We start from the raw sequence: 61,549 nt of genomic DNA, 5'->3' as shown, positions 1-61,549 counted from the left end.
CCTCGGGCAGAGCCGACTGCGCATGCCCGGGCCACAAGAAAATGGACGCTTACACCAGCTTACTGTGTAAGCAGCCATTTTCTTGTAGCCCGGGCAATGCACAGTTAGCTTTTCCCGAGGCTCAAGGCCTAGAAGATTGAAACCCAGGACAGAAGAAGACGAGTGAAGAGGTCCTTCTAGAGGAAGATGGAGGTGGCACTGGAGAGTTCCCTCGCAGTATTTGGGACGCCCCCAGTGCTGTTTGAGCGCTGAGCATCGCCCCCCAGTGCTGTGAGAGAACTCATTTGCATACCAAAGAAAACCCGGATTTCTAACGAACAGCGGCGCAGAGAAGACATCTAAAGGTAGGAGAAGAATAGCCTTTCTTAACACTATTCCTACGTGTTAGGGAGAAAAAAAGGGTATCCAATGATAGGATCCCTTTAAAGCTGGTTTACTGCTTTCCACGAAATCCTGTGGTCAGCCAAAAGTCATATCCTCCAGAGAAGAAAAAAGGTCATGGATCACGTTGGAATGGAAGCTTTATTGGCCGTGTGGTTTATGACTTTTATGTAGTGGGCGGCATCCTTACAATTACACGGCACACTGACGGCTTCATCTTTGACGCAATTTAAATGGTTGCTGACACCTGATGTACTGTATGGATATGGTATATGGTAAATATTTTATACATCTTGCACTACTAAAGATCTGCACTACTAAAGATGTGTAGTAATGTATATAATACAGTGAGCCAAACTGTAATAAATAATTTACTGTACATAGGACACGGTAACCTTAAACTAAAGTAACCAGAAGACACTGACTCTCGGGGGATTAAAGTGGTTATTTATAATACAATGAGGTCATAGATACAGTTCTTTTGTTAGCATTGAGACAATACAAGGGATCTCCTTCCCACCATTGCTGGATTCATAATCCATTGCCACCATGTGGTTCACACGGATTAGGATCTGCATTAATTCTAGTCTATTTCCATGTTCTTGCAACATTTTACACAGAGATTGTATAAACCAGGAACCATCAACAGAGTTTCTCCATGCAAAATACCCTAAAATAAAAAAAATACATTCTGTAAGTAAAATAAAAACCAAAGAAGCTCCACACTGATGGTAGTGAAACCTATGAGTCAACCCCCTGAAAGTGCAGAGAAAAATGCTCCAACTGACCATTATTTCTAAGCCAAGTACTAGTTCAAATAAGGGCTAGTTCACACGTGAGTATAAGGGGAGGTTTTTGACAGCGGATTTCGCGTCCAAAACCTCCCCTTATAATGGTGGTCTATGGAGACCGCCGGGCTTCTGTTCTCCGCTAGCGGCGAGCTGCTGCTAGCGGAGAAAAGAAAGGACATGTCCTTTCTTCAGGCGGAAGCCGCGCTGTCTCAGTCGCGCGGCTTCCGCCCCCCGCAGCTCCCTCCTATGTCGGCTCATTCATTTGAGCCGACAGCAGAGGGTTAAGCCGCGACAGCGATGGTCGCGGCGGGCGGGTTTTGACAAGAGAGAGACGCGGCTCGCCGCGTCTCTCTCTGTGTCAAAACCCGCGCTGGCAGTTCACGTGTGAACTAGCCCTAAAGGACATGATAGTACCCCCAAGGCTCTGATACTATGACATTTGTATGCATTAGTTGGAACAAGCCCATCAATTCAGGAAGAGACCTGGTGGGGAAAAAAAAGTGCTATGACACAAATGTTATTAAAGGGATTCTATCATTAAAATCACATTTTTTTCTCGATCACATGAAGGAATAGGCTTAAGAAAGGTTATACTTCTCCTACCTTTAGATGTCTTCTCCGCGCCGCCGTTTGGTAAAAATCCCGGTTTTCGTCTGTATGCAAATGAGTTCTCTCGCAGCACTGGGGACGGTTCACAGTGCTCAAACAGCAGTGGGGGCGTCCCCAATGCTGTGAGAGAACTCTCCAGCACGCCTCCATCTTCTTCAGGAACGGCCTCTCTGCCCGTCTTCTTCCAGAGCTGGGTTCAAACTTCTAGGCCTCGGGCAGAGCAGAGTGCCCATGCCCGCGGCCACAAAAAAAATGACTGCTTACACAGCTTACTTTCTTACTTACAGCCATTTTCTTGTGGCCACTTACATAGTAAGCTGGTGTAAGCAGCCATTTTCTTGTGGCCTGTGGGCATGCACAGTCGGCTCTGCCTGAGGTCTAGAAGTTTGAACCCAGCTCCAGAAGAAGACGCGCAGAGAGGCCGTTCCTAAAGAAGATGGAGGTGGCGCTGAAGATTTCTCTCACAGCATTGGGGACGCCCCCAGTGCTGCGAGAGAACTCATTTGCATACCGAAGAAAACCGGGATTTCAACCGAACGGTGGCGCGGAGAAGACCTCTAAAGCTAGGAGAAGAATAGCCTTTCTTAAGGCTATTCCTACGTGTGATTGAGAAAAAATGTGATTTTAATGATAGAATCCCTTTAACGTTTTCTTCAGATTGGAGGAGGGGGGTTGTACAAGTGTTGAATCCCCTAAATATGGCCTCACAGGTCAATAACATGCAGTCACTACACCTTACACATCTGGTTTTAAAACTGCAAAAACATTTACCGTATTTTTCGGACTATAAGACGCACTTTTTTTCCTTCCAATATGAGAGGAAAATGTGTGTGCGTCTTATAGTCTGAATGCAGCGTGCGCAGCGTCTGTGTCTCGTCTGTGCGAATCAAAAGGAGAGCAGCACGGTGCCTGCCTGGTCTGCCCCTCCTTCCCTGTCTGTGTCGCGTCATACCAGGAGCGAGATCTGAGAGGCAGGGAAGTAAGGGCGGGCCAGACAGGTGAAGGAGGCGTGGTTTCAAGCTTGCCGAGAAAACCACGCCTCCTTCTCCCGTCTGGCCCGCCCCTCCTTCACTGCCTCTCAGATCTGGATCCTGCAATGAAGCCACACAGACAGGGAAGGAGGGGCGGGCCAGACGGGAGGAGGCGTGGTTTTCTCGGCAAGCTTGAAACCACGCCTTCTTCACCCGTCTGGCCTGCCCCTACTTCTCTGCCTGTGTGGCTTCATTGCAGGAGCAAGATCTGAGAGGCAGTGAAGGAGGGACGAGCCAGACGGGTGAAAGAGGCGTGTTTTCAAGTTTGCTTAGAAAACCACACCTCCTTCACCCGTCTGGCCCGCCCCTTTTTCTCTTCTTGCATAGCTTCACTGCAGGGTGTCTCTTTCCATCCATGGATGGCAAACCTGTGCACAAAGTGCATGAAACAATTTCAATTAAAACATATATCTATATCTATCTATCTATCTATCTATCTATCTATCTATATATATAGATATATATATAGATATATATATATATATATATATATATATATATATATATATATGTTCAAATCACCCCCATATCCCTAGAATACGTATAAAACAAAAACATTACTGTTGAAACACATACACATTTGGTATCCCTGTGTCCGAAAATCCCCGATTCTATTTACATTGGTGAAATATTATATTATTAGATTAAATATTTTACCAATTTTTTTTTGCTTAAATTTTTTTTCCCCTATTTTCCTCCTCTAAAACCTTGTCTTATGGTCCGGTGCGTCTTATAGTCCGAAAAATATGGTAAATAAAATAGTGGGGTACAAGTATCAGACTAGAGGATGGCAGTGTTGAGAGGAGTAAAATCTAAAAAAAAAAAAAAAAAAAAAAAACGGGGCTGTATAAGGTGTTTTTTTGTTCTTTTTATTTACATCACTTTAGAGAACGTCTGACTTTTTTTTGTCTGGCATTTAAGTTTGTGTATTTTATTTGCACTCTAAGGTTAAGGAGGTGATTTGAAATTTTATATATTTTAATTTTTAAAAAACTTTTTCTACATGTTGCTTTTTTGGCTGCTGTTCTATCGTGACTTTATTATATGGTTGATGTGAATGATCAGAGTCCTGTATAAAACTGTAGAGACCTAGAAGTTCTGGTGCTCGCTCTGCTTCCTAGTGGGCACCGTATATAAAGAGCCAGCATCTGCTGTAATAGTATGGTGGGTGTCAAGAAGGGATTAGAGATTTCCTCTAACCATTTCAGTAGTCACAGTCTGTTGTCTCCATCGGTTGTCAATAGATATCACCATGAATACTGGAACGTTCTATGGCCTGACACCCAGTTATGATTTCCTTATTATGGACAGATTGTCAGGTACAGACGCAATGAGCATGAAGAGATAGAAATCACACTTGTATAGGGAACCACATGCAATGAAGAGCAAAGTTGACCACAATATCTTATAAGATGTGGAGCAAACCACTTAAGGGAGTGGTTAAAACACCTGCTATTAGATTCATACAGTAACTAGTTGCAATACATGGAATCTAATATATCAACACCCAATGAAACATGTCTAAAGCTCCTCACATTCTGGACATTGGTAGAGCAATGGCTACTATACCATGTATGTCTTACCTGGTGGTGTAGAATAGACATATAACATGTCTTCCTCTTGTAGAATTTGCGGAGCTGAACTCTGAATACTGTCAGATGGCCCATCAGTTTCAATTCCAAAATCATATTCTTCTCCTCTACAAGCCTGAGTTATTGAGAATAAGTCAGTCTTTAATAATAGATTTATTTGGTCTTTGTATATACCTTAAGTGTATTTCTTACGTGTAATACTGCATAACTGTGACAGCATGCCAAGTGACATGACATATGTGTGCCTTGTGTTTGGTAATACAGCGCTCAAAATGCAACTATATACTGCACAGTATTACTGTTTCCCTTCTAGAACCATTGAAACTGGCACCTTAATAGAAAGCCTAAGACACAGCATGCAACGAGCCTACTGATCCCAAATCTGCCCAGGGGAATATGAGCATTTAACCCTTTAATTGCCAAAGATTTATGTAATCCATCATGGCTGTATCCTATTGTCACAACTAGAATATAAAGATAAGAGATTTGATTTTGGTATTCTATTACTCGTACCAGGTGATGCCAGGAATAAAGTCAGAATGAAGAGCCTTTATATAAGACTGCAGCAAAGCACTTTTATGCCCTCTTGTGCCAAGATCCAGAGTCTAATCAGAACATACATGTAACAATTCACATATCTGCCTGAGATACAACTATATGCTGAGTTTTGTAGAAATGTAACTTTTCTATCCGAGACACTTATGTTTTTTGGTCAATGTATAGCGTATTCACTAAAAGTTTATAAAACTATTGGCTCTGTCCTTGGTGCTGAAGCAGCAGGGATTAGATAAGTGAGTGATAGTTTTTGTGTTTTGTTTTCATTTTATTACATTTTCCGAAGCGACTATTCTGGGTCTGCAGACACTTCCAAGAATCTTTTACCACTTGTATGAATGAAACGGCACTTATAGGGCTTTTTTCATGATTAAGAATTTGATGACCTATTCTTTTAGAGCTTTGGCCATAAGCCAGAGTAGCCACGGCACACTGGATACTGTGGTGTACTGTAAGCACTGTGCTACTCCCTGTGCTGTGGCTCCTGCCATCAGCTGCTCATTGAAGGTGGTGGGAGTTGGACCTCTACCCATCTGAATATTGATGACCTATCCTAAACATGTCATATACACAGTCCAGTCATACTAATGTGACCACCGCCTACTTTTTACGTCAATGTTAAATAACCAATCGCAGAAGGCGCGTGTCATCAGCCATCTGAGTGCACTCATCATTGTGGAAGGCACGATGGATCAACACAAGTATGCATCTATCCTTGCGGACCATGTTCACTCCTACATGCGAATTGTTTTTCTTCAGGATGATGGCATCTACCAGCAGGACAATGCGACGTGTCATAAAGCTCGCAGTGTATGTGCGTGGTTTGAGGAATACCAGGATGAGTTTACCGTACTCCCTTGGCCAGCAAATTCCCCGTACTTGAACCCAATCGAGAATCTGTGGGATCACCTCGATTGGGTTTTTCGTGCCATGGATGCTCAACTGTGTAACCTAGCGCAGTTGGCCACGGTACTGGGGTTGGCATGGCTCAACGTCCCAGTGCACATCACCACAACATCCCCTCTATTCCTGCACGTCTCCCAGCGGTCCACTCTGCAAAAGGTGATTATTCTGGATTTTGACAGGTGGTCACATTAATGAGACTGGACTGTGTATCTACGTCTTGGAAAATTCCTGTAATAAATTTAAAAAACATCTAAAACCCCAATAGAACATCCAATGGATATAAATCTAATTCAGGGTGCTCACCAGGACTGTGGTGTACCAAATCACTAAGGGAGCCTTCACACGGAGTAAACGCACCTGTATTTTTGCAAAATACACGTGTAAAAATACACCTGTAAAATGCCATTCAAGTCAATGGGAGTCTTATTTTTACACGTGTATTTTGCAAAAATACATGCGCGTTTACTCCATGTGAAGGCTCCCTTTACTCCTCAGACCTGACCCCCACAGCTCCAGATAGCACAAGAGTCCTTGTTTTTTTGTTTTTTTTCTGCTCTGTATCCTTTTCCTGTTGGCTGCTGTTTGGTGATTTGATAGCTATGTGCATTGAGCTAAATGAAGTGTTTCCGTCTATAAAGGGGTCTTCATATAGAAGAAGCTATAGTTACTTCCTATGAACATACACAATGGTTACCTGGATAAAGAATAACTTTGGTTTACCAGCAAGGCTCGTGCAGTTACTGTTACTGAAAAACTTAACCAACCAGTTCAGCGTGAAAATCTGATCTCGAGCGAAAATGCCATCTTCATTGCCATGGCTCAGTACAGCGCACACAAAGCAACTTCTTTGGCTGTGGTCTAAAGCAGCAACTGAGATAAATAAATGTAACACACATCAGAAAACACTCTGTAAATTGCATTATCGATATGGAATTCAGTTTTGGAAGATGAAAAATTTGTCAGATTTGTCCACAAAAAGCATGCAATTTTTTTTTCTGTTATCTGAATAAATTCCTATTTTGGTTTCTGTGTTCCACTTGTCATTTTTTTTATTCCTGCAAGTGATTCCTTTGTCCGGACTTTTCTACTTTCACTTTTTTTTCCACTGTTGCTTAGCAACAGAAGTGTTAGAAAACGCACAACACACATGTCACCTGCATGTTGTCCATTGTTTTTGTGGATCCATTCACTTGAATTGACGGGTGTAAATGTAAATAACCAGCGCAGGATATTAATTCCCAGAACTGAACAAAAGGACTGACGAACTTTCTTGACATGTGGAGGAAAGGCTTCTCTACAGTTGTGACAATCCAGCTCCATCAATACTTTTATGAGAAATTCTATTACTGGATGCAATTCCAAATACAGCGGAATACTGCACCCTTCTATGCTCAGCCCCTTAATCTGGAATAGACTGGGGGCTTCTACCACACCTTGGCTCACCCACTCTCTCAGGACTATCAATCCTTCTGGGATCTATTCCTCTCCCTACCCGTCCCCACAACCCCAAACCTTACCTATTACCTCCCTTTCTTTTTCTTTCTGGTTTTTCTCTCTCTGCCTCGCTTCTTCCATTCACTTCCTGCATTATTTTTTCTTCAGTAACATCCTACTCTGTGCAGCGGTCGATTATATCTGTACTCTCCCCTACTGACAAGTAATACGTTGTTTTAACAGCGATCCCTCGACCCTGCTAAAATATATACAATACAATGTCTGCCATCCTTGAATGGGGGACCACTGATGGCCTTATTCGCTGACATCTTAGCGCCAACCCCATAAGAAATGGTGGTTATAGATACAAAATACCTCTGATGAGCCTTTCCTACCTATCTGTGAGGCGAGAAATGTGTTTGTATTAAACTTGACCTAGATAGATATACTGTATATTCCTGCCTAGTCACAATTTCTGAATTATTGAGGCCAGTTTTGTGGAGACACAGCAGACCAGTTGGGGTCTCTATGTACACACCTCTGCCTAATCTTATATGTATATATAGGAGTTGAGCAAGAGGAGGCAAACAGGATAAAACATGGAAAGGCAGACAGAGAAGGCCCTAATAGATAGGCCCTAGTATATCTTCTTTTTCTCCGTATATGTGTGTCTCTTTCCGTAATATATTACTGTTTTATTATCCTGTGTCTGTATTACTATGCTGCTGTAACATACTGAAATTTCCCCACTGTGGGACTATTAAAGAATTATCTTATTTTATCTTATCTCTTAGATACATATGCTGCAAGAATCACAATTGTAGCTAGCCCCCATGCTCTTAAGCTTGCCCTACTCTCACTGATGTTATCTATAGGTGTCAGCTGACAGACAAGCGATGTGCTACGGCAGGGGTGGGCAATTAATTTTCCCATGGGGCCAAATGAGAAATTGTAACTGTTCTAGAGGGCCATGCGTGCCACGGCAAATTTAGCTCCACCCACTTCTCCGCTGACTCCGCCCATTCTCAACCATTTTTCCATGTGCCCCACAAAGTAAAATCCTCCTACATTCACCCTAACATTATACACCCCCACATTATAATGTTTCCTTCCAAATGTCCCACAGTATTAAGTCCCTCTCCTGGTGCCCCAGTATAAACCAGCAGAAACTAGAGGGGACATTAAACTGGTGGCAACTAGAGGCAGACATGTCCCCCTCCAGCTACCCCCCATGGTTTAATATCCTCATCCAGCTGCCCCAGTTTAATGTCACCCTCCATCTGCCCCCTAGTTTAATGTCCCCCCTCCATGTGTATTCAGTTTAACTGCCCCCCTACATCTGCCCCTAGTCCTCCCTCTTGCTCACACATGCCCTCATTGCCGGCAGCTTGCAGTAAGCACACAGTCCCATGTGGCTCCGCCCACTAACGAGCCATAGCCTATCCTGGTGGTAGGCTGTAATGACATCATCACAGGTCCTTGAAAAAACTTCCACTAGCTATGCGGGCCGGATCGAAGTAGTCAGAGGGCCGGATGTGGCTCGTGAGCCGGACATTGCTTAGGTCTGTGCTAAGGGCTAGTGACTCTTAATACTACTATATTTGTGTGACCGACAACCCTGGCATAGGTTAACAAATTTACAACCTTTGTAAATAGGTATATAAGACATTTTCCTAACTCACAATACAGGAAATGTCCTTGTTGTAACAGTATTTATCCTTCAACATAATATATCCCCACCTTCCACATCTTGAATGTTCAGTCACAATACATAATGTACAGTACATGGCTGGCTTATTATATAGCTCCAATTTTAACCAGAATGTGAAGAGGTTCTTCTGACTTAAATTGAATGTTTTAATTAGGCCAGAAGTGGTGAAGAAAAAAAAAAATCCTACTCACCTGTCCACGTTGCTCCGGTGTCCTCCGGCGTGGTCTAGTCCTAAAGCTCGGTTGTCTACTTGTAGTGGAATTCCTTGCTGGGTTTGACATATCATGTTGCTTCCTCTAATGGCATTAATTGGCTTCAGTGGTCACATGACTGCTGAGGCCAATCAGTGAGTTCCGGAAGAAAGACGGAACATCACAAGTAATGGCACCCCGTGTCCTTCGCTGAGCCTTCTTATTGGCTTCAATGGTCACGTGCAGTGAGGACTTCGTCTGTGGAAAACTATGAGCCAGCGCTGAATAAAACCAATAGTACCAATAGTAAAAATACAACATGGATGTAGAAAAATCTTAAACATTTATGTTGTTATTGAAAATTTACAAACCATATTGAGCATAACACTAGAAAAATATACTATACTATCCACCTAAACAGCAGAACACCTCTGACACATTTCCACTTCTTAGAGGTAGTATATGGAGTGCCAATAGAACAATGATATACTGTGTATCTGCCCACATTACATAGCGCTAAGAACTGAAGTGTACATTTCTAAAAACATCAGAGGGATTTGGCTGCATCGCACAATATAGTTTTACATTTTTTGATGTTTTGATAATAAAATAGACGTTTAAGATTTTTTGACATTTATGTTGGATACTTTTTTGTGAGTATTAAAAGCTTGGGCCGAAATGAATGCATGCCAAAATGTCTTCCATGCTCACTCAACACCTCCATCCTATGTTCTATATCACCAGATTATAACATTTTCCTACCAAGACTGGGTATTTTGTATCCTGCTGTGACTTACCTGTTTGTAGAACTGTTTCCAGTTCAGTGTAGAATAAATTGTCTTCACTTCTTACTAGAAATCCTAATTTTTTAAAGGTCTCTTTTAGGGTCTTCTTGTCTCTGCGCGTGCCTTTCCTGCTTTGAAAACCTTTAAAATGAATTCAGGAAAAATAGTGAAGATTCCATAAGGTGAGATCATAGGTGATAAACCATATTCGGTATCTAGATTGTTAGGTATATCATGTATGATCAGTCTCCAAGTACTGACAGAACAGACAGAATACTGTTTTACCACAACAAATGCTTCATTCACATCAGTGATATTAAGCCAACTGTAGGTTGATAAATAGGTATCTGTTCTCACTGAGTGTTACACAAAGTAAATGGGATGTTGCATAACCAGCCCATCAGTTGTCACTTTGAAGAGGAAACTGGTATAAGCCCTAGTGAATTTCCAAATTATAATGTTATGACATAAATCTTGTTGGAATATCCATCTGAATATCTGATCCTAGGGGTCTTGACATTGAATGATCAGGAAAACAAGTCTGTTTTCCACTTATTTTTTTATTTATTTAATTGAAGTATTGCAAATGCTGTAGTTTGGGCTAGTCACAGCTTTCCTTTTTAGCGCTAGTTCACACGCAATTACGCGTGTGCATATTCCGTTGCAGCTTTCCGCTCCGGATTAGGCCCAAATGAATGGGCCTAGTCTGGAGGGTTCTGTCCCTGTAAGGTCATTCACAACCTTTGAGGGGCAGTACAGCGTTGTTGTGTTTTGTTTTTTTTTTGTTTTTTTTTGGTTGTTTTTTTACTTCCTTCCTGGCATATGATCTCCATGTACATAAGTATATAGAGGATGCTCAGGAGCCAGACAAGCTCCATATATCAACACTGCATCTGCAAGTGCTGAGTAGTTGTTATGTTGGCCGGGGTCCAAATGAAGGCCCACCAGTAATAACCCATCTATACCTTCTCTATAAGGAGTGGCCCTCTTCCATAGCGCCGCTATTTTTATATAGCTTGCAAAGCCATAGGCGATCCAGTATAATATTTTAAGATTTTAAGACCCACAAGTGGTTAAAAATGACAGATCACATGAGGAGGATCATGGTGTGAGACTTAGGAATACAAGATAGACAATATTTTTAGCTACAGAAAAGGTCATGTTGCAGACAGATTCTCTTTACATTACCTTGGATGTCAAAGTGTTCCATGTTAAGTATCAAACAAAGACTCTGTTCCGGGTAGTCCATCTTGTAACAATTATGACTGCCACCGTTTAATATTGTTGGTGTAATACCTACTCCATTATACCTGCCAAGACATCAGGAAAACAACCAATAAACTGTTTGAATAGTGTTACACATTATATTGTAGGCCAAGTGTGTTCCCGGCAATGGTTAACTACATTAGATTAGATATGCTGTATAGCTGTATATATTGTCTTACATACTTACATATGTTGGCTGCCATGTATGTTTGCATGTTTTAGTTGGAACACTACTGGTACACAGTGATACCTATGCTAGCTATTCTGGGGTGACGGGAGCCAGACCCCCAATAGTGATCTGATATTGATGATGTACAACCAGCATTTACATTTACCGTATATACTCGAGTATAAGCCGACTTTTTTCAGCACATTTTTCATGCTAAAAAAGCTCTCATCGGCTTATACACGAGTCAGGGTCCATGGAACACAGAAAACTGGAAGGGAGAGGTCCTTTAGTAATACTGCTCCGTGATTGGCTTGTCATGAGGTCACGTGATTGATGTCGTCAAAGGCCCTGTAGCCACTGGTATGTAACATCTGCAGATAAGGTTGAGTCTAAATCCTAGTAGCTCCGCCCACACCAGAGTCCGATCACATGGTCATGACATCATCAGAGATCCTTTAGCACACTAGGATTTAGCATCTACCCTGCAGATGAGTGGCCGGGATTCATTGTGTCTTATGGAAGATGTCTGTCTATGGAGGAGAGGAAGCTACAGTAACGTCACACACACAGGGACCTTCCTTTAGTTACTCTGCCTATTAATGTCAGGCATTTGGGGTTATTAATTTAGTTTCAGTAACTCCATGTGCCTCACACTAATAACAGTTAACCCCATCATGTCCCTCATATTAACCCCTGTGTGCCCCATATAAGGATTACTAATATGTGACACACATGAGGGTACTAATGAAGGACCTTAATTATGAAGATACCTAATTATTACCTCCATAGGTCCCACATATCAGTAACTCTTATGTGAGGCACACAGGGGGTTAATGTGAGGCACATGATGGGGTTAACTGCTATTACTATGAGGCACATGTTCGTTGTTGTACCGTGTTAGCCAGTGGGTTGGAAATATAAAAAACAAGAAAACGTGATAATCTTCAGTAGTTGATACCTTTTTAATGGCTAACTCATAATGATGACAAATGGCTGACGTTTCGGAACGCTTAGGCTCCTTTATCAAAGTAAATTTAAAAACATTTCTGAAGGATGCATATTTATATACAGAGCAGGCACAAAGGGTGTTAGAATTCAGGAGGAAGGGGGGGGGTTGTTGTTAGTAATTGGTAGAGACAATGTAAACACTTACAGGTCCTTATCAGTTCACACGTTACTGTAAAAAGACATGAAACTCTGTGATGCATTAAGTCCACACTAGTGTCTGAAGCAGTGTCATGAATTTATACTCATGTATGCGTCTTTCTCTCTTTGATCTGAAATTCCCTCTCAAAACCAAAATTTTCATGTGATCAGTGATATTGTGGTCCCCGCTACAAAAATGCTTTGACATGGGAAGGTGTTCTTTAATTGTATGGTGATGTGAGTTCATACGCGTTCTAAGTTGCTGTCCGGTCTCTCCAACATACAGATTATCAGTGGAACATTTGGTACACATAATTAAATACACTACATTGGATGTGCTGCAGGTGAAGGTACCTGGAATTTTATATTCCTTGTTCGAGTTTGGTATCTCTATCCTGTCAGTGGTCAGTATGAGGGGGCAGGTTTTGCACCTCTTATTTCCACATGGAAATGTTCCTGTGTTAGTTGGGGGTGATAGTGAGCTACTGACCACCTTATTCCTGAGGTTTGGTGGCTGTCTGTAGCACAGCAGGGGGGGGGGGGGGTCTGGAAATATGGATGTTAGACGGTTGTCTTTTTGTAGTAGTGGATGTAATTTGCGTGTGATTCCTCTCAGCGTCTTCAGGTGGGGTTATATGTGACAACCAGGGGCACTCGATTGTTATCCTGTTTGGTATTGTATCTTAATAACTCCGATCTTGGTATTCTGGTGGCCCTGGTGATTTGGTTATCAATTGTTCTTGGATGGTAACCCTGCCTCAAGAATGTGTTTCTGAGGCCTCCAAGGTGTTTGTCTCTATCTGCAGGGTTAGAACATATGCAATGGTATCTGATGGCCTGGCTGTATACAATAGAGTTCTTTATGTGTTTCGGATGAAAGCTATCCCATCCTAGGTAGGTTGGTCGGTCAATCGGCTTCCGATACAGTGATGTCTCAATTTTGTTGTCCTGTATCTTGATGACTGTGTCTAGGAAGTTTATTTCTGAGAAGGAGTGATTGAGCGTCAGGTTGATGGTGGGATGGAATTGGTTGAATTGTTCATGGAAGGTTTTCAGCTGTTCCTCAGACCCGGTCCAAATGATTAGGATATCATCAATGAAGCGATAGTAGGCCAGAGGCCTGGTGGTGCAGGTGGAGAGGAAGTCACTCTCAAGCTTGGCCATGAAGAGATTAGCGTACTGTGGCGCCATTTTGCTTCCCATTGTGGTGCCAGTCTGCTGTAGCTAGATGCAGTCACCAAAAGAAAAGTAATTGTGGATGAGGATGAATTTCGTGAGTTTCACCACTGGTTCAGCGTTCATACCTCGCTTTTCCATGAAAAACTGGCAGGCGTTTGCACTGTCCTGGTGAGGGATGTTAGAGTACAAGGATTCTACATCCATGGTGGCCAGGATGGTTCCATCTGGAAGGGGACCTATAGTGGATAGTTTATTTAATAGGTCTGTAGTATCCTGAAGGTAGCTGGCTGTATCCTTCACTAGGGGTTTAAGAGTAACCTCCACCCATCCAGAGATCTGTTCAGTGAGAGTCCCCACACATGAAATGATCAGTCTCCCTGGGTTCCCAGGTTTGTGTAGTTTTGGAAGCATATAAAAGGTTCCCATTCTTGGGCTTGCTGGTATGAGGCTGCTTAGGCCTTTGGCTCCATCAGATAGGCCAGAGATAACTTTTTTCAGTTTTTTAGAGTACTCCACTGTGGGGTCCGAATCCAATTTGGAGTAGTAATGTGTGTCATTCAGCTGTCTGTGTGCTTCCTGTATGTAGTCTGAGGCACATGGAGTTACTAAGCTGCAATGCACATGGCCAGACTTCTTATCTGCAATGGTGGATTTCCCCCCTCGGCTTATACTCGAGTCAATAAGTTTTCCCAGTTTTTTTGTGGTAAAATTAGGGGTCTCGGCTTATATTCGGGTCGGCTTATACTCGAGTATATACGGTACTTCATAACACCAATAACTCATTTTTACAATGACACGATCAGTGATGAACTATTCCTTCACTGCTTACCACTCATCGGTTCTTTATTTACACAGGCCAATTCTTATATTATAGTCCCTGACAAGCCTGTTATTGTCTTGTGTAAAGGCTCTATCTATATAACCTAGATACTTCTACAGCATGATAATACATCATTGCCAGGAAGACTGGAATGACTTACACTAAATGCTTTTCTTTCTCCATGACTCCGTGAAGGCTCCAGATATTTTTAGTTCTTCTCGTTTGGAGGTTTCACTTCTAAAAAGACAAGGAAATGTACAGTATAGATAAGCATTACTGAATCTAAGGGTTCGTTCACACTACCATTGGACGTATGGTCTGATGGCGTCCATTAAAAAAATAAATAAAAAACAGACGCCCATCATAACTGACACTAACTGATGGTAATGTTTCTGTTTTTTTAACATCCACTTAATGGAACAGTTAAAAAAACGAACACCATAACATCAGTTATTTTCCATTTTTTGGTTTATTTTTTTGTTCTGCTCTCTGAGCCTATGGAGAAAAAAATGGACAGTATAACAGATGACGTCCATTACTGTTTGTTAGACATAGACATGTATGTTAAAAAAAATAACAGACACTTAACGTCCTTCATAAGTCTGATATTTAGAATGGACACAAAAGTTGCCGGGTTATTATGTCCGCCAAAATGACAGGCCTGTGACGGATATGGTGAAAATGAACACTAATGGACAACACATGAAATCTTATTGAAATCAATGGCATTTTTAACACATTTTTGATAGATCTGTTAGCAGGGTCGGACTGGGATGTCTAGGGCCCACCAGTGGAATTGTTTCTAGGGGCCCACCGCCAGGACCCTGCAGATCAGCGGTACCGAGACAGGGCGGTTAAAGGTAATAACATGTTGGGAGCCATGATACTCACGCACTATACCATGCGCACTACATATACCTACTGGTACAGCCTGTATGGCAAGTGAACAGCATGGCTCCTAGCAATGTTACCATTACCCGTAGCTGAAGTGTCCTGGAAAAGCTGATCTGCAGAGGTCCTGGCTGTTGTATCATCGCAGATGTAATATTGATGGTCTATCCTAAGGACAGACCAGCAATATTAGAAAGATGGATAAATCCTTTAAAGTGGTTGTCCAGGAATTGGAGCAACTCATGTGGTGGGAGGGAGGTGTAAAATAAAAAAAAACAAATAAATAAAAAAAAGAATACTCATCTGTCCTTAGCGGTTAAACGGTTTTGCGGCGGAGAGCATAAAACGCACACCGCCGCACCCGGTCTGACAGCTTTCTGTCTTCTACATACAGAAGATGGAAAGCTGAGAACGGACTGCGGAACGCTAGTGTGAACCTAGCGTCAGGCTAAAGCCCCATGTAGCAAGACAAAGCAAAAAGCGCTGCGGGAAAAACCCCGGCGGCAACACATCAGTTTTTCCTGCAGCGCTTATTGCAGAAACTCCGCAGAGGTTTCCTCTGAGGACTTTGTTTCCTTTAGGGTAAGTTCACGCAGGGATTTTTGGTCAGGATTTTGAGGCCGTATCTGCCTCAAAATCCTGACCAAAAAGATGGCTCCCATTGAAATCAATGGGAGCCGGTCAGTTCTTTTTTTTCCGGGAGCCGGTTTGTTCCAGCTCCCAGAAAAAGAAGCGTGGTGCTCATTCTTCAGGTCGTTTCGCCTCGCGATTCAGCCTGAAGACACTCCCTCCTCCCATCTAGGCCCATTTATTGGGCCTAATCTGGAGCAGAGTGCGTGACTGGAGGCCGGTGCATCCAGTCGCGGCTACCCGATTTTTGGTCCGGAACCTGAGGCGGCCTCTGCCTCAGGTTCCGGACCAAAAAACCCCGTGTGAACTTAGCCTTATACCTATAGTGAAACTGCAGGTGTTTCTGTAGATATAAGTGACATGCTGCAATTTCCAAAACCGCAACAGTTTTGGAAATTGCAGTGTGTCCGCCGTGTGTGTTTTTCTGCAATGTGTGGATGGGATTGCACTCACTATATACCTACACACTCAGGCCTGGTTCACATCTGCGTTCAGTAATGTATTCGGGGAGTCCGCATGGGGACCCTCCCAAACAGACTACCGAACACATTAGCAAGTGGTATGCAGTGAAAGCACACATAGACTATAATGGGGTCCATGTGCTTTCCGTGCGGTGTCTGCATACAACATGCGGACAGAAAAGTACTTTACAATCTACTTTCCTGTCCACATGACTCATGCGGACACCGCGTGGAAAGCACACGGACCCTAGTATAGTCTATGTGGTCCGCATACTTTCACTGCACACCGCTTGCTAATGCGTTTGGTAATCCGTTCGGGGGGAAGGGGGAGGGGGTTCCCATGCAGACTCCCCAAACAGATCACCGAACGCAGATGTGAACCAGGCCTTAAACATATACCATATATACTCACACATATACAATACAATATACACATACAATACTATAGCATATATACATTTATATACATTCATATACCATATAAGTCATATATATACTTGTATGAATACTATATATACACACACACATATATACATACATATTATAGCATACTGTATATACTCACACATACCTGTATACAAACATACAGTACTCACACAGTATACAAGACACATACTTTACACAAATGTACATATATACACATATTAAACATACAGATTTTACAGAGTTTACTCACCTATTCCAGCAGCAGTCGGCTCCTGTCCTCCCCACACGCTGCGATGTAACAGGACTCAGTGTGAGGAGGAGGGGGAGGGGGAGGAAGTGCGTGCATGCAGCAGGGGAGACCTCACAGGACAGCAGCTGCAGGTAAGTGAAGGGAGAAGCCATTAGCTGATGCTGAAGAAAGACACGTTGTCCTATGATGTGTACTTCATCAGCATCAGCTAATGGGGGCCCCTGTGTGTGGAGGCAGATGCATTGGCCAGGTGCCCGGTTGGGGCCCCTGGCCATCCCGATCGGGCCCCGACCAATGCATCTGCATTGGTAAAAATCAAAACTTTAAGTCAGGGCTCGGGGGCCCACCGGGGGATTCCCCGGTACATCGGTGGGCCAGTCCGAGCCTGTCTGTTAGTGTCCATTTTTAACATTTTCTGGCAGATGCTAACAATGAGAACAAACAATGATAGTGTGAACACCCCCGCTTACGCAATATGCACAAAATAGAGCTCACAGAATATTACTGTATCTGAGCCCATATTACAATATGAAAGTAAAAGTGATAGTTACTGCTGGCTAAACCAATGTAGAAAGAACAGTCACACACTCTGTGGAATAAGTTAAATAGAAGTGTTAATAGTTTATATTTGTCAATTAACAAAATGTAAAGTGAATGACTGAAAGCGAAATCTAAATCTCATCGATATTTGGGGTGATCACCTTATGGAGGAGGGGTCCTGGAAGTGATGATATGGCCCCATAGAAAGAAGAAAGTATATCAGCCCTCGGGAATGACTAGGCTTCATAGGATTTATTGAGACTACATGGCTTTCATAAATTCATACACTTCTAGTATAGCGTTTTAGCTAACACCCATCATCAGGCACGTGATTTCTGCCAAGCTTTAGGCTGCATTTCTGCAATGGGGGCCATTAGTCTTAAACAGGCTTAGGACGTCATGAAGAGGGGTATCAAAGGCCTCTGGAGTGAAGGATTTTCCCCAAAAGATATATATGTAGTGTGGTAGTGGAGGTAGTTGAAAGGCTGTTCTACTTTCTTCAACTCCTCAACATTACCACGTGAGTGCTGCCCATTCTGAACAAGTATGGCCCCCACAGAGCCCTGATCTCAACATCATCCAGTCTGCCTGGGATTACATGAAGAGACAGAAGGATTTGAGTAAGCCTACATCTACATCTGTGCTCTTAAATAGTTCTCAAACACTCCCAAGTTTCACCAAAATTGCCAAATTCTGTCCTTCACATATAGAGAAACCTATTCTCAAATCTACACTGTCAGGAAACTATGTAGATCTAGATTTCTGGCACAAGTTATAGTAAATCTGATGAACTGGGACACCCCTGGTCAGCCGAGATTCCTGCTACTCACTGTATAAAAAAAGCTTTGAGGGGGGCTCTGGAGCTGAGAGGTGCCATTGTGCACCAATAATACTGTATTCTTTGTGCGTCTGAAATAGTAAATCTTGGCCAAAGGTGGCCACTATATATAGATTAGATTTAATGTTCTTTTTCTGACACCTTGCACCCCACCAGTCCGCTGCTCTTCCATTTTTTTATTTGAAATTCTAATAGTTTGTACACATTCTGATGTTCAGATAATAATATTCTACTGCCAATAACGTATTACAGAGAACTTTTCAGCCATGAACAACATATTTTTGTTATGTTTTTCACTTTTGTAGATTTGGAGAAAACCAAGTTTGATGTCTTATGCAAATGAGGCAGTTGGTGCACTGGGGGCGGGCCTTCAGTACTTGCTGCCTAAGTAGGATGTTTGATATCATAGCAGTGGGAGGGTCAACTCAAACTGTACAGGGGTGCAGGCAGAAGATAGTAGGGTTCTGAGTTGAAGGCCCCTGAAGGTGCACTAACTGCCTCATTTCCATAAAATTGTGTCCCGATTTATACATATAGACCAAAGAAAGCCCCCTCATTTTTTCGTACCTCAGACAGCAGTGATTTTTTTTCTTGTGCACACCTAGTTGTAGGTAATTTTTTCTCATGGGCAATGTCTGAATTGCCACTCTTATCAGTCACATTTTTCTGCCTGCCAAATATCCTAGGAGGAAATATATAGCCAAATATCCTAGGAGGAAATGATTCTGCAATGGCATGAAACATAAAGCACATGTCCTGTATATATCAGTAAGGCCTTACCTGCAGACTGACCTGGCAAGTAGAAACGAAAGTGTGTAAAACACGACTTACAGGAAGAAGTGCCAAATAAATACCATAAAAACTAACAGCTCAGATTTCTTGCTTTTCTGCCCTTTGTCCTCTTTTGACAAACCAGTTGCATTTTTACTTGGTCAGAAACGCCTTTGTGTTATGACCTTCTCTGGTGTATACAACACGAGGTTGTACTTAAAGGCGCAGTATCAGTATTATTTTATGTGTTAACATCCTGCATGCACATGGCAAGTTTACTGTGTCTTTCTTTCTTACATTTACTGTTCACATTAGTAGTCTGGCTTCTGTTTATACTGGAAGTCACAGTGCTTTGATGTATCAGTCGCAGAATGGACATTGGTGGTCCGCAGCTTTAACTTGTAATGGGGTCCATCAGGTTCCACAGAAGTGTAGATCATTTGGACAGCAAAAGACAACTCAATCCGCAATACAAAGACAGCACTGTTTGGCACTGAACTACTAAATTTGTGCTGTTTCAATGGGTCACCAGTGATCATGTTTAGGCGAGGCGGAGTGAGGCAGCCGCCTCAGGTGGCACTATTTGAGGGGCGACAATTTTTTACCTTACCCCCCCCCCCCCCCCCTTCTAAACCAGCCCTAGACAGGAGGAGGCGGCAGCAGCGGCTCCATCAAAGGATTGTAGGTTGGTGAGGATACTTTTTTATTTTTATTTTTTATTTTTAAATAGACCGCTACCTGCTGGAGTATCCCCAGCAGGTAACGGTGTATTTACCTACCTATCCCCAGTCCTGCTCATGGTCGCCCCCCATAGGATGAAGTAGAGGGGAGCAGAAGAGGCTGTGAGTAGGAGCAGGCCACGAACCCTAACAACTACCACTATTATTAAACTCTGGGGTCTTTTCATATACCATAAATATGTATTATTATTAAGTAAGCAGAGACTGGATGACTGTATTTCGTTCAGGTTGTTATGTGCCATTACTGCCCCAATATCAGTGATGATAATGGGTAGCAGAAACGTCTAGGTTCTGTAGCAGAACACACAGGTTTACACAATGGGACTGCTATGATTTAGGGCGGTGTATAAATATCATGTGTCCTTGTTTGCAGCTCTAATATTACATAGACTGTGTTATAGCTGTAAATCCCATCTCAGCCACGGATCTTATTACGTGTACTAGGAGTTCTGGTTATTATACCCACGATTAGGACAGAATTTGTATCTATAATGTAGTCTGTATAGTATGGATGTATTATGGCCATGTAATTCCAGCCAGGGGGGTTTGTGGATTTGGTTTCAACTGCTGTCACAAACTGGTGTGAGATCAGCGATCAGGTAGTGGAAATCTAGAAAACATACTTTATTAATCCCTAATATGGAAACTCTAATGTCATCAAATAAACTGCATCCTGATAAAACCTACTTAGTCTGGCAGTTTTGGAGCTCAGATGATGTCAGATTTGGTGCAAAGTATGAGGAATAAAGGAACAATGTAATTCATGTGAATGGACCATTACCATGTGTAAGGCGCCTTAGGTAGATCACTTATGATGTAATACTTATTAGAGATGAGCGAACAGTGTTCTATCGAACTCATGTTCGATCGGATATTAGGCTGTTCGGCATGTTCGAATCGAATCGAACACCGCGTGGTAAAGTGCGCCATTACTCGATTCCCCTCCCACCTTCCCTGGCGCCTTTTTTGCTCCAATAACAGCGCAGGGTAGGTGGGACAGGAACTACGACACCGGTGACGTTGAAAAAAGTAGGCAAAACCCATTGACTGCCGAAAACATGTGACCTCTAATTTAAAAGAACAGCGACGCCCAGCTTCGCGTCATTCTGAGCTTGCAATTCACCGGGGACGGAGGTTTCCGTCCAGTTAGCTAGGGGTTAGATTCTGGGTAGGCAGGGACAGGCTAGGATAGGAAGGAGAAGACAACCACAACAGCTCTTGTAAGAGCTAAATTCCAGGGAGAAGCTTGTCAGTGTAACGTGGCACTGACGGGCTCAATCGCCGCAACCCAGCTTTCCCAGGATCCTGAATGGAACACACTGACAGTGTATTCCCGTATACCCCATATATACACCCCAAATACCCTGCAAGTCCCCTAGCAATAGAATTGGGGCTATATACACCCACAATTTTTGCTACTGGTATATAGTGCCATTGTCTGACTGGGAATTCAAAGAATATATTGGGGTGACGTGCACCCACAATTTTTGCTACTGCTATACAGTGCCATTGTCTCACTGGGAATTCAAAGAATATATGGGGGTTATGTGCACCCACAATTTTTACTACTGGTATATAGTGTCATTGTCTGACTGGGAATTCAAAGAATATATGGGGGTTATGTGCACCCACAATTTTTAATACTGGTATACAGTGCCATTGTCTGACTGGGAATTCAAAGAATATATTGGGGTTATGTGCACCCACAATTTTTACTACTGGTATACAGTGCCATTGTCTGACTGGGAATTCAAAGAATATATGGGGGTTATGTGCACCCACAATTTTTACTACTGGTATACAGTGCCATTGTCTGACTGGGAATTCAAAGAATATATGGGGGTTACGTGCACCCACAATTTTTGCTACTGCTATACAGTTCCATTGTCTCACTGGGAATTCAAAGAATATATTGGGGTTATGTGCACCCACAATTTTTAATACTGGTATACAGTGCCATTGTCTGACTGGGAATTCAAAGAATATATGGGGGTTACGTGCACCCACAATTTTTGCTACTGCTATATAGTTCCATTGTCTCACTGGGAATTCAAAGAATATATGGGGGTTATGTGCACCCACAATTTTTACTACTGGTATATAGTGCCATTGTCTGACTGGGAATTCAAAGAATATATGGGGGTTATGTGCACCCACAATTTTTAATACTGGTATACAGTGCCATTGTCTGACTGGGAATTCAAAGAATATATTGGGGTTATGTGCACCCACAATTTTTACTACTGGTATACAGTGCCATTGTCTGACTGGGAATTCAAAGAATATATGGGGGTTATGTGCACCCACAATTTTTACTACTGGTATACAGTGCCATTGTCTGACTGGGAATTCAAAGAATATATGGGGGTTACGTGCACCCACAATTTTTGCTACTGCTATACAGTGCCATTGTCTCACTGGGAATTCAAAGAATATATTGGGGTTATGTGCACCCACAATTTTGACTACTGGTATATAGTGCCATTGTCTGACTGGGAATTCAAAGAATATATGGGGGTTACATGCACCCACAATTTTTGCTACTGCTATACAGTTCCATTGTCTCACTGGGAATTCAAAGAATATATTGGGGTTATGTGCACCCACAATTTTTACTACTGGTATACAGTGCCATTGTCTGACTGGGAATTCAAAGAATATATGGGGGTTATGTGCACCCACAATTTTTGCTACTGCTATACAGTGCCATTGTCTCACTGGGAATTCAAAGAATATATTGGGGTTATGTGCACCCACAATTTTTACTACTGGTATACAGTGCCATTGTCTGACTGGGAATTCAAAGAATATATGGGGGTTACGTGCACCCACAATTTTTGCTACTGCTATACAGTTCCATTGTCTCACTGGGAATTCAAAGAATATATGGGGGTTATGTGCACCCACAATTTTTACTACTGGTATATAGTGCCATTGTCTGACTGGGAATTCAAAGAATATATGGGGGTTACGTGCACCCACAATTTTTGCTACTGCTATACAGTTCCATTGTCTCACTGGGAATTCAAAGAATATATGGGGGTTATGTGCACCCACAATTTTTACTACTGGTATATAGTGCCATTGTCTGACTGGGAATTCAAAGAATATATGGGGGTTATGTGCACCCACAATTTTTAATACTGGTATACAGTGCCATTGTCTGACTGGGAATTCAAAGAATATATGGGGGTTATGTGCACCCACAATTTTTAATACTGGTATACAGTGCCATTGTCTGACTGGGAATTCAAAGAATATATGGGGGTTATGTGCACCCACAATTTTTACTACTGGTATACAGTGCCATTGTCTGACTGGGAATTCAAAGAATATATGGGGGTTACGTGCACCCACAATTTTTGCTACTGCTATACAGTGCCATTGTCTCACTGGGAATTCAAAGAATATATTGGGGTTATGTGCACCCACAATTTTGACTACTGGTATATAGTGCCATTGTCTGACTGGGAATTCAAAGAATATATGGGGGTTACGTGCACCCACAATTTTTACTACTGGTATACAGTGCCATTGTCTGACTGGGAATTCAAAGAATATATGGGGGTTACGTGCACCCACAATTTTTGCTACTGCTATACAGTGCCATTGTCTCACTGGGAATTCAAAGAATATATGGGGGTTATGTGCACCCACAATTTTTACTACTGGTATATAGTGCCATTGTCTGACTGGGAATTCAAAGAATATATGGGGGTTATGTGCACCCACAATTTTTAATACTGGTATACAGTGCCATTGTCTGACTGGGAATTCAAAGAATATATGGGGGTTACGTGCACCCACAATTTTTGCTACTGCTATACAGTGCCATTGTCTCACTGGGAATTCAAAGAATATATTGGGGTTATGTGCACCCACAATTTTTACTACTGGTATATAGTGCCATTGTCTGACTGGGAATTCAAAGAATATATGGGGGTTACGTGCACCCACAATTTTTGCTACTGCTATACAGTTCCATTGTCTCACTGGGAATTCAAAGAATATATTGGGGTTATGTGCACCCACTATTTTTAATACTGGTATACAGTGCCATTGTCTGACTGGGAATTCAAAGAATATATGGGGGTTATGTGCACCCACAATTTTTGCTACTGCTATACAGTGCCATTGTCTCACTGGGAATTCAAAGAATATATTGGGGTTATGTGCACCCACAATTTTTACTACTGGTATACAGTGCCATTGTCTGACTGGGAATTCAAAGAATATATGGGGGTTACGTGCACCCACAATTTTTGCTACTGCTATACAGTTCCATTGTCTCACTGGGAATTCAAAGAATATATGGGGGTTATGTGCACCCACAATTTTTACTACTGGTATATAGTGCCATTGTCTGACTGGGAATTCAAAGAATATATGGGGGTTACGTGCACCCACAATTTTTGCTACTGCTATACAGTGCCATTGTCTGACTGGGAATTCAAAGAATATATTGGGGTTATGTGCACCCACTATTTTTAATACTGGTATACAGTGCCATTGTCTGACTGGGAATTCAAAGAATATATGGGGGTTATGTGCACCCACAATTTTTTCTACTGCTATACAGTGCCATTGTCTCACTGGGAATTCAAAGAATATATTGGGGTTATGTGCACCCACAATTTTTACTACTGGTATACAGTGCCATTGTCTGACTGGGAATTCAAAGAATATATGGGGGTTACGTGCACCCACAATTTTTGCTACTGCTATACAGTGCCATTGTCTCACTGGGAATTCAAAGAATATATTGGGGTTATGTGCACCCACAATTTTTACTACTGGTATATAGTGCCATTGTCTGACTTGGAATTCAAAGAATATATGGGGGTTACGTGCACCCACAATTTTTGCTACTGCTATACAGTGCCATTGTCTGACTGGGAATTCAAAGAATATATTGGGGTTATGTGCACCCACTATTTTTAATACTGGTATACAGTGCCATTGTCTGACTGGGAATTCAAAGAATATATGGGGGTTATGTGCACCCACAATTTTTACTACTGGTATACAGTGCCATTGTCTGACTGGGAATTCAAAGAATATATGGGGGTTATGTGCACCCACAATTTTTACTACTGGTATATAGTGCCATTGTCTGACTGGGAATTCAAAGAATATATGGGGGTTATGTGCACCCACAATTTTTACTACTGGTATACAGTGCCATTGTCTGACTGGGAATTCAAAGAATATATGGGGGTTATGTGCACCCACAATTTTTACTACTGGTATATAGTGCCATTGTCTGACTGGGAATTCAAAGAATATATGGGGGTTATGTGCACCCACAATTTTTAATACTGGTATACAGTGCCATTGTCTGACTGGGAATTCAAAGAATATATTGGGGTTACGTGCACCCACAATTTTTACTACTGGTATACAGTGCCATTGTCTGACTGGGAATTCAAAGAATATATGGGGGTTATGTGCACCCACAATTTTTACTACTGGTATACAGTGCCATTGTCTGACTGGGAATTCAAAGAATATATGGGGGTTACGTGCACCCACAATTTTTGCTACTGCTATACAGTGCCATTGTCTCACTGGGAATTCAAAGAATATATTGGGGTTATGTGCACCCACAATTTTTACTACTGGTATATAGTGCCATTGTCTCACTGGGAATTCAAAGAATATATGGGGGTTACGTGCACCCACAATTTTTGCTACTGCTATACAGTGCCATTGTCTGACTGGGAATTCAAAGAATATATTGGGGTTATGTGCACCCACTATTTTTAATACTGGTATACAGTGCCATTGTCTGACTGGGAATTCAAAGAATATATGGGGGTTATGTGCACCCACAATTTTTAATACTGGTATACAGTGCCATTGTCTGACTGGGAATTCAAAGAATATATTGGGGTTACGTGCACCCACAATTTTTACTACTGGTATACAGTGCCATTGTCTGACTGGGAATTCAAAGAATATATTGGGGTTATGTGCACCCACAATTTTTACTACTGGTATACAGTGCCATTGTCTGACTGGGAATTCAAAGAATATATGGGGGTTACGTGCACCCACAATTTTTACTACTGGTATACAGTGCCATTGTCTGACTGGGAATTCAAAGAATATATTGGGGTTATGTGCACCCACAATTTTTACTACTGGTATATAGTGCCATTGTCTGACTGGGAATTCAAAGAATATATTGGGGTTATGTGCACCCACTATTTTTACTACTGGTATACAGTGCCATTGTCTGACTGGGAATTCAAAGAATATATGGGGGTTACGTGCACCCACAATTTTTGCTACTGGTATACAGTGCCATTGTCTCACTGGGAATTCCACAAATAATTTGGGGATTCATTCACCCTACATCTCAGGCTCTTGCCATATTCACCCAGGTTGTCAGTGCTGCACCAGCTCGTTCCCAGACAGCTCGGCCCGAAAAACACGTTACCTATATAGAGGATTTGGACAATGAAGACAACATGTTCTAAATCTAATGTCTGCACCTTCTCCAGAATTAAAATAAAGGCAGCGTTTAACTTTCAAATAGCACTGCACAAAGGAAGAGCTTATCAGCTTGTCTCATGACATGCTACTGAAAAGTTTCATTTGTGTATCTTAATGTAAATATAGTTGTATAAGCTTTTTGGGTTTTAGGCACTGCCAAGTTATTTATTACCACCCGCTCCCTTATAATGATGATGACGCCAAAGTCACTGTGGGTGTTCAGAGCTCACAGCTTTGGGTGACATTTATCTTGCTCTCTGTCGGTACCAGCTGTCTTTTTGGATACCGTAAAGTTATGTTGACTTTATTAACAGCTATAGAAGCTTTAGCCAGGTTGTGACGGTGTGTAACCCTAACAACACTAAGTGGGATACACATTAATAGTCAGTCTATGTACGCTAAACGTATCACTGAAGTAATTTTTTTTCCCTCTCCCCTAATATAAGAAAGGAACAGACATTAGACCTAGACCGGGGTTCGAGGCTTGAAAAAATCCAGTATTATTTGTTCTTCATGATGTGAAATATGTGTTGAAAAGCAACCCAAGATGAAGTCAGCCATGTGTGCCAGTGTGTTACTTGGCATGCCTTTGCTGGCCCCAACTGTAAGGGTCACTCTCCATTTCCTCCATTTTCCACTCCCCTTCACACCATTTGTGGTGAAGCAATGGGATGCACTGAAGTGCACCCTCTAGCCTCGTGTGGGATAGGGACATCAGATGCCACTCCAACCCCCTCGTCTTCCTCCGCCAGCCAACGGTGCGAAGATGAGAGGAGTGTGCTCTGAATGTTTTCTGCCTAGCAGAGGCTAGTTCTCACTTACGAAAATGGCCCCACTTTGACCTGTATATCAGGCACAATGGTGTAGGTTTCAAAGAAACATGGCACCAACAAGTTGGAAAACGTGGGCCATGCGTGGACCGTGTTTGAGTCTGGCAAGCTCCAGATCTGCTACCAGGTTCCAGCCATTATCACAGGCGCAAAAATGCCAGGCCCCAGGTGTAGCAGGGAAAAAAAAATGCCATCTCAGCCAGGATGGCATCCCTGACCTCGGAGGCACTGTGCTGTCTGTCCCCCAAGCTGATCAGTTTCAGCACGGCCTGCTGACATCTCCCCATGCCAGTGTTACAGTGTTTTCCGCTAGTAGCTGGGGTGGAGGTTGCAGCTTCGTAGGGTTTCAGTCTACTCCTGCCATGAATTTTGGCCTGGGAGAGGAGATAGGCCACCCCAGTTTGCACCCGGGGAACAGACTCCACCACATTCACCCTGCCTGTCATTAAAGATAAGCACTGCAGCATCCCTGACCACAGGCGCTTGTCCATGTGTCGGTGGTCAAGTGGACCTTGCAGCAAAGCACAGAGCTCTGGGCCCGACTGATGTTATGGGACACATGCAGGCGCAAGGCAGAGACAGCACACCAAGAGAAGTAGTAACGGCTAGGCCCAGCATAGGGAGGTGCCCCAGCTGCCATCTGCTGACGGAAGGCCTGGGTCTCCAGAAGCATAAACAAACACCAACATCTCCAGGGCCAGCAGTTTATCGATGAGGTTGTTACAGGCTTGGGCATGGGGGTGGGTTGTATTGTACTTCTGCCTGCAATGAAAAGCTTGGGAAATGTGGAGTGGCTGGGAAGAGGCGCATGATGGTGCAGGCCAAAAGGGCGCATGAGGGTGAACTCCCCAATGTGTCAGAGATAGGTGTGTAGGTGTCCTTGCATCATATACTTGCACCATATTTGGCTTTGGAAGTTAATTTTGTGCCAAAAAGTGGTTAAGACAGCGATCCCTCAGCTACTCCCGTTACACTGTCTATTGAAGTTACCATCTGTGGAAGTGGACCACCATTTCTAAGATCCCAAAGGAAGCAGGCAAGAGATGTGCAGTTCAGAAAAAAAGATGAGAAAATAAGTTTAGGCTGTAGAGCACAGAGGGATCGGAGAGGACAGAGCTGGTGTCGGCCAGGTATTCCCACAACATGCGCCTATACTTGTCCCTCCTGGTGACACTAGGCCCCTGAGTGGCAGTAATTTGTCCAGGGGGGCCATTAACGTGTTCCAGACCTAGGAATAAGTCTTCCAACAGGGTAGAGTTTTGCATGCCTTTGCTTCTACCCACTGTTTTTGCTGCTTAGCTTCCCTCCACATCTACTCTGCTTTCACCCCTAAACATCACCCCAGTTTATGCCTTTGCTTCTACCCAGGTTTTTTGTTGATTTAGCTTCCCTCTACATCTACACTGCTTTAGCCCCTAGACATCACCCCTGTCCATGTGGGGTCGGTGGCCTCGTCATCCACCAACTCCTCTTCCAATTGCGCACTGCCCCCTTACTGCAAACCGCACATGACCACAGCTTGCCTTGATGGCAACTGTGTCTCATGATCCCCACTTAGGTCCAGACAAGTCGGTGGCGGGTCCAAAACCCCAAAATTGGAAGGAAATGGCAGATGCTGCAGTATTTCTAACACCTGTTCCTGGTGCTCGGGCCTGGTCTGTGTTGTACCCTGCACCCTGCTTAACGCATCTGCCATATCCGAAGTTGTGCTGAGCGCATGCTAATGTTTCGTGTCCAGTGCAATGGATGGGATGGGATTTCACATAAGTCTGCCACCCATGGCCACTCATGGTTGAGCAACTGAGGGAGTTGACTTTGACGAACCCGAGGGTTTTGGAGTTGGAACTACATCAAAGGTCTGTGCTGCTCACACACTCTGCTCAACACATGATATGTTTAGTGCCAGCAGTGTGGAGACGTCGCACAACAGCCGTTGTTCCAGCAGGTACAGGCGTTGTAGGAGTGCATAGAGGCTAGCAGCGGCAACTATAGACTTTAAAAACTATCCGCACAAGCACCACACTTTCACCAGTAGCTCAGGAACATTGGGGTACCTTTTTCAAAAGATTAGCAGCAATGAGTTAAAAACGTGGCCCAGGCATGGAATATGTTGCAGGCTGCCAAGCTACAGAGCCAATCCCAGGTTACGGCCATTATCACACATGACAACATGCCTGGGCCCAGGTGCAGTGGCAAAAACCACATTGCCGTCTCATTGAGGATGGCATGACTCACTTTGTAGGCAGTGTGCTGTCTGGCCCCCAAGCTGATGAGCTTCAGCACGGCCCGCTGACGTCTCCCCACACCAGTGTTGCAGCGTTTCCAGCTCGTAGCTGGGGTCAATTTAACAGCGGAGGAGGGTGGTGTTTCAGCCCTCCTCCCAGGAATGTTGTGTGGGGAGACAAGTCAGGCCACCACATTTTGCGACCCGGTCCACGCCTCAACTACATTCAACCACTGTGCCCAAATTGAAAGGTAGCGTCCCTTTCCGCATGCACTTGTCCATTCGTAACTGGTCACATGGAACTTTAGGGCTAAGCGCTGAATTTAGGGACCGCCTCATGTTTGGGGGAAAGTGCTGGTGTGGACGGCACAGTGCGGTGGCGCAGTAGACACTCTGCCCAAAAAGGGCAGAGTGTCCCCCAGCCGGGATTCCAACATCTCCTGGGCCAGATTTCTTGAGATGAGGCCGTTGAAGCCTTGGGCATGTGGGTGGGTTGCGCTGTACTTTAGCATGAAATGAAAGGCTTGGGAGATGGGGAGTTGCTGGGAAGAGGCGCATGATGGCGCGGGCAAAAGGAGAAATGGCAGGAAAAGGTGAGGATAAGGGTGAACTCCCCAAAGTGTCAGAGGCAGATGTGGAGGTGTCCTGGCTCCTGGTCTGGACTGCAGCGCCAGCCCTGTCAACAGTGGAAGAGGCAGTGGCCGCCAGGCCAAACGACGATTATCCTGCGCTTGCTCTCACCCACTGAGCCCAGGGCTTGCCTTCCAAATGATGGCACCCGCAAGAGGTGGTGAGATTCCTCTCCGCAGATCTCCAAACCATCTTGGACTTGCAAATTGCACTAAATTTGTCATGTAACTGACATGTATATGATGAGTCTATCCATTGTCTGTTCATTTTGGTGAAAGTCAGCCTGTCAGCTGACAGACAGCTGTGCTTGTCAGTGATGATGTCACCGGCTGCTTGTACCCCCAGTTTTTGCTGCTTAGCTTGCCTCCACATCCACACTGCTTTTGCCCCTACACATCACCCCTATCCATGCCTGTGCCTCTAGCCATAAGTCTGCCACCCATGGAAACTCATGGTGCAGAAAGTGAGGGAGCTGACTCTGAGGAACCCTTGGGTTTTGTAGCTGGTACTCCATCAAAGGTCTCTGCTGCTCACACACCCTGCTGAACATACGGTATCTAGGGTTAGAGCGTGTGGTGACCTCGCACAACAGTAGGTGCTTCAGGCAGATGTAGGCCTTGCTGGAGTGTATTGCGGCTAGCTCCAGGTACTGTAGACTTGGGAAAGTGGGTGTCCAAGTGCCGCACTTTCACCCTTAGCTCAGCTAATTTGGGGTATGTTTTTAAAAATCATTGCACCACTACATTGAACATGTGGGCCAGGCATGGAACGTGTTGGAGGCTGGCAAGCTCCAGAGCCCTCCAACAAGCTAAAAAACCTGGCCCCAGGGGCAGCGGGGATAAACAAATTGCCATCTCATCCAGGATGGCATCCCTGACCTCAGAGGCAGTGTGCTGTCCGTCTCCCAAGCTGATGAGCTTCAGCCCAGCCTGCTGACGTCTCCCCACACCAGTGTTGCAGCGTTTTCAGCTCGTAGCTGGGGTCAATCTAACAGCGGAGGAGGAGGAGGGTGGTGTTTCAGCCCTCCTCCCAGGAATGTTTTGTGGGGAAACAAGTCAGGAAAATTCTTGAAACGGGAGAGTTTTGCATCTTTGCCCTTGCTGCCTATGGACATCCCTTTGCCTCTAGCCACCATTTTCCCTGCTTTGCTTGCCTCCACATCCACACTGCTTTTGCCCCTAGACATCACCCCAGTCCATGCCTTAGCTTGTACCCCCAGTTTTTCCTGCTTAGCTTGCCTCCACATCCACACTGCTTTTGCCCCTAGACATCACCCCAGTCCATGCCTTAGCTTGTACCCCCAGTTTTTCCTGCTTAGCTTGCCTCCACATCCACACTGCTTTTGCCCCTAGACATCACCCCAGTCCATGCCTTAGCTTGTACCCCCAGTTTTTCCTGCTTAGCTTGCCTCCACATCCACACTGCTTTTGCCCCTAGACATCATCCCTATCCATGCCTCTTCCCCTAGCCATAACTCTGCCACCCCTGGAAACTCATGGTGCAGAAACTTTGGTTGCTGACTTTGAGGAACCCTTGGGTTTTGTAGATGGAACTCCATCAAAGGTCTGTGCAGCTCACACACCCTGCTCAAGATATGGTATTGTAGGGTTTCAGCGTGTGTGAATGACGGACAACAGCCTGTGTTTGGACAGATGTAGGCCTTGCTAGAGTGTTTTTAGGCTAGCAGCGACTCCTGTGCACTTGCAAAAGTGGGCGCACAAGCGCCGCATTTTCAACAGTAGCTTCGGTACATTTGGGTATGTTTTTAAAAAACTTTGCACCACTAGGTTAGACGTGGGCCAAACATGGAACGTGTTGGAGGCTGGCAAGCTCCAGAGCCGCTACCAGGTTCCAGCCATTATCACAGGCGTAAAAATGCCAGGCCCCAGGTGTAGCAGGGAAAAAAAAATGCCATCTCAGCCAGGATGGCATCCCTGACCTCGGAGGCACTGTGCTGTCTGTCCCCCAAGCTGATGAGCTTCAGCACCGCCTGCTGACGTCTCCCCACACCAGTGTTTTAGCGTTTGCCGCTAGTAGCTGTGGTGGAGGTTGCAGCGTCGTAGGGTTTCAGTCTACTCCTGCCATGAATTTTGGCCTGGGAGAGGAGATAGGCCACCCCAGTTTGCACCCGGGGAACAGACTCCACCACATTCACCCTGCCTGTCATTAAAGATAAGCACTGCAGCATCCCTGACCACAGGCGCTTGTCCAAGTGTCGGTGGTCAAGTGGACCTTGCAGCAAAGTGCGGAACTAAGGGCCCACCTGATGTTGAGTGACACGTGCTGGTGCAAGGCGGGGACGCCACACCGGGAGGAGTTGAGACGGCTAGGGACGGCATAGTGAGGTGCCACAGTTGCCATCAGGTCCGGGAAGGCGGGAGTTTCAACAAGCCGGAACGTCAACCTCTCCTGGGCCAGCAGTTTAGCGATGTTGGCGTTCTAGGCTTGCGTGGGTGGGTGGTTAGCGGTGTATTTCTGCCGGCGCTCCAATGTCTGAGAGATGGTGGGTTGTTGTAAAGAAGCGCCTGATGGTGCCTTTGATGGTGCAGGAGAAGGAGATAAGACAGAAACAGGGGAGGATGAGGGAGAAGTCAACAAAGTGGCGGAGGCAGATGAAGTGATGTCCTGGCTCGTCCTCTGGAGTGCATCGCCAGCACTGTGAGCAGAGGCAGTGGCATGAACGGCGGGCGACGTTTGTCCTGCCGTTGCTGCCTGCCACTGATTCCATTGCTTGGATTCCAAATGACGGTGCATTGAAGTGGTGGACAGGTTGCTCTTCTCAGGGCTCCTACTCGATTTCGAGAGGCAAATTGTGTAGACGACACTATATCTGTCCTCGGCGCATTCCTTGAAAAAACTCTACACCTTCAAGAAACGTGCCCTCGATGGGGGAGTTTTTCTGGGCTGGGTACAAAAGGGAACATCTTCGGACATTCCGGGTCTGGCCTGGCTTCGGCAAAGCAGCTGACCTCTGCCTCTGGACATGTCTCTGCCTCTAGCTACCCTTTTTGGTGCTGCACCTGCCTCAACATCCACACTACTTTCCCAGCTTGACATCTGCCTTGTCCAGGTGGGGTCGGTGTCCTCGTCGTCCACCACCTCCTCTTCCAACTCCTGTCTCGCCTCCTCCTCCTGCACAATGCGCATGTCAACTGGCTGCCCTGACAGCAACTGCGTCTCATCGTCGTCGATGAGGGTGGGTTGCTGGTCATCCGCCACCAAATCGACCGGAGATGGAATGGAGGAGACTCTAGTGTTTGAGCATCTGGACACAGATACTCGTCTGTTAGGTCCGTGGAATCGCGAAATGGAGGGGCAGGTTGCGGTACAGTCAAAGGAAGGGAGAACAGCTCTGGGGAGCAGGGACAGTTGGGGTTATTGTTCTGGGAAGATTGGGAATTTTGGGTGGAAGGAGGACAAGACTGTTGGGTAAGAGGAGGTAGAGGCTGCCTGGCTGGTGGACAATGTGCTTTAAGCGTTATCCGACAGCCATTGCAAGACCTGTTCCTGGTTCTCGGGCCTACTAATCTTTGTACCATTCAGCCTAGTTAATGTGGAACTTTTGTGCAAAGCGCAGAACTTAGGGCCCGCCTGATGTTAAGGGACACACGCTGGTACAAGGCTCAACTCACCCTAAGTGCCAAAAACACTGCTGGTGCAAGGCTCTACTCATGCCAAGAGCCTCAATCTCTGCTGGTAGCTCAGCTTAAGGTCATGTAACTTTGTTTGGAAGGGCTCATGTTAAGGGCTAGAAAAGTGAATTTTGGAAGGTCTTACCACATATCACACATACACACACACACACACACACACACACTCAAAATGACAGTTAAGGGTGAGGGCTTTTGGAATTCCCATTGCCTATTCCATTTGTGGTTGTCATGGGGAACGTGATTTAAAGGGGTGGTTGTTACTGTTTGTTGAGCTTAAATTGGGGTTTGTGTCCATCCATTTGGGGAGTAAAGAAGGTTTCCAGGTATTTTCCCACTTTGATAGAGGTTTTTTTGAATGTGGAAAGTGTGTAGTTGTTAGGCAGTGATGTTGGGGTAATAGAGGGTCTTTGGTGTGTTAGATGCCCCCAGACATGCTTCCCCTGCTGTCCCAGTGTCATTCCAGAGGTGTTGGCATCATTTCCTGGGGTGTCATAGTGGACTTGGTGACCCTCCAGACACGGATTTGGGTTTCCCCCTTAACGAGTATCTGTTCCCCATAGACTATAATGGGGTTCGAAACCCGTTCGAACACACGAACATTGAGCGGCTGTTCGAATCGAATTTCGAACCTCGAACATTTTAGTGTTCGCTCATCTCTAATACTTATTATGGACTTATGTACAGTAGTGAGATCCCATTTCACTGACACTGTTTATGATACTGATGGTTGCAGCCCACCCTCCTCCCGGCTACCTAGTGAATAGTGGGGTTCATTTGGACCCCCCAGTTGTCATCGAGTGGATATATGATAAATACCCTTGCCTGTAGTATGTCTTTAATATGAAGATTGCATGGTTATGTAACAGTGTGATATATGGTCAGTATATTGTCTGTTAATGGAGTCTGTTGACAATAACTAGTTATAAAGTTGAGCCCAGTACCTTGTAGAAGTGATTCTAGTTTCCAAATATGTCTCTGTTACTCAGCCTTAGAGCCCCATTTCATGTCCATTGACATTTTATAAATCTAGAGCTGAGACTGAAGTGCAGGTAATCTAAGACAGTGTTTCTCAACCTTTTCAAGTAAAGTACCCCCTAGTGAGAAAATGTCGCAACTAAGTACCCCCCAAAGAAGCGACCACTTACAAATATTAACAAAATAAGGCTTGCTTTGACAACTCTGTCAACAGTTATTTAATAGCCCCATAGTGCCCCTACATGTAATATAATGACCCACCTACTCAATAGAATGTCCACGTCAGTACCCCCACATGTAGTATAATGGGCCCCCACACTCAGTAGAATGGTTCCCCCTGGTGAGATGCACTCCAGTATCCCCCCACCAAGTACTGTGAACTCCCCTATGATCTCCTCTCAATGCAACCTGAAAATAACAGAGAGCTTGGTACTGAACTGGTCATGTGTGCATCTGTTCCATCTTGTAGACATGATGCTGTATCTATACATCTCAGAATGCTGAATTACTTATCAGGAACCTGACACTCCTAGATACAGAAAGCCTGGACTAATATCAGGGATGTCCTTAGAGAGGCTCTGTAGTATGTGCACTAAGTGATTGATGTCAGCAATATATTAGACCCTTTCCTCCCTGACTGATGAAATAAGCACTGGACTATAAGACGCACCTAGGTTTTAGAGGAGGAAAATAGGGAAAAAAAATTTTGAAGCAAAAACTGGTAAAATATTTAATATATGGGAGTTGTAGTTTTGCAACAGCTGCAAGGCCACATTAATAGGTGACCCTGCAGCTGTACGGGGATGCATAGAGTGTTTTTTTTTTTGCGGGGCCAGCTGTACTTTTTAGTTTACCATTTTGGGGAATATCTATTTCTTAGATCACCTTTTATTGAAAAAAAAACCCGGTGGTTTATGACATATGATTTTCTACTTTTATATATATATATATATATATATATATATATATATATATATATATATATATATATATTCTAGGGACAGGAGGTGATTTAGAACTTTTATTTATTTCATATTTTTATTATATATTTTTAAAGCTTTTTTTTTTTTTTTTTTTTTTTTACTATTTTATTCCCCCCCCCGGGGCTTGACCCTGCGGTCACTTGATTGCAAGTCCCATAGACGGCAATACAACTGTATTGCCGTCTATGGGACATTCTGTCTATTAGTATTACGGCTGGTCATAGAGACCAGCCGCAATACTAATACAGCAGTGACAGGCCTGGGAGCCTCATTAGGCTCCCGGCTGTCACCCGAACAGGTCGGCTCCTGCGATATCGCCGCGCAGGAGCCGGCCTGCATCTTTACAGGTACGGGGGAGGCACAGGTTCGGGGGAGAAGGGGCCGCTGATACTGACCCGGCATCCGCTGTACTAGAGAGGCGGATGCCGGTGAGGGATAGACGCCGGGGCCTGAGACATCGCTGCACTCCTCTGCCCTGCATGAAGCCAGCGGCGGGGGGACGGAGGAGCGTAATGGCATCACTCCTCCCGCTGCTGGCTTCATGCACGGCAGAGGAGTGCAGCGATGTCGCAGGCCCCGGCACCTGTAATGGCGTCTATCACTTGCCGGCTTCCGCCTCTCTATTACGGCGGGTGCCAGGCGCTACATTCGGACTATAAGACGCACCCTTCTTTTCCCCCCAAATTTTGGGGAAAAAAAGTGCGTCTTATAGTCCGAAAAATACGGTATATGACTAGATGGGAAATGGGTACATGGAGGCCTATTTCTCCTGCCCTATTGGAGATTTTCTGGAATCAGGTAGCTAAAGTCTCTATTTGCACCACTTGCAGAGAGTCTCTCTTACAAACTTTTGATGCACTGGCACTATACCCCAGCCCTTCTCAACACCCTTAATCATACAATAACCATTACCCTACTAGTGATCTCCTTTATACATATCCTATAGGAAAATCATATCCTAGTCCCATAAACCTCTCATAAAGAGGGGGTTAAGACATTAGAAATGGACCTATTCTACGTAGACATCGCGCATTACCATTTTGTGTAGTTTCTCAGGCTCTCCAAGAACATTTGGCAAAAATAAACCAGTTTGTTTCGTCATAACACTCGGTTCTGGAAACAAATTGCCCCATAGCTTTCTAGACAACTTTACAGCTTTGTTGAATAATACATTTGTGTCTCTCAGGGACACCTGGGATATCTTCATGCACATTCATAGTATAGGGAGTGAATATTTCGTACCATCTGGCACTGACTCTAAGACTTCCATTGATTTTATTTTTAGAGCTTTCAACCATATTCTAAACAATGAATTTTTTATTTTTTTTTAAAAACCTTAATAAAAATTCTATATCTTCATTCTTTGTCTTGAGACAATCTTGTGAAATTATTTTAGTTCCTATTGAGCCACTGCCTTTGGACTTTCATTATAATTTCTGATACGGACTTGAATTGTCTATTTCTATATTGATTCTATGAATATACTGATTTTTCTTTAAAATTAATAAAACCTAAAAATGATCCTTGATATCCGTCGATCCTTGAAGCAGAATTGGTGACAATTACCCTTTTTTCTACCCTGTTTCTATGAGATGTATAAGATAAGATAAAATAAGATAAGATAATCCTTTAATAGTCCCATCATGGGGGAAATTCAGTGTGTTACAGCAGCATGGATTGTACAGTAGTATACACTCACCGGCCACTTTATTAGGTACACCTGTCCATCTGCTCGTTAACACTTAATTTCTAATCAGCCAATCACATGGCGGCAACTCAGTGCATTTAGGCATGTAGACATGGTCAAGACAATCTCCTGCAGTTCAAACCGAGCATCAGTATGGGGAAGAAAGGTGATTTGAGTGCCTTTGAACGTGGCATGGTTGTTGGTGCCAAAAGGGCTGGTCTGAGTATTTCAGAAACTGCTGATCTACTGGGATTTTCACGCACAACCATCTCTAGGGTTTACAGAGAATGGTCCGAAAAAGAAAAAACATCCAGTGAGCGGCAGTTCTGTGGGCGGAAATGCGTTGTTGATGCCAGAGGTCAGAGGAGAATGGCCAGACTGGTTCGAGCTGATAGAAAGGCAACAGTGACTCAAATAGCCACCCGTTACAACCAAGGTAGCCAGAAGAGCATCTCTGAATGCACAGTACGTCGAACTTTGAGGCAGATGGGCTACAGCAGCAGAAGACCACACCGGGTGCCGCTCCTTTCAGCTAAGAACAGGAAACTGAGGCTACAATTTGCACAAGCTCATCGAAATTGGACAATTGAAGATTGGAAAAACGTTGCCTGGTCTGATGAGTCTCGATTTCTGCTGCGACATTCGGATGGTAGGGTCAGAATTTGGCGTCAACAACATGAAAGCATGGATCCATCCTGCCTTGTATCAACGGTTCAGGCTGGTGGTGGTGGTGTCATGGTGTGGGGAATATTTTCTTGGCACTCTTTGGGCCCCTTGGTACCAATTGAGCATCGTTGCAACGCCAAAGCCTACCTGAGTATTGTTGCTGACCATGTCCATCCCTTTATGACCACAATGTACCCAACATCTGATGGTTACTTTCAGCAGGATAATGCGCCATGTCATAAAGCTGGAATCATCTAAGACTGGTTTCTTGAACATGACAATGAGTTCACTGTACTCCAATGGCCTCCACAGTCACCAGATCTCAATCCAATAGAGCATCTTTGGGATGTGGTGGAACGGGAGATTCGCATCATGGATGTGCAGCCGACAAATCTGCGGAAACTGTGTGGTGCCATCATGTCAATATGGACCAAAATCTCTGAGGAATGCTTCCAGCACCTTGTTGTATCTATGCCACGAAGAATTGAGGCAGTTCTGAAGGCAAAAGGGGGTCCAACCCGTTACTAGCATGGTGTACCTAATAAAGTGGCCGGTGAGTGTATAGCAAGAGAGAACACATACAAGCTCATAGCAGACAGACAGATACTAGGAGTTATAGCAACTAAAAAAGAAAGAAAAAACTGCGGATCATTTAGTTCTCTGTGCGAAGTGATGCCGATAATACAGCCTGACCATGGTTGGGGGACATGAGGAGGGGGGCACAGCATGTAGACATAACAGGCAGAATCATATGGGTGATCAGGAGATAATCATTAATCCAATAGTTTTAGCACTGTGTGATAACGTTTGCTTTGTAATTCTTTAGCTAACTTTGAAACATAAATCTACCAGCTATATTACATTGCAACGTCGGCTGGCTTTATTACAGATATAAAAGCTTGGTGAGCCTGCTGACAACACATGGCATTTGTTTATATCTGGCATTTTTTCCTTTTTCAATTCTTGGGTACTCATAAGCAACTTTGTGGTTTACCAACGTTAAAATGTGCAGCAATTCTTTTTTATCCCAGTACTTCTCCAACATTTCACAAAGTGACTGTATAAACCAGGAACCAGGAATGTTTCTGTACGCCAAATAGCCTGTAGAGAAGAGGGATACATACAGAGAAATCCTTACTTCTATATCTTAATTTGTATTTGAGCGACACTTACTGTGCACTGAATGGTCTCTGATCCCCCCCTCCCTATTGTCTTTCCCTTTGTACTGTGTGTTCACCTTGTCTTATTTGTTCATTATTTGAATTGTTATTGCACTGTTCTGTTTCATTGTTTTATACGTGCCCTTTTTTACTCTCTTGGGCTTTTACCTTGTTGTTTTTTGTTGAAAATCCTTTCAATAAAAATTACAATTGATATAAAAATATTGTATTTGAGCGATTCTTCCAGCTCTGTTTACTGCAGTCTTTGTTTTGTCACCTTTTAGCCCCTTATGGAGGCAACTTTGGGCCTTAAAGGGGTTACACCATGAAGTATACTGAACGTTCGCACATTTCACCTTCAACCTCACCTCACTGCAGCAAGGCTGAAGAAGGGTAGGATTGGTGACGGTTGGTTCCCCCATTCACTTCAGCTTCACTTTAGAGCGGCCAATAAGCCTAAGTAATTGAAGTGAATGGGAGCACTGACTGTCACCAGTAGTCCTGCCCAGTCCTGACTGTGGTCAGTTTGAATGTAAAGCGCAGTTTAGTGGCCAGTATGGGACATTATAACATGTGCACTATGGGACATTAATCTTAAAGGTGTTCTCCAGGAATTTAATAAGTTCTGAAGGGGCTAGGGCGGGCATGTCGCCAAAACGGTTGTGGTGGCAGACACTGTAGTGACAGAGAGCAAATCCTTAGTAAAGCCTATGGCTTTAGAATGGGGTGTCATTAAATTTTCTATAGATGTTATGTGTAGTGTCCCAATACTTTTATCAGAACATTTGAATTAAAGGGGTTGTACAGGATTAACCATTTTTGGCAAGGGGAAGGGGAAAAAAAAAACAAAAAACATACCCACAGTTAGGGTTGTGATGTCTGCTGTGGCATCTTAAGGACTACCAGGTCCACAGAGATGAATTCCCCTTTAAGAAATTGTGCTTTAATTTATGTGTTGGTCCTAGTCTTTATAATTCCCTCAATCCCAGACCAAAAAACAGGTATCTGGGACTGGATGCCGGTGCAGTGCATCGGCATCCAGTCGCGCACTCCGCTCCAGATTAGGCCCAAATGAATGGGCCTAGTTGGGAGGAGGGAGTGTCTGCAGGCGGATTTGCAAGGCGAAGAATGAACAAACGGCTCACGGAAAAAAGAACTCACCGGTTCTTATTGATTTCAATGGGAGCCGTCTTTTTGGTCAGCATTTTGAGGCGAATTAGGCCTCAAAATCCTGACCAAAAAACTCTTTGTGAACTCGGCCTAAGGGCCCCTTCACACGGCGTAAGCGCTCAGCTCAATTCCGATCCATACACACGAGCGCTTCTAAACACTTCCCATTCACTTCACGCGCGCTCCCATTGAAGTGAATGGGAAGTGTTTAGAAGCGCTCTCCTGTACGGCTCGAAATGAGCCGAGCGCTTACGCCGTGTGAAGGGGCCCTAACACTCAGCTGCCTCCGATGCTCTGGTGTACACCACTGCAGTCCTAGTGCTCCCGTGGTCTTGTTCTGGTGAAAGTCCTCGCTGAGGCAAATCAACAGTCTCAACAGCCTAACGAAAGCACATGGGACGTCACAGGTTCACAGGTATGTGACTGATGTCTCGATTTCTTCTTTAGACCGCTGATTAGTCTCATCTGTCACAGGAGGCAAGGACAAGACCCCGGTGCAGCAGGACTGGACCGCTGTGGGAGATACTGGAGCACTGAGAACAGGTGAGTACGTTTTTTATTTATTATTTATTTTATTTATTTCACCTTTCCCGGCCTCATTGCTAAAAACAGTTTATCCTGGATAGCCCCTTACAGTACATACACTTAACTACAAACCTAGCAGTAATGATACATAACAGAGTGTGGACGTTTTACCTGGGGATGATGCGTAATGGTAGAGAAAATCTGCTTCAATAGGAATTATAGTACCATGTGTTTCTGCTCCAGAATGTTGAATCACACCTCGGTCTCTATCTTGTCCATTGCATTTCTGATATATAAAATTATAATGTAAAACAGCAGTGGCCGGACATGTTACTCCATCCCTCAATCCCATCATACTCTACTTAGACTTGTTTCTCAGAGGTGCAAGAGAATCTCTGTGGAAGATGATTGCATGGGAATGGCGGTGCATTGTCTACTGTAGTCAGGAAAAGGCCCAGAGGGTCTCCCATGACCTGTATACACTGACAGGTTATTATCATTATGGTTTCCTTATTTGCAGCCAGTGTGTATGAGTATGATGATCAAAGGTAAATGATAAAAATAACCTTTATGGTTGATCGTCATCAATTCTGATTCTCTAAAAATCAGTGGCCCAGTCTGTGCCGGGAAACAATATAGCAATTCATCTGCAAGGATGATATTAATAGATATTAATAGAAATATCCATCAGATCCTGAGACACAATATTTCTAACCAGTGCTCACTGAATGGACGTACATCTCTCCAATGTTGCTGGGGTATGCTTTCAATGGGGAAATGTACATGTGTCAGGAGCCATCTGTTTGAAAATATTAGGTTTACTAAACTATCCTGGGACCCAGACTCCTATAGGGTCTCAATGGAGTAGCAGCCCGCATGCTTGACTGCTATTTTTTTTAAAATGGGGGGCACAACAGTCTTGTTTGTGACTGGTGGTGGTTCTAGTGGTCAGATCCCCAGCAGTGAGACATTTATGACCTATCCTCGGGATAAATGCAAAATTGCGATCTTTGGAAAACCCTTTAAATAACATACTGAAAATCAATTTGTTCCTTTTCTGTACAATTATGTCCCCTTTATATACTGTGTAAGTTATATATGTGTGTTTTTCAGTGATATTATGGGGTCTCTTTTGGGGTTGTGTTTCTGGGTAGTTCTTCTATACACATTTCCTTACACGAGGTATATCATTCTGTACATGGTTTATGTAACGTGCCTTGGAATGAAAAAATTACCTGTAAAAAGAAAAGCTTTGGTTTCCCAACAAGACTTGGGCAATTTTCTCCATTGAATTTCTCAAACAGTATTTTATCTGAGAAACTGTCATCAAATCCGTAAAATTCTCCCTCGTTTCCATGGCTCATTACAATGCAAACAAAGCAATTGCAATTGCTGTGATCATCACCTGCAACTAAAGTATAACAAGAAAAGAATATAAGGTTGTGTTCACACTGTCATTTTTTAATAACTTTCCACTTTGTACTTAGCGTGAGCAACAAAAAAATGTATGCAGCATCTGTATGAACCAGGTTGTAAACCTTTTGTATTATATTGGGAAAGAATTAGCAAAACTAGAGGAGCCTAGACTCAAGAATACAACATGGATGGAGATTCACTAAGCTAGATATGTCAGAATTCTGGCTTAACTTGTTCACATGCATCACATTTAATAATTATTTTAGATGGGGCAACAGGGTGGCTCAGTGGTTAGTACTGTAGCCTTGCAGCACTGGAGTCCTGGGTTCAAATCCTGCCAGGAACAACATCTGCAAGGAGTTTGTATGTTCTCCCTGTGTTTGCGTGGATTTCCTCCCATTCTATAAAAAAGACATACTGATAGGATAAAAAATGTATACTGTGATCCCTATATGTGGCTCACAATCTACATAATAGAATATTATATCCTGTCATTATGAAGAACAATTTGCCCCACAAAAAATAGGCCCTCTTATGGTTCTGTGAACAGAAATACAAAACGTTACCGCTTTTGAAAGGCAGGGAAGGGTTAAAAATGAAAACACAAAAGCAAAAATGACTGCAGCAATGTATTGATATTGTCCGTGATACCGACCTTTATCCAGGATATTAACTATTTCGTCACATTTCTTATCTTTCTCAATTTGTACTTGAAATCCAAGGTTTTCAAAAACATCTTTAAGACGGTTCTCATCCTGAGATGTTCCCGTTCTTCGTGGTAACTTTTGATCTTTAAAAAAAGAAAAAAATATTATTTCATAATTTATACACAGAACAATGTATGGCGGGGCCACACGGTGGCTCAGTGGTTAGCACTGCAGCCTTGCAGCGCTGGGTCCTGGTGTTCAAATCCCGCCAAGGGCAAAAAACCATCTGCAAGGAGTTTGCATGTTCTCCCCGTGTTTGCATGGATTTCCATCCCATATTCCAAAAAAGACATACTGATAGGGAAAAATGTACATTGTGAGCTCTCTGTGGGGCTCACAATCTACATTTAAAAAAAAAAAAAAAAAAAAAAAGAACAATGTATGGTGGTGTTTATTGGTTGCATAGGAGACCAAATTCCAGGGATGTGGCCAGAAATAATTTTGGGCACAAGTTGTAGAGTCCACAATAAATTATTATAGTTGTGTAATAACCCTTTGTATACACCACCTGTATATGCAGCACTGGGCAAAATTGTGGACAGTATAAAATTTTAATGTTTTGTAACTTTGCACTCTTATGCTAGGTTCACTCTAGCATTGGGGTCTCCATCATTCAGGGCTGCACGAGGATCCAAACGATGGAGAGCCTGTTCGCTTAAAACCCCATAGAGTATAATAGTGTCTGCCAGGTTTCTGACCAATATACAGCAGTTTTATACTGAAACTGGTGGAGAGAAAAATCACCTTTTGCAGAAGTTTTACTCTGACGATTTTAGGCAGAATCTGCGGTGGAGTCTTTTTATTTTTCAGCAAATACTTAGTTGACAATTGGAAGTGAATTTATTAACGAATGTAATACAAAAAAATGGGCACAAAAAGGTAATGCTTAGTTGAACTAAGTAAGTTAACTGAGGTCGGGTTCACATCTGCGCCCCGGTCTCCACTTTCAGGTTTCCGTCTTCTGCCGACAGGAGACGGAAACCCGGCAGACAGTGTCCGCTTGTGAGCAGTTTGTGGTTTACACAGTGAAACCGTGAATTTTTTTTTTATAACCGGACACAAAATCCTGAATGTCCAACTTTGCGTCCGGTTTAAAAAAAAAAAGCGGTTTTGCCGGAGACCACAAAACACTCACGGGCGCTCAAATGAATGGGTTTGAAAAGTGACTGCCAGTTTCCGTCTCCTGTCCAGTTCCTGAAAGCGGAGACCGGGAGCAGATGTGAACCCGCCCTCACTTAGTTGATCTGTCATGAGTGAGGGGCAGTTAATGCTCAGTGAAGGATGTATTTGTCATGGTGATGATCTGCCAATCTACCAATGTAGCCATGCGACTACTTAAAATTAGCTGGGATCCTGACAAAAATGCTAGAGACGGATAACTCTGAGAAGTTTAACCCTTTACATGTACCCACAACGTGTAAAGCAATTGGACAGAAGGAAGGGGTTCCCACTGCCAACCCCTTGTAGTGTGATCACGGGGTGCTGTGGTTGGCTATGGCAGCCAAAGGCCTGAATGTGAATTCTGGCTCTGCCTTGTATGGTAGTCTATTAGGACAAGCCAGAGGCTGGGTCTAATATAATGGACATCAGACATATTGTAGAGTAAGGGTAAGTTCACACAGGGTATTTTGGATCAGAACCGGAGGCTGCCTCAGATTCCGATCCAAAAGCCGGGTAGCCGCGACTGAAAGCCGGTGCACTGCGAATACAGCCTCAAAATTCTAACCAAAAAAACTCTGTGTGAACTTACCCTAAGGGGGCATTCACCCGCAGTAAAGTGGCACCGATTCTGCCACAATAACTCGCAGCAGAATCAGCGCTGATAAAAAGACTTCTATTGACTTCAATGGGTCTCATTTAATGCACGTAACACATTGAAATCAATGGGTTAAAAGGCCTCCCATCGATTTATTACATTTACATAATTGGCAATGTCATATCTGAAACAACCCAAATGAAAAAGTTCTAATGTTATTCTAATGTTACTTCAAAATGGTTCAGTTAAAAAATACAACTTGTCTTGTCAGAGCCAATCCATCATATGTCTATGCCCAAAATAAAAAAAGTTATGTCTCTTGGAAGACGGGGATTAAAAAAGCCAAAAAGAAAAGTATATCTAGTCCTGAGTCTTTTGGTGCAAATTTACCAGAAAAATAGCGCATTTTCAATAGTAAATCTGCTGTATTGAGCACACTTTGGGAAATGGAGTGCAACATGTATACATGTATATATATGATGTCATTGTACTTACCTTCCTGAAAGTTCTCCATGTTTATAATCAAACACCGGCCTTTTTGTGGATAATCCATTTTATACTTGTAGATTTCATCACTGTGAAATGACACATTAAAGAAAACATCAAACACATGCAATCCCCTGTAGGAGAGAAGGGCGGCGTGATAGACACATGGGTTCATCTGTGCCCAGCACAAGCTGAAGGGCGATGGTAGCAGTCCTTCTTTATAGTCCACAGAGTAGCTCCATAGGCTGCTTACCGTACGTACATCCTTACTTTCTGCAGCATTTGTGTCATTAATACAGTGTGTACCTTTATTAACGTTCAAGTGAAAGTGGCCTTAGGCTAGTGATAAGTTTTTAGGAAATATGTCTAATGCTAGGTTCACACCTGTCTCGGGGTGTCCACTGACCTAGTCCGTTGGAGGACCAGAGCAATGGACAAACGGACCGCTAAAATAGTGGACACATATACTGTAGGACCCCATTGATTATAATGGAGTCAGTTGGGTGTCCATTGTTTTTAACTGAAAGCGCTGAGAGAAAAATCTGTGTGTGCAGGACCATTTTGTTTGGCAATTATAGATGGACACAGATGTGAACGTCGCCTTAACTTGCCCGGGATTTGGTCTCGGCTCTAGATTCAAAGCACTTTTCCCCTCTTTTGGATATTAATAAAACAACAATTTACATGAAAGTGGGGCTGAAAAATGTAATAATAGTAAACCAATCAATCAAATCAGTATCCATCACCTCTAAAAGGCACTGGGATTAACTACCCAATAACAAAACATTTGTTTTTTATATTTTTTTTTTTACAAATCCATAATTCAGATGAAAATAAAATTTATATTATACCTTATGTAACAAAAGTGCCTGTTTCTTTGGTTATTTGCCTTATTTCTGTACAGTAGAACTCTATGGAGAGGGAATATGGAGGGAAAGGAGAGCTCTTCAAACTGAGAGACATCAGCACTATATAGAGATAATTCACAACACATCTGGGTTATCGGATTCCTATCCAGTCTTTCCTGACAGAAATTACTCATTATTGCTGTAGACAACCTCATATCTGTCTGTCTTCTTCTCCCCCTCCATAGAGCCCACTGTTACCTGTAGCTGCTTGTGTAGGGAGTACAGACAGAATGAATCAGATAAGAAGTAACTTTTGTTTAGTGAAGTATATTACAAAGTTTGTTCCCTTCACTTGAACTACGGATTAATTCATTTATCCAAAATACACAACCAGAAAGTGTTAAGAGAAACATTTACCTTCCAGTGTTAGCTTCCGCCATGTTTACTGTGTTCTCCTCACTGTAAGGACAAATATCAGCAGGTAATGGGTGAATGACTGCAGAACCTGACAGATGTAGTTGTTTTTTCAAGCTATTTCCAAACCTGGAAATACCTGACTGGCCAGTATACAATACAATACATGTCAAAACTTCCTCTAGTAGCCGATATCTGCCACATCAGAGCTTCTTCTAGTGGCTAGTGCCTCCTACTATACGCCATGTTCTCTGATGTGACCAGCCTGCTGCACTACCTCCGTCTTCAAAGACCTCCCTCTGACATGACAAGACACCTAATGTAATAGGCCTACCTATACAAGTTCCTTCTTTTAGGATTATTTTACTGAGCTTTACAAGCAACAATACATATACAATGTTATGTTGGGAGCATCAGACAGTAAAATACAACACAGTCGCAGACCAGGGGACAGTCATAGCAGCAGAAAAGCAATATGAGGCAAGTAAAGCACAAGAGAGAGACCAGAGAGGAAGGGACAGTGGCCAGATCAGAATAAGGATGGGTTCACACTACCGTTATTCAATGTCCATTGCTCTCATACATTACATGATAAGAGCAACGGACATTAGATGACAGATGAAGAAGGAGCTCTCTCCATCAGGTTTCTGTCAGTATTCACCCTGATATAAAGACGTAATCGAAGCTTTTTTTCAGTCGTGTTTTTACTTTTCTGACCAAAGAAAAAGTCCTGCATAGAGGGGGTTAAGAGAGATAGGGTTTAATAAGCCATCCAGAAGGGACAGATTTTCAAAGCTTGTCTTGGGTGAGTTTCCAACTATCTAAGAGGCTGTATGGTCAGGATTTTACTTCTAGAGGACAGAAGATTTCTTCCAGAAGTAGGCAATGATATATTTTGCGGCTAGGGACACCAAGGACAACAGTCTGAATTGACTGGTGGTGAAAGTCTATGCCAGCCCCTTTCTATGCATCTGAGTATTAGGTCTAGAGATGAGCGAGTACTGTTCGGATCAGCCGATCCGAACAGCACGCACGCATTGAAATGAATTTCCAAAGAGCCGGGATACAAGCTCTGGCAGCATTAATCAAGTGTCGTATCGCTGAACGACGGTATGTCCGACGGGAGATACCCGAAAGGTGAAGCAGAAAACAGGCCGGCGTGTTGGGAAGAGAGGTTTGGAAGATCTGGGACGTCAAGCGATGGACACCATCCCAAAAGTCTCGCAGAGCGGAACAGCTCCAAAAGACGTGAAGGAGGGTCCCCTCCTCCGAACCACAGCGCCAGCAGAGCGGGGAGGTAGACGTGAAGAACTTGTGCAATAAAGACGGCACATGGTACCATCTAGTAAGGATCTTGTAGCCAGCCTCCTGAAACTTACAAGCCATGGAGCTCTTATCGGCAAGCTCCAAGATCCCAGCACAGTCCGCATCCGAAAACGAGAGGCTGAGATCAGCCTACCATCTGGTCAGGAAAGAGGGCCTGTGGTCCAGAGGAGGGGAGACCAAAGACGTGTAGAACTCCGAAAGGGAGTGACGTAGAAGGCCAGAGCCAGTGCAGGCCTTCTCAAAACCCGTGAGCGGTCTGTCAAAGTCACTAGGACCAGGCAAGGAGGAAAGGAAGTGGGAGAGCTGCTACCCTCTCCAAGGGCCAAGGGGGGGGGGGGGGGGGTCCAGATCCACACAAAGGTCCCCAAGAGAATGCCACGAACCATTAGAACGGAAGTGAAGGACTCTCTGCATACCCGCACCAAGCCAGGCGTGAAACGGGCCCGGAGAGAGCCCAGCTGGAAAAGCCGGATTACCCAGAACAGGGAAGAGGGGAGATGGAGAGGAAGAGAGGGAACCTTTCTGAAAAAGCGATCTGCACACTCTAAGGGTGGGCCCAATGGTAGGATGGGAGCTAACAGAAGGAGGGGCGACCGAGTCCAGCCAGGGGAGCAGATTACATCAGAAAACTTATCCTTTTATATTTCAGTTTCCAACTATTGTCACTGACATATAAAGTATTCCTGGGAAAGGAACCCATAAGCTTTGCCATAGTTTTCAGATACAAAGTCCATTAGACTATTAAATAGCTTTTCATTGCACAATGACAGCACATTACTTAGTTACATTCAGAGATCAGCAGCTAAAACATAGGTATACACTGCCGTCCATGTTATTGCTATAGTACATACCATAACGATACCACCTACAAACACAGGTTTCTGTAAAATGCAATCTATTCCAAGTTCATTCTTTATAAACTTAACTTGACATACCTTGTGTAAGATGTGTAAGAAATAGAGCTGTGGCGTGCGGTATCTTTCAGTAAATGTTAAACCAATACCCTACCCTTTTATATAGCTCTACTTCCTTAACTTACTCCACAATGTGACGTTTGTATGGGCTGTTTTCTGGGAAATGGACTTGTTGATGCCAATATAAACAGTTTTTTATTGTTTTTTAATTACTCACTAGTTACTAGTCTTAAAGGGATTCTACCATTAAAATCACATTTATTCTCGTTCACATGTAGGAATAGCTTTAAGAAAGGCTATTCTCCTACCTTTAGATGTCTTCTCCGCTCTGCCGTTCAGTACAAATCCCGGTTTTCGCCTGTATGCAAATGAGTTCTTTCGCAGCACTGGGGACATCCCCAATACTGCGAGAGAAATCTTCAGCGCCGCCTCCATCTTCTTCAGGAACAGCCTCTTCATGCGTCAAACTTCTAGGCCTTGGGCAGGGCAGACTACGCAGGGGTTAATGCCTCTGATCAGTCCGGGCACCGACCAGGGGCATAAGCGCTGGGTGTCTACTGTGTAAAACAGTAGGCACCCAGCAACTATGGCAGCCACCCAACTCCCGGCTGGCCGCCATAGTTAAACACCCGGATGTCGGGAAGGGGTTAATATACAGAGGCAGAAATAGGGATAACCTTAAAGCTAGTGAGGTTCTAACGGGAGAGTTACTTAAAATACTGCCCAGCTGACCAAGATAGCCCTCAATACAGCGCTCTTTGTTGGGCTTAGTTCATATCTACCCTAAGTTATTCATTCCCAGCTCAGCTCAAACGCTACAGCATGATGCCAAGAACCAACCACAGAATTAGCAAAGAGAACTCCATGCCATATAACCCTAAAAGATGATGTATTGCAGTAATAACTGCATTTCCCTTGTACCCTTATCAAGGTGGGTACAGATCAGCAAGAGTCAAACACTCATCAGCCCACCGATGAGCTATTCCTAGCAGGTGGTACACAGGAAATGGAGCAGGAAGCAGACAGCTCTAGTTAGGGTTCATACAGATGGAGGAAAATGGCACTGAATTTTCCACACTGAAAAAAATCCTCTCATTGATTTCAATGGGTTCCGCTAGCTTTTTTTTTTTTTCCCCTCAACTAGCGGAAAATTCTGCTAGTTGGAAAAAAAAAAAAGAAGCTAGCAGCACCCATTGAAGTCAATGGGAGGCATTTTTATTTTTAGCGCTGAAAATTCAGTGCCATTTTCCTTTGTGTGAATGGGCCCTTACAAGGTACTGCAGATCAGCTCTCATTCATTTGAATGGGACCTAAGCAATGGATCATGTGCTTATAAGAAGACAAATGGGTGCAGAGCACAGAAACAGCCATGTAGGTGGGGCTGTGAGGGGAATAGTATATAAACAAAGGGTTTCCTGACTGAGTCAGCAAATATATACAGTATAGTACCCTGTGGGTATTTATATATTTAAAGGGCTCAGCTTGGGACTGCCCTTGTTAGGGCAGGAGTCTTTTGGGGTCGCAGGGAAAGTTGTCCAGGCTATTGTAGGGACTTTCAGGTGTCCTGGGACCTTGGCTGCTTACATCTGAAGGGGTAAGATTTAACCAATATATTCCTTGTGATTTATTACCAAGCTGTTTTGCCTGTTGTGTGAAGCGTATCTAGTTTGTGTTTTCATTGTACCTACTATAGGTTCTTAGGGGTGTGAATTAAATGTTATGTTTTAAATTTATTTATCAGTGCTATACACACAAATGTGTGTCTGTGGTTTTAGGCACAGCAGCAGTGTCTCATTGAAGTCTATAGGACAGTGCTGCAGTACCCTAATCCACCATTACGCATTGTATAGCAAGCGAGCAACATGGCTCCACCAAGTACACATTACTGTGAGTCGTGCTGACCCAGAATAGTTGATCTAAAGGTTGTTTTTTTTCAATTCTTGGTATTTATAGCATACTTGCTAGATATGAGATGTCCAGTAATTGCATGAATCTTGAGACTGGAGGTCTCAATTCACTTCATGGGAGCTCTGAGAATTATAACTATCTTCAAAGATACGAAGTGGAAAAAATGGCAGCACTCCAACAATTAGAAAAAGTATGGGTTTATTCCAAGCAGAGCTACTTTTCTCTACTATTTTTTTCTACTATCTTCAGTGATAGAGGGCAATGCTTTCAATCAATTATTGTTTCATTATCAAGTAATAGAAAAGGCTCAATATCCAACAGGTGACCATGGTTATAACCCAGCAGAGCAGAACAAAAGCCAATGATGTAAGTGGAAAAAAAAAATTGTGGAAGACATACAAAGTGTGTCATATCTCATTTTAATGCAGGAACTGTGCAGTGTGTCTTCAGTGATGTGGATATATATATATATATATATATATATATATATATATATATATATATGTATATATAATATTTCACCTTCCCTGAATTTTTAAATTCATGGATAATCCCATTATTATGTTCTCTTAAAAGTTTATTTTTATTTGTGCATTAAAATTCACAAAGATAACCAGGAAAGATCACGTGGTATGAAAAATACGAAGATCACCAAATGTCAAAAGGCAATTTATAGGTTTTATTGAATAGCAAAACATTAAATTCACTTATATCTTATAAAACATCAAACAAAAGCTATATAAGATATATACAGGCACCATTATGCTGACAATGTTACTTTGTATTCATGGTTTATATTTTTTGTGCAATGAGATTCCGTGAAATATAAGGTCCCAAACACTAAGCTATAGCCAAATTATGCACATTAGTGACAATATATTCCCTCTAGTGCCAGAGTCTACAAGTCTGCTATAATTGATGTATTACCAGTAACCGGCCAACCTACCTACCTTATATAGCAGGTATTGCAGGATATGTTTTAGATGTATAGAAAGAGATGAACATTCAGGAAAAAATGGAAAAGTAATTTAACATGACTAGATCTAGTCAGTCAACATGGTGTGGGGCGAAGGCAACTCTCTAGCTATCGCCTTTCTTTCTGTCGATGAAAGTCTCCAGCTCTCTGTTCAGGATATGAAAATGCTGCTCGGCTCTCATAACGTTTTCTGCCTCCAGGCACAATGCTGGGAGACTGGACATCCCATACTGAAAAAATAGTTTACCAAACACATAAACGACAACATAGTACAGTCAGAAAGTTATATATATATATATATATATATATATATATATATATATATATATATATATATATATTTTAGAGTAAGAAAAGCAACATATATATGTATAGATGACATTCCTATATATAAAGCAGGTCTACTGCAAGTATACTTTTCTGTACTCATGACACCCATATAAGTGAATGTGAGCTGTGCATACGCAGCCTCCTCTCCATTCACTGTGGCATTTGTATTAGTCAATACAAGGAGGGTGGTGGTGGGGTTACCTCCATTCTGGAGATGGATATGGGTCCTGCCTCTTGGACCTGTACCTATCAGACAATTTTGGAACATCCTTTAAATGTTTGTCATAAATGCCTTAACAGTAAAAGAAAAAAAAAAAATACAGAACACTATACCTCCCTCCCCCACTCATCCCACAGTGGCCCATCCATTCTGTCCAGGCATTGGAATGGTTCCAGAATTTAGAGCCCAGAGGTAAACCCATAGAGGTCTATGATATCATTAGAGCAGTCGGCCCAGAAGCTTAGAAATAAAGATTCATATCAGGTCCACGAGAATCTTTCATAACCTTTCTCTTTTAGAGAAAAGCAAATAAACAGCATTCTTGTAGCTGTGTATAGTCCATATACCCCTGTAGGTCTAACACTTTACTTGTTTTTTTTTTGTTTTTTTTTGCACACTTTATAAATAAGCCCAAAAGTAAGGTAACACCAAGGGCTCTCAATATCTCTGCTTCCAAGGCTTCTCGTAGGTGTTCAGCACCCAGAACACGCCTCATCCCTTCTGTCACTGTATCAAGTGTCAAATCTCCCCAACCTTTGTTATAATTGAGAGGAAAGGTAGTAGAAGGGATTGGGGACAGCTAAGCCGCCATCCGTTTTGAGTCGCTGTAATGTTTCCAAGCTGATCCATGGGATACCATCTTTCCAAACAAGATCCCTAAAGTTGCCATTAAATTTATGAAATATGCACATCATGAGCCAAAAAGGGGAGTAATGTAGGATATAAAGAGTCTGTGGCATAAATATCTTTTACTAGAGATAGCAGGCCAATAACACTAAAGTTACACCATGCTGCCATTTTGAGATGGATCCGACTCATTAGAGGATCCACATTAGGTCGCTCAAAATCTCCAACTCTAGTAGAAGTATAAATACCTGGATATTTAAAGGGGTTGTCCAGGATAAAAACGAATCCCTACACTAATCTAAAGACCCTCTCCCCGCCTACTTTCTAAATAACATAATTTATCAAAAATGTATATTTACCCATATCATATGACCGCCCCAGGGACATTTGCTGCTTATCCATTGACAATCCATTTTCCTGTTTCTAGAAACGGAACATCACTACTACATACTCTCCTCCCCCATCCACTCCATCAAACTTCCCTATCTTCCTTCCAGGGTCCTTCCTGCAGGACTGCTCCTCCCTATTTTCTGATCGCCAGCGCACTCTGTAGTCCCAACGCTGTTCTGCAGCCAATAATCCACCTCTACCGTGTAGCTCTCACGCCTGCACATTAAAGAGGACCTTTCACCACTTTTGGGCACAGGCAGTGTTATATACTGCCAGAAAGCTGACAGTGCGCTGAATTCAGCGCACTGTCGGCTTTCCCGATCTGTGCCCGGTGTGAAGAGCTTACGGCCCGGTACCGTAGCTCTTCTATGGTCAGAAGGGCGTTTCTGACCATTAGCCAGGAACGTCCTTCTGCCTCGCGGCGCCAATCGCGCTGTGCTGTGGAGCCGGGAGGAACGCCCCCTCCCTCTGCTCACACAGCTTGTCCGTAGACGAGCATTATCAGGAGAGGGAGGGGGCGTTCCTCCCGGCTCCACAGCACAGCGCGATTGGCGCCGCGAGGCAGAAGGACGTTCCTGGCTAATGGTCAGAAACGCCCTTCTGACTGTAAAGCGCTACGGTACCGGGACCGATAGCGCTTTACACCGGGCACGGATCGGGAAAGCCGACAGTGCGCTGAATTCAGCGCACTGTCAGCTTTCTGGCAGTATATAACACTGCATGTGCCCAGATATGGTGAAAGGTCCTCTTTAAAGGTGGATTGTTAGCTGTAGAGCACAGAGGCTTTTCAAGTATGTGCTTAGTTAAAGGCTATGCAAGTATGTGTTTATTTAAAAATGACTTTTCCCAATGATAAAGCCCCTTTAATAGCCAACTATGCCAGCTCCAAACATGTCCTGAAGTCACATCAGATTAGACAGGCTTATCACACAACCTGATCAAACTGCTCTACACTGCACAGATTACAGTCCATATCCAAAGCTATCCTTCCTACTCTATAGAACCTGACTCCTCAATCTAGAGATTACCGTTACCCTGCACACCATGCACTTAGTATCTGTAACATCACAGATACAGGCTGGTGATGGGCTCATACAGTTATATCATCTTATTGATTAGAAGTTAGCTGGAGCATTGTACCTGACAAGCTCTCTTACCTCTTCCTATTTCTTCATAAATTGTAAGGTCTCGCAAGCAGGGCTCTCATTCCTATTGCTTGATATGTTAATTCTTTGTAACATTGTGAAATACTGTATGTTCATCTACCCTCTGCTTTGTAAGGTGCTGCGGAATATATTGGCGCTATAAAAAGTTAATAATAATAATAACAACTTCTAAGAGTTATCAATATGAAAGTTGGAGTTGGACTTCTGAGAACTGCAGTGATGCCAATAAAAGCCCACACAACTGCTCTCTATAAAAATGAACAGGAGTGTGAGTGACGGACCCTGTGTATGGACTTCTTCCATCTGCTTTTGTGTACATGGATCCAGTGATGGTGAATTTTTAATGGGCATAACATGGCAATTCAATAAATTCTTGAAAAATACTCACAGTTTCCTTAATGTTGGGATTTTTAGCTTTAAATTTCATGTAATTGTCCTTCAGTTGTGCAAGACCGTCAAGGAAAACCCTTGTGCTCTTCAGTGAATCTTGTCTTTTCTCCAGCTCTGAACATTCCTTCTGTAGCTGATCCAATTTATGCTGTTTCCTAGAGTCAGACCAGACAATACTACATCTTATTTGTATGAAATAAAAGGCTGTTTCTTTCTTGAACACAAAATGCCCCACATTATTCAATTTATTCAAATGTATATGTAGGCTTAACCATATCGCAAAATATATATACTGTATAGAATTTTTTTTTACAGTGAAAATCTGATATCCATCTAATGTGCTAGTATCTGTCCTCTATAAAGTGTACCGTCAATCAATCTGATACAGAAATAAAACAATGCTTAGTCTATTTATGGGCCGGTAGTGAAAGTAAGTGGCACTCCATGTAACTATATTGTATGCCTTGGAAATAGTTTAGGGGATTAATGAATGGCGAGTGGTCCAACTTACAATTTTCAATAACACAACATTGATAAATCTGCTCTATTGTCCTTCAGTATAAAACTGGCTATACATTTTAGGGCACGTTCAAAGGGAATTTTTTTCTCCCAGTTTTGATGCAGAGGTTTTACAATCCCCATAAAACCAGTAAGTACACAGCTTTCAATACAGTAAATAAAATGACTTACACTATAATTTCTCCTTTCACTTCAATTAACCGTCGTCTTTTTCTTCCAATCTCTAACAGCATCTGAAATATAAGAAACCCTTATTGAAACAGAAGTACTGAAATGATCTGAGTTGTCCTTGGGTTTGCATCAGTAGACAACAACATGCAGACGAAGTGGTGGCCAGAGGCTAGTTTTATAATAAATATCTATGGTTGTGCAATGGCAACAGTACATGAGAGAGATATACGCTTACCTTAGCATTCTTTCTTTTAACATCTTTTAGTTTACGTTGGTCTAATATCTGTGGAAATACAGGGTTTACATATATATTATCCTACTAATATAATGTGAAAGTAATAATATAATGAAAATAATATAAATGTGAAAGTTTGTGTGTTTGTTAGTCAATCACTCTAAAACGGCTGAAACGGATTTGGCACATAGATAGATAGTAACCCGATTAAAATATATGGTACTTTTTATCCCAGTAAATGACATCAATACATGACTGTTAAGCACGAATTTACACACACTACATTTGAGGACCTTTGATGACATCACAGGCCCTTCAGGCGTCCCATAGGATCCCGCTATGTGGTGGGCGGAGCTAAACAGGAGGGAGCCGGATAGTGTGAAAGCTGAAGACAATGGAGTCTCATAGAGGATCAGGAGATTACAGAACATACAGGCTGTGTCTGGACAAGAGGAGTATATCGGCTGTAGAGTTGTAGTAAGTAGGACGGGGAATCTGTTGTTCTGCTTCAGATGGGGAAGGGGGGAGAACTATTGTACATTTCAGCAACATCCGTTCAGCCGTGTCTAACACAGAAGCTGCTGAGACACTCTCACACAACACAAGCCTGTATTCTAAATAAGCAGATGTAGCAGAGCTGAGACAGCGCATTAGCAGTTTGTGTGCGTAACACAGGGGTATGTGGTCTTCGGACTGTGCTGGGGGGGAGGGCAAACTGTGTCAAATTTTACCAGCAGCTATTCAGCCGCATCTAACGCAGAATTGCCTGATGTAGCTGAGGCAGCGTGGTACCACAGCTTGCTCTGATTTCCATACAGATGTGCATACAGCTGGGGCTGCTGCGCATATGCACAGATGTAGCAGAGCCGACACGCGGATCACTGCCAACCACAAACAGTCCGGTCCGGCTGCTCCTGTGGTTTTGTTCTGGTAGAAGACCTTGCCACACCTGACCGCTGAGGCCAATCACAGCCTAAGGAAAGGACACGGGACGTCACAGGTGATGTGAGCAACATCCCGGTTTCATTCCTTAGGTTGCAGAGTTTACTGATTGACACGGGTGCACCAGGGACAAGAGGTGGGTTTGTTTTTAAATTTTACATCATCCCTGGACGCCATAAAAAAACAAAACAAAACAAAACCTGGAGAACCATTTTAAAGGGACTCTATCATTGGTGTCAGAGGTTTTGAGACAAATACATTCCTACTACCTTAATTTTTTCGATTCTCCCTACTGTTCCGTTGTAATCCTGGTTAATTACTTTGTGTAAATGAGCCCACCAAGCACCCAGGGTGTTCCGAGCACTCCTCACATCATACCTTTGCTCATGCCCCTCCTCCTCCCTAGATGTTCTTCCAGGCATGTCTTTATCACTTGATGTCTCCTGAGGAAGCCTAACAGTAGGTGAAACGCTGACAATAGAGCGGTCCTGCCGGCGGTCAGACGCCTTACCGCTACCCTCTAATATGACTGTAGCAGCTTGACCATTTTGTAAACCTTGCAGTTTTCACTACAATAATATCGTGAGCCCCTGAGGATTTTCCTTTTTGATGAAACGCGTAGGGATGTTTGAATTGAGTTTTAGTGGAAGTTGTATGGAATACACTGTGTGGTTGTCCTACTGGCATATAGGAGCAATTAGCTGTTTCCCCTGCCTCTTAGGCCAGTAGCCTCAGAGAGGGGTGTTTCACTATTGCTCCAACAGAATTGTTTTACGTCAGGTATGATCTGTTAAAACCGCTCAGTGTTTATCCACAACTCCTTTGCGAGTTTACCAGGGAGATTAGGGTATTGAGTTGATAGGGTAAAGAATATGCTATATCCCCTTCCCTAGCCCCTGGTCTTCTAAGTTGCCGTACAAACAGAGGTTCAGTAACTGACCGTTGTGGTTTTTACCCTTTTTTGGTTTAATTTCAACACTTTTTTTATTTGGTTTATCAATAAAAGTGAAGCTTTATATTATATTAGTTACCCTTGGGAGATCAGATTACTCCTGTCTGTGCCTTATTTAGAAGGGCTGACACCCTATCTGTTTCAGTGAGCCAAAGATAGAATCCCTTTAATGTAGTTGCATATCCTGGTTATATCCCCCCCCCCCCCCCTCAAAGTAATGCCCACAGACACATGACAGCACTACAACAATGCATAACCAAATAACAGGTGAATTCTTGTGGGACAAGAACACAGGCAAAATCAAGGAGAGACAAAAATCCCTTTAGAATATTCACTAGCATTAGCTTTGCAAATCTCAAAAAAGCTGGTATAAAGAAAAATATGAACAAAAATGAATATCCAGATTTCACAAACCACACAATGCACTCCTCTAGAGAACTGGCGGCATTGGGAGGCCTGACCTTTTGGGCAATGTAATGTTTTATGTTGGTTTAGAACTATTTTAGTTTTATAAGTACTATTTAATCAAGGATATGTTGGATATAGTATATACAGCACTAGTAGGTATCAAAATATATTGGATTGAGTGTGAAAGTGTGACTACAGCTACGTCTAGCTAGGAGGTAATAGGTAGGAGGTGCAGTATGACACAAGTATGGAGACACCAGCCATAGCGTGCAGTGAAACAGCGGTTTCTTTTTCCACTAGGATCCTCGAGGAAACCATTGGGCAATATACGTGGGTGTTTTGATCCCAATCCCTTTACTAGTTATATATGGGTAGATCTCTATAAGATGATTTAGGACTCCAGCGCTACAAGGTTGCAGTGCTAACCACTGAGCCACCGTGTTGCCCCTGAATATGCCTTATATTGAGGGGACAACACAACAGATATGGCAGGGCCAGACTTTCTAAGTGATTTTATCTGTGTTTGTTCTTTTTGCTGCACAGACATTGTAGCCATACACACATTTTAGTAGTATCTGATTTAGGTGTGTGGTGGAATTTTCATACAGCGGTGTCGCTATGTTGGTTTATACTTTGGCATTGCAATCTATGGATGAACCACTATGTTACTACCACAGGCAGGGCTCAATACTAACATGGCACTGGAAGACAGGGGAGCCTTCGAAGCTCCTGGAAACTTGGCACCAAAACAAAACTGAAAATAAATAGATCTGTGGCATCTAAGGAGTTCAGAACAGTGCGCAGAGTGGTTTCTGATCAATGACACTGCTGCCAGTCCCTGCAGTGTAAGGCATGGTTCACACTACCGTTGACAATTTTCAGGAGGGTTTTTCGCAATTTAGGATTCTGCACCTAAATTCTGAAACAACCTGCTGATATTCCACCACTACTGAAAGTAAATGGGGTAGTTTTTTTTACCCCATTCACATAAAAACAAAACAGTGCAGATTTATGAACCTGCTTCCAAATTTTATATCCGCTATAGATTCTGCATGAAAAAGCCACAGATTAGTTCCACTGATTTACAATGGGGATAATCTGTGCCTGAATCCATTGCCAGAAATCTTCCGCAGATTCTTTGGGTTACATGTGATTTATTGTGAACCTACTGAGAATAAGAATTTACTGGAAACACAATGCTTATGGATCCGCTACGTCCACCTATACAACTGGTCAGATACATGTATACCAAATACTTACTGTTGTAGTTAATTGTTCTTTAAAACTATGAGAAAACACATCAATTGCTCTTTTACAAGCATCGGTTTCAACATTTTCCCTACAAAAAAAACAAACAAAAACTGCTTTTGTATTATAAAAAAACATTTTTTAAATTACACCAGGATGGAAATGTAATACATTACGTAAATGCATGAAAATTTGTACTCCCTGTCCCGTGTAAGGGACTGATTAAATCGGCAAGATTGGGGAAAAAATATTACCGCCTCCTACTATCGTCCCTAAGCCTGTAAGGAATACATGACCTTTTCGTCATGTTATAACTGCTTTTATGACCTATTACTTTAAAGGGATTCTACCATTAAACTACCTTTTTTTCTAATGAACACGTCAGAATAGCCTTAAGAAAGGCTATTCGTCTCCTACCTTTAGATGTGGTCTCCGCCGTGCCGTTCCGTAGAAATACCGGTTTTAACCGGTATGCAAATGAGCTCTCCGCAGCAATGAGGGCGGGCCCCAGCGCTGAAACACCGATGAGCGCGTGCCCATTGCTGCCCAGAGCTCTTTCCTGCGCCGCCTCCTTCTTCTGCAGCAACTCCGCCTCTTCTGGCTTCTCTTGCTCTTGTAGTTCTATACAGGAGCATAGAGAGGCCACCCCAAAATGGCCGCCGGCCGGCTCCTGTATTGAACTGCAAGAGCGGCTGCACAAAAATGGCTGCCGGCCGTATAGAACTACAAGAGCAAGAGAAGCCAGAAGAGGCGGAGTTGCTGCAGAAGAAGCAGGCGGCGCAGGAAAGAGCTCTGGGCAACAATGGGGACGCGCTCATCGGTGTTTCAGCGCTGGGGTCTGCCCTCATTGCTGCGGAGAGCTCATTTGCATACCGGTTAAAACCAGTATTTCTTCGGAACGGCGCGGGGGAGACCACGTCTAAAGGTAGGAGGCGAATAGCCTTTCTTAAGGCTATTCCGACGTGTTCATTAGAAAAAAAAGTAGTTTAATGGTAGAATCCCTTTAATGCCATGTTTATGGGGATCTAATAAAGGGGTGAGAAGAAAAACACTTGCACATTTAATCCCCCACTGCTCCAGATCAGGACATTTGCTGACTATTTGGCTTGGCTGTTCACCAACACCCTAACCAGAGATTTCTTGTCTCTTTAGTTCTAGTGAGTACGTGACAATATACGTATGTACACACAGACATTACTTGTATATATGAACTGTACAGAGCATGAATTCTTGAAGGAGGGGCCTTTTTGCAATGTGTCAGTTGACTACTTTTGGAAAACGTACGGGTATAGGAGTAGAAGTGTTCCCTAAACAGTCTCTCCAACTAGAATTCCCAAGACGCATTTAAAGGCTCTAGCTAATAGAACTTGCTGCGATTTGCCCTTTCTGGACAATAAGAAAAGCCACTGGCTAAAGATCACAGATGGGATTTACTGGTTAAACACTTTAGCCAACATTCTGTGCTCTCTTTTCTTAGAGAGGAGCAGCCATCAAGAAAGCCATTGTCACTGTTCATTTCATCACTGTATATGAAACCTACCTGTACTGCTCGATAAGTTTTCCACAGTCAAAGAGGACAACATCTAGTTCATTCACAGTACTGACAGACTTGGGAATATTTTCTGGGCTCTGGATGTCTGTTGGGGCTGTTCCTGTCTTATCTAAAATATTGTAACCATAAAACAAATCAATAGCTGGCATAATAGTTTAGGCTGCTGTACTGGCAGCCAGGGTCAGTCACAAGCAGTAAAGATCCTCTAATTCATTAAAAGGCCAGTGATTGAAATCCTATGGAAGTAATTATGTAACAAACTATACTGAATATCTAAGTAATAATACAATATTAATCATTGTATAATAGGATTAAAAATAAAAAAAAAACTTTGAAGCTGGGATCGGTAAGATTTTTTCTAGCTCCGTCCTGGCTTGGACTCCACAGTCCTACCTTTAACTTTTTTTTTGTATAAAGGAAGTGTAATATAGTTCTCATCCTGTTGTTTCTTTTTTTCAATCTGTTAACTAACAGACTCCCACAAGGAGTGTATCTGTCCTCTCCACAGCATAGGTGAAGTGATAAATGTACTTT

General features: G+C 43.2%; 3 protein-coding genes across 3 annotated transcripts in view; all 3 read right to left on the bottom strand.

Annotated features, from left to right (window-relative positions):
- Nucleotides 1-845: 845 nt before the first annotated feature.
- Nucleotides 846-11,235, bottom strand: LOC142195915 (caspase-3-like). Its single transcript, XM_075266026.1, has 5 exons — nt 11,175-11,235; nt 9,999-10,127; nt 6,560-6,735; nt 4,396-4,519; nt 846-1,051 (listed from the first exon to the last, which is right to left on the bottom strand). The coding sequence occupies exons 1-5, from the start codon at nt 11,233-11,235 to the stop codon at nt 846-848; spliced, it is 696 nt and encodes a 231-aa protein (XP_075122127.1).
- A 27,396-nt stretch (nt 11,236-38,631) lies between these two features.
- Nucleotides 38,632-49,051, bottom strand: LOC142184446 (caspase-3-like). The gene is made up of 7 exons (XM_075259322.1): nt 49,003-49,051; nt 46,745-46,786; nt 45,489-45,568; nt 43,186-43,320; nt 42,350-42,525; nt 41,286-41,400; nt 38,632-39,360 (listed from the first exon to the last, which is right to left on the bottom strand). Exons 2-7 carry the CDS (start codon nt 46,765-46,767, stop codon nt 39,143-39,145), a joined length of 747 nt encoding a protein of 248 aa, XP_075115423.1. The 5' UTR covers nt 46,768-46,786; nt 49,003-49,051; the 3' UTR covers nt 38,632-39,142.
- A 2,587-nt stretch (nt 49,052-51,638) lies between these two features.
- The window catches only part of CENPU (centromere protein U), a 23,355-nt gene continuing 13,444 nt past the window's right edge, over nt 51,639-61,549 (bottom strand). Inside the window, exons 9-14 of the mRNA XM_075259239.1 lie at nt 61,004-61,124; nt 59,476-59,554; nt 55,914-55,961; nt 55,679-55,740; nt 54,987-55,143; nt 51,639-52,095 (exon numbers count right to left, since the gene is read on the bottom strand). Of these exons, the coding sequence (XP_075115340.1) occupies nt 51,970-52,095; nt 54,987-55,143; nt 55,679-55,740; nt 55,914-55,961; nt 59,476-59,554; nt 61,004-61,124 (593 nt within the window). The 3' untranslated portion in view covers nt 51,639-51,969. The remainder of the gene's footprint in view (nt 52,096-54,986; nt 55,144-55,678; nt 55,741-55,913; nt 55,962-59,475; nt 59,555-61,003; nt 61,125-61,549) is intronic.

Source organism: Leptodactylus fuscus, chromosome 1, assembly GCF_031893055.1.
Source record: "Leptodactylus fuscus isolate aLepFus1 chromosome 1, aLepFus1.hap2, whole genome shotgun sequence".
Lineage (NCBI taxonomy): Eukaryota > Metazoa > Chordata > Amphibia > Anura > Leptodactylidae > Leptodactylus > Leptodactylus fuscus.
Note: the sequence above shows the minus strand (reverse complement) of the source record. Positions and strands in the feature narration are given on the sequence as shown.

Bases quoted from the DNA above. Each gene is read 5' to 3' on its own strand.
- LOC142195915 (XM_075266026.1), bottom strand. From the start codon at position 11,235: ATGGACTACCCGGAACAGAGTCTTTGTTTGATACTTAACATGGAACAC. The intron at 6,736-9,998 runs GTAAGTCACAGC...TATTTATCTCAG, and splicing joins GGAAACAGTTCTACAAACAG to TTGCTGCTTTAGACCACAGC. The intron at 4,520-6,559 runs GTAACCATTGTG...TCAATAACTCAG, and splicing joins CAAAGTTATTCTTTATCCAG to GCTTGTAGAGGAGAAGAATA.
- LOC142184446 (XM_075259322.1), bottom strand. From the start codon at position 46,767: ATGGCGGAAGCTAACACTGGAAG. The intron at 42,526-43,185 runs GTCGGTATCACG...GTTATACTTTAG, and splicing joins AGTTAATATCCTGGATAAAG to TTGCAGGTGATGATCACAGC. The intron at 39,361-41,285 runs GTAAAACGTCCA...TCTTCTCTACAG, and splicing joins CCATTACGCATCATCCCCAG to GCTATTTGGCGTACAGAAAC.